The sequence below is a fragment of the Marmota flaviventris genome (assembly GCF_047511675.1).
Source record: "Marmota flaviventris isolate mMarFla1 chromosome 10 unlocalized genomic scaffold, mMarFla1.hap1 SUPER_10_unloc_1, whole genome shotgun sequence".
Lineage (NCBI taxonomy): Eukaryota > Metazoa > Chordata > Mammalia > Rodentia > Sciuridae > Marmota > Marmota flaviventris.
Window position 1 is genome coordinate 306,747 of NW_027287687.1, and position 72,089 is coordinate 378,835.

At 47.2% G+C, this 72,089-nt stretch overlaps 1 non-coding gene and 3 pseudogenes across 1 annotated transcript; 3 read left to right on the plus strand and 1 right to left on the minus strand.

Moving 5' to 3' along the window:
• Positions 1-4,945: 4,945 nt before the first annotated feature.
• On the minus strand, positions 4,946-6,455 carry LOC114078808 (forkhead box protein H1-like; annotated as a pseudogene).
• Positions 6,456-11,148: 4,693 nt separating this feature from the next.
• Positions 11,149-11,222, plus strand: Trnag-acc (transfer RNA glycine (anticodon ACC)). The gene has a single exon. It is a non-coding gene; the product is annotated as a tRNA-Gly (tRNA).
• A 9,532-nt stretch (positions 11,223-20,754) lies between these two features.
• Positions 20,755-47,487, plus strand: LOC114078805 (ruvB-like 1; annotated as a pseudogene).
• Positions 47,488-53,803: 6,316 nt separating this feature from the next.
• LOC114078806 (upstream-binding factor 1-like protein 1) lies at positions 53,804-54,893 on the plus strand (annotated as a pseudogene).
• The last annotated feature ends 17,196 nt before the right edge of the window (positions 54,894-72,089 follow it).

Below are 72,089 nucleotides of genomic sequence, written 5' to 3' on the forward strand. Positions count from 1 at the left end.
CTTAGGACACTCCTACTGGGGTCACTATTGGATTCTTACTCTGAAAGAAGAGGAATGTTCACCAGGGAGGTCTGACCAAAAAGGCAAAGAGATCTAAAGGCGTGTGGACCTTCAGATCCTGGGTGCTCTTCACTCAAGGTCCCAGGTGGGGGGCACAGTGGGTGTGTGGAGCAGAGGAAGCCTGGACCTTCTGTACTTGTCAACCCATCAACACAACCACACTCTCTTATACACACACACACTTAGGCCCATGCATAGCAAAAAAAAAAAATCTCAAACGCACACACACACACACACAAACACCTTTCCACATATACATATATTCATCCACATGCGTGCCTAACACCCACAAGAAGCATAGGCACACACAGGTGCCACTCAGCCACTATCTTCCCCTGACAGAAAACAGCATCATTCCAATCCCCAAATGAATGCCCTGCACCCACACACTGGCCACACACATAGCCCTTCAGGAGGACACATCCAATTTTCAGCAGCACAGGAAACACACACACCCTTTGGTCCATTCTGAACATAAACACATGCTCAACTTATCTGTTTTCATTTATGGAGAATCTGAGCTGCTGGTGACTTGATGCAGGGTGGCTGTCAGGTTCACTGAGTGACAGAGGATGCAGCACCACAGGTGCAGGAGTTGGGGAGGGCTGTGGGGAGAAAACAGAGGGAAACCAGACCTGAAGGATGACAAGAAATCCATTTACAGACAGCTGTGAAGACTATTTGTTCATTCATTTTGCTGTAAGTGATGCCTTCATTTGCTTGTGTGAGAATTATCCTTTTGTCCAGGAGAATGCCAGTTCACCCAATGCACAAGTTTGTTATCTTCAAAGCTTCTTCTCTAGCAACTTGAATAAGGTCTGACATATACCTGTTCCCTTAGTGAGTAATTGCAGAATCTTTAAGTGCCTATGCAGCCTGCCCTGGGCTCTCAAGGAATGCAACATACATGGCATCTGACATGATGAACTGCTTCAAACCATTCATGAACAGTTAGAGTCTTCTGCCTCTTCATAAGAAGAAGGTGAGATTACTGTTCTTTCAAATGGGAAGTGGTTTAGAAAAAGAGTTAGACAGAACCAAGCTTCAAAAACCTGTTGGTGACTACAAAGCTGTGAACAAGACAGAGGGAGGGGGATGAAGAGGAAGAGGAGAGGCAGAGATTGACAAAGGGGAGAGATGAAGGGGATGGAACAGCTTCACAGAGGAATTGAAGAACAGAGACTAGACACCCTCAGGGTCAAGTACCTATGGACACTGAGCCTAAGTGCCACCTAGGAATGATGCAGCCCAGAGGACAGACAGAAGTTGGGGCAGTGTGGGGCTCACTAATCATGTGGTTGGGTATAAATCCTTTCCTGTCTCTGGGCCTCAGTTGTGCACAAACTCAGGGGACTGGACTAGGGCAGAGTTTCCCAAAGGGTCCTTCCTGGAAGCTGTTATGGTCATGTGTGAAGCAATGCAAGAATTATCAGAGGTAAAATGACTAGATTATGAGTTGTCTACTAACCAGTGGATTAATCCACTGATATGGATTAACTGGGTCTATCTCTGCGCAGCTAGGATATGGGTGGAGGAAGTGGGTCATGGGAGTGTGCCTTTGGCATTCATATTTTGTCCCTCATGCATGAGCTCTCTCCCTGCTTTCTTGTTGCCATGTCCAGAGCTGTTTTCCTCCACCACATCTTTCCACCATGATATCCTGCCTCTCCTCAGGCCAGAGCAATGGAGTTGGCCAACCATGGGCTGGACCTCTGAAACCATGAGACAAAATAAACTTCCTCCTTTGAGTTGTTCTTGCCCTATCTTTTGGTCTGAGAAATGAAGAACTGACTAAAACAGGCATGTTTAGGGGGTGGGCCAACAGCATTTATTTTATTAACTATCAGAACAAAAAGAATTAGCAATAAAGTCATGATCAGGTTAACTAGAGAGGAGGCCTAAGACTGAGATTGTAGGTGATGTGCCCTGGGGGGAAACAGCACCACAAGCTGTGGACAGAGGTGGGTGCCCATATGTGGGAAATGCTGGCCTAGGTGACCTTGATGGAGCCTTCTGCTCTGTGATTTTAAAGCACAAAGGTTCTGGTCATGAGGCTGTACACAAGTTATCTCAAGAGGGGCCTTGTGGAGATCTCTGCACCTCTCACCGACTCTGCTCTTGGAAGAGGAAGCAGATCTTATATGGTCACCTCATGCTGTCCTCCACACTCTGGAAGCCAAGAAGCATCTCGAGATGTTGGGAACTATCCTGAAGGCCTTAGACTCTGCATAAGGTGGACTTTGAGCTTTTGTCATGACTATTCCCTCTTGATCCACTCTTCCCTGTGCTCTAATTTGGTCACCCTTGTCTTTGACTCTGCACGCATGTGTCACTTCTCTCTGCATGCTCCCACTTGGCACATGCCCTTACCAGTCTTGAACTCATGGTACAGGCTTTTCTCCCATGCTGGAAGTATCCTGTTTATGTGGCAACATGCTGAGGGCCCAATGAATGTTGTGAGAGGAGAGGCAGTGTGGGAAGTTCACTGCCAATTCATAGCAAAGCTCTGGGTTTTGCTGAATAAACCAACAGCCCCCCACAGCCTAGTCTCCTGCCTCTCTCTCCTAAACATGAGGTTGAGTTTCCTGCAATTGCAAGCTCCTCTCACCATGTGCAGAAAGACAGGAGTCAGAGCCCAGGTGGGAGACAATCTGGCTGTGCAAAAGGGGTCCAGTGGAAAGGAGCAAGGGACTCACAGGGCAAGACCTAGGTCAAAGCCAGCCATGAGCAACCAAGGTCAAAGCCAACTTTGCACAAATTCAATAGTTCCCAGCATCTTCTGCTCTAGCTCCCAGTTTGCGGTAGTATGTGGGGCCCAGAAAGGGACAGAAACACATTTCTGTTTCTTGTCCAAGCCACCCAGGGTAGTTTCCTTTCTTCAGGGCATATGTGGGGGACTCCATATTAGAACCCTTGCTGGCATCAGCTATTTTAAAAACAGCAGGTGGAGCTGAGCCTCAGTTGAGCAGATCCTGTGCATAAGTTCCCAAAGAGTTCATCAGGGGCCCCAAATGTGTGTTCTTGCCCACCAGGCTCCATGGGGCCAGGAGGGCAGTTTTTGTCCCTCAGGACACCTGCAGATTTACTTATAGTATTTTCATTCAACAAATGAATTAGCAAAGACCAAATCTTAGCTGGTTGTCATTGCACACACCTGTAATTACTGTGGCTCAGGAGGCTGAGGCAGGAGGGTCTCAAGTGCAAAGCCAACCTCAGCAAAGGCAAGGAACTGAACAACTAAGTGAGACCCTGTCTCTAAATAAAATACAAAATAGGGCTTGGGATATTGTTCAGTGGTTGAGGGCCCCTGAGTTCAATCCTCACTATCAAAAAAAAAAAAAAAAAGCTTTACCACCCAACTGCCCAGGGAGGTTAACCTGCTCGCAGGTCTCCATGATGCCCTCTAAGGCCCCTCCTCTTGCTCCCATCTGGGACTGGGGACTGTGTACCAGCCGCGCCTCATCGCTCCTAACAGATGTTGAGCCTGGGAAGAAGTAACCGGGCCACTGCCGCCACTTCCATGAACCCACGCAGCTCTGGATCCCATGCTCTCGTTACACTGACGCTGTGTGCAGCTTCTCCACTGAGCACCCCAGGCACTGCAGATAGCAAACACTGCAATGCCTGAGCTTTTGCAGGGTTTCCAGTGTGCCTGAAGCCTGGCCTCCCTTCATGTCGGGCTCGCTCACCTTTGCGCTTGGTCAGGGTATCACTGCTGTGCTGCTTCTATAGGTGTGCGCCACGGCAGCAGCAGGTAGGATGCAGGAGGGTCATTTGTGTGTGAAGCACTGCCGGCTGGCCCACAAGCACTTTTCCTCCTAAGATCTCTATGCGGCCAGAGGATCTCAGGGAGACTGTCTGCTTGCTGAAGTTTGCGGAGCAGTGGGTCATGTGGAGCTGGGACCAGCCCGGCGCCGCAAGGCAACACTGCTCCTCCCTCAGTAGGACCCCCTGCACTCCTACAAGGTCTCCTGTCAGCCCTCCAAGCCCCAGCCCCGACAGCGGCTCATGCTCTGCCCTAGGGCCCTCAGGGGACCTTCCCTTCTAGTCTTGGGTGGAGGCCCTGCACAAGAGACCTGGGGATACAACTCTGCTGGCAGAAGCAGCAGTACAGTTCCTACATCAGGTCTCCCAAGACAATCTTCTGGACTTCTGGGGGCCTACTTCTCTCCAAACTTCCAGAGTTGCTCCCCACAACCCCAGCCAAAGAAGATCCTGGAGAATTGATTTTGCCCCACCCCACTGGGTCAGAGGCCCTCAACTCCCTCCTTATCACCATTTGCCATTATCACAGCACACAGCAGGGGATCCCAGAGCCACAGGAACCAGACATGACTCTGGCCAAGGAGTTTCCCAAGTCACCACCTCTGCTCCAAAAATAAGACTAGGCATTAAAATGCTGTAAATTCTTTTAATGTTACACCACTACCACCACTATGTAGGGTCCAGTCTTTATTCCCTAACCCTTTCCCCAAAAGGTGCTACCTCCTCAGACAGTTGAGGGATGGCAGGACTTCAGGCTGGACCCACCATTAGGCACTCCTTCCCCCAGCCTGGAGCCAGGAGGGAGGTGACAGATGGTGATGGATGAATAGATAGATGGGCTAGGCCTGAAGATAGAATCATGATTTGCTACTCCAGGTTGAGTCCTGCTCCTTTAGCATTGCCCCTGGGTGTAGGGGGAGACAGAGAGGCAAGACTGACCAAGCCCAGGTTGGCGCCCAGCTGAGTGGCAGCTTTTTCTGGAGCAGCCCAATAAACATTGTGGACTCTCATTAAGCAAGGCTGGAGCCTGGTTTTAAGACTATTGGGGCTACAGACATCTTCCTACCTTGGTTCCCCATCAAGGAGGTGGGGAGAGAAGCAACCCCTGCTCTAGAAAGCTTCAGAGGCTGTACCAGGAGAGCAGCCAGCCTGGAGCAGGGGCAGTCATGTCACTAGGGTGGCTGACCCACACATAGATGCTCTTGTTGGGTGGTACTCCCTGGAAGAGACTGTCTAGATCCCAGAACAGCCTTGGGGACCCTTGGGATTCAGAGGCCACCCCCCCCCCCCCAGTAGGCTGGGCTGGTTGAAGGTGGACACCAGGGACAGGAAGTGGATGGTAGTGGGGCTAAAGGCATTACCACACTGGGTGTGTAGATGGGCAAGTAGGAGGTGGGCAACTGTCCCCACAGGGAGGCCCTGCATCCCCCACTGGACAGTTGGAGGCATTGGAGGTACTTTGCAGGTAGTGCAAGGGCCAGGTTCTGGGCTCTGGGGATAAGCCTGAGGGCCCAATGATTGTCCCCTGGGAAGTCTCCCTCTCCATTCCTGTGGGCACTGGGAAATCGCAGAGGGGCCATAGAAGCCTCTCAGAGGAGGGTAAGTGTGGAGTAGGCACCACCTCCTCCCCACTGCAGCTTCTGTCTGCCTGAGTTGGGTTGCTCTGTCCAGCCTGGCTGGACTGTTGGGGCCAGGGTGCTCTCTCCCCGGGGTCCCCTAACAGGGACTTGAAGCCTTCGCTGGGTGGCGTATGGGGTGTGGGCGTCTGGTAGGTCTGGCCATGCAGCACGTAAGGGCTCAGGTCCTTGGGGAATGCTTTGCGGGCCTCCGGGTTCTGCAAGCGGTACCACATGGCTGTGTTCCGCAGGCGTAGCGCTTCTGCCGGGATGAGGCTCACATCCACGGCCCAGAAGTTGCCCTTGGCCTGAGGTTTCGCAGGATCCTTGGGCACCTGGGGGGTGGTAGGTTTGGGTGGGGCCGCCCAATCCCGGATGCTTGGGGCTTACTCGCCCGCCCCACCCCGCCCCCGGGCTCCGACCTTTGAGGGCCCCACCTTTCGGAAGCACAGATTGGAGGAAAGGTTGCGACGGATGGAGTCCTTCCAACCCTTGTAGTCGTCCTTGAAGAAAGGGAACATGGCCTGGACCTGACGAATGATCTGAAACCGGGGGTTGACCAGCGCAGTGAGCCGAGGCGGGGGCAGCACCCCACCCCTCTCTCACAGCCCTGCTCAGGGGCACCCCCCTCAGAGGAAACTTTTGCGCCAGAGGGAGACGCGGTGGGGAGGGTCCGAAAGAAAGGTCGCTTTGAGTCCCTCGGCTTCCATGACTGGTCCCACTGGCAGAGCTGGGTGGGCCAGGTTGGGGTGGAAGCCACACCTGAGAGTGAGACAGTTGGGGAGCCAGTCTGGGAAAAGGCCCACCGCGGGGCGTGAGGAAGGCGGGGGAGCCTCTCACCTGGGCCAGCTTCAGCCTGCGGGAGGGTGCAGCCTGAATTACCAAGGCGATCATCGCCAAATAGGTGTAGGGGGGCTTGTCATGCCGCAGGTATCTCTTCTTTCTTCTCTTGGGGGGCTGCGAGGCTGGCTCTGGATCCTGGGGCCCCAGGTGGGAGTTGCTACAAGGCCCCATGCAGGGGAGATTGTAGGCGTGGGCAGGGGCCTGGCCTTGTGGAAGGCCATCCCACAGGATGGAACCCCAGCTGCCGGCAGCAGGGACTGGCTCAGGGGTGCAGGCTCCAGGTGCCTGAACCATCTCCACGCAGCAGTCTCCGTGGGCCTCCGATCCAGATGGGCTAAAGGAGGACAAGAGGGAGGCCAGCCTCAGCCCTTGGTCAGGCTCTAAGCGACTCAGGGAGACCCTGTCTCTCAGGAAAGAAGAAACAGGGCTGGGCTGTGGCTCGGTGCTTAAGCACCCGGAGTCAGTCCCTGGCTGCATCAGATTTGCTCCACGTGGAGACGGAGGCAGAGACTGGAATGTTGGGGCCACCAGCCCAGGGCCACCTGTAGCCCCAGGAGCTAGGAGGAGCAACTGTCCCTCTTCCTAGTTGTACTTTGGACCTGGAGCGTGCCCTCCAAGCCCAAAGGGCGCATGCATTGGAGTGGCCCCTATTGAGAGGTTGCAAAGCCTTTAAGAGGTGGAGCTTGAGCGGAAAGAGGTCACTGGGGGCGTGGCCTAGATTATGGGGACCCCTCCCCCTGCACATAAATGTCCTCCTGGCCTGGGCTTCCAGTGAGGGGCCCTCTTGTCCCTGCATCTGGGGTGTATAACCATGGTTGAACTCTCCAGAACTGTCAATCAAGATGAACCTTTTGTCTTCATAATGCGATGGTCTCAGGTGTTTGTCACAGTGATGGAGAGCAAACCAAAGGTAGCTCCCCTGTCCAGTCCTCCTCCCTGACATTTTTTTGGTACCAGGGATAGAACCCAGGGTCCCTCGACCCCTGAGCCCCACCCCTAGCCCTATTTGGCATTTTATTTTGAGACAGGGTCTCCCTGAGTTGCTTAGGGCTTTGCTCTTGCTGAGGCTGGCTTTGAACTCGGGATCCTCCTGCCTCAGTCTCCCAGGCCACTGGGATGACGGGTATGTGCCACCATGCTGACTGACCCCTGACTTTTGTCTGATTAAAAAGCAGCATTTCAAAAGGCCACGTGCGGTGTGCAGTGCTAACCAGTCATTCCCATGGCTCAGGAGGCTGATGCAGGAGGACTGCAAGTCGGAGGCCAGCCTCAGCAATTTATCAAAGCAACTTAGCAAGACCCCTGTGTCCAAATAAAATTTAAAAATGGGCTAGGAGTTTATCTCATCCGCGGAGTCTTTGCTTAGGATGTCCAGCTTGCTGGGCTCAATCCTCAGCCCTCCCGGGAAAAATAAATAAAGAAATGAAAATAAAAAGCGAACATTTTTTTTTTCTGTGCTATAAATGTCACAACCAACAGGCTGCACTTTTCAAAGCGTGGCCTCCTCTGTCAACTCCTAGCTCAGTCCCCAGACAGAGCAACCGTGCTAAGATGGACGGGGTGACCACGTGGGACGAGGCCCTGCAAGGTGCCCGCTTCCTCTGGGCTCCCGCTCCGGGTCCTGGATTTACCTTTCAGATCCAAAGGGGCCCCTCGAGGCGCTGAATGGAAACAGGACCTCGCGCCCGCGCGGCCACACGCAGCTGGCCAAGTGCTAATGCGCAGCAGATGCCCGGCTCAGCGCGGGCCCTGATTATGGGACCCAATTCATAAGGACTTAATTTCCCTCGGCAATAACAGCGCCATTAAACCCGCCTTTACAAGAAAACGGGAATCTGGTTTCTGTCCTCTCTTTTTTTCACAGACTGAGGCCCAGGAGGTAGTCTCGCTGCCCCAGATGCAGGAGAGGCTCCGCCCAGGGGGACGCTGCGAGTTCACAGGGGCTGCAGGACAGGGGCGCTCTAGGCTGCAGGAACCACCTGGGTCTGATTGGCACTTGCTGGGAGCAGATGGGGTGCCCGGGGTCCCGGATCAAAGAGAGGGAACAGTCCCTCCCTGAGCCTCCCAGCGGGGTGGGAAGGGGCCAGCTGGATCCAGCTCAGCTCATGCAGGAGGGCAGGGGTGACCCCGCTGCGCTCTGTATCCAGCAGAGCAGGACCTCCTGTCCTTGGAGGGCATCAGGCACGGGGGTGTCACAGGGGGATCTGAGGCTCGGCCAAGCCCCCCATGTTGGGCAGCAGCTGAGGGAATTTTTCATCATGGGGCTGAAGGTCTCGAAGCCGATTCGCCTGAGGTACCTGGGGCATTGAGCATTTAGTCCACCTCATTCTAGTTCCAGAACATTCTCAGAACCCAAAAAGGAGACTCCATCCCCACTTAGCAATCACTCCTCGTTCCCTTCCCCCAGTCCCTGGCCACTTCAAACCTGATTTCCGACCCGAATCTGCCCCATCTGGATAGTTTGACCAAAATGAAGTTGTGTGTCCTTTGGTGTCTAATTGTTTCTCCACGAAACATCCCGTTTCCCAGAATCTCCTACCCTGTACCAACCAGCAGAGACCCATTCCTTTTCATAGCTGCATAATATTCCACCGTGTGCATGGACCACAAAAGATTTACCCATGGATGCCCACTTTGACCATTGTGTGTTCTTCTGGTACAAACCTAGGTGTTCCAGTCTCTGCTTCCTTTGTGTGTGTGACAGTATTGTGGCCTTGGTCAGTCCCCAAATGAATGATCCACATAATTGCATGCCCATTTTTAACCATAATAAAGAAAGTCACTATAAATATGTGTGGACGTGTCATCTGTGACCTCGAGCTTCCCTTCCTCTTGGGCACATACCCAGCAGTCGGACGGCCAGCACATGCAGCAAGTGTATATTGAACTTCATGCCCAGTTTCCCATGTTCTCCAGTTGCGTGCGCCATTTTGGATCTCCACCCAGAATCGTCCCAGTTGGTCTGTCTCCTCGTCCGCACTCGGTGTTGTGTGTGTTTTCCATTTTAGCCATCCGTGTGGGTGTGGGCATGTTGAATTCCCATTTCCCTACAGAATAGGGACACCGAGTGTCCACCATGCACGGTCATCTTCGAAGAAAAAGCTCCTCAAATCCATTGTTCAAATCTAAGGGTCACGAATGGATGTTGTGAAACGTGGATAGTTTGAAGCTACACATTTGCATGACCATCTGTGGCAAAGATGGAGGTTCTTTCTAGTTTGGTGATTATGATGATGATGATGATGATGATGATGATGATGATTGCTTTAGAGTCTTGCAAAGAAAAGTCCACTCCATTGAGTTTCCACAAATACCTCCCGAGTGGTTTGGGTCAGTCCTGTTGCACAGGTTACAGGAGAACAAGGGGACTTGGTGGCTCCCCTGAGTCGGGCCATGACTCTCAGCTGACCAGAGATTTGGGGAGAAGTGTTGGGTTCTGGAGGGAAAATTAAAAAAAAAAAAACTTGGGAGGAACTTGGCCCTCAAGCCAGGTAGAGGGGTGGAGAGAGAGAGAGAGAGAGAGAGAGAGAGAGAGAGAGAGAGAGAGAGAGAGAGAGAGAGAGAGATGTGTCCTGAGATGCTTACCCCCTGGGGACCCGCGGTGGCCTGCAGGCAGGGACAGGCTGCAGAGATCTGCAGAATGCCCACCCGCTGGGAGGAGACCTAGTCATCTAGTCATTGGAATTCAAGCAGCCTGGGGACATTGGGGGGGGGGCAATGAATCTTCCCCTTGACATTCCCAGGGCAGAGTCAGCCGAGGAGTGGCACAGGGCATGATCTACACTTCTCATAACGTTGCAGACAACTAAAATGAAGATGCCATAAAACCAGGGACAAAGGACTCCAGGGATCGAAGGGCTCCAGAGCCCATGGGGGGTCAGCCTGGGTGATGCGGTGTGGACACAGCACAGGTGTGGCTGGATGGGGGAGGCGGTCCATCCTTCACCCTCCCTGTTGGTGGGTGATTGACAGGTTGATTGCCATAGAGTCTTTAATGCCACCAGATTTAAAGATATTTACATAGGAGAAGAATAACGAGATCTAAATGTAAAACTATGCAGGATATTCTGGGGGTACGGTCCTGAGTGTGTCCCAGGTCCCCTGAAAAAACACTGAAAACCCCCAGCATAAATGCAGAGTTAGAGAGACAAACTGACCCTTAAAACAGATACAGGAAACCATACTGGAATTTGAAACAGGTTGGGAATTGTGAACAGCCTGGAGAGGCCACATTTTTCTTCCTTCAGGGGCAGTGGGAGAGACTTTGCACTGCCTGTTGTTATGTAAATTAGAACTGAGACTGCCCCAAGCAAGCCCAGTTTAATGTAAGAATCTTATTCCCCCCCCCCCCCCCCCCCCCGCCCTGAAAACTGGCACCCCAGCCTGGCAGAAAACAAATTTTCCCTTGCAGACAAAGTGGTAGGAACCCAAAATGGCTGGAACCACCCCTCCCCCTTCCCCCCCCAAAAAAAAATGGCACAGAGAAGGAATAGTACAAGTACCTGCTTTATCTAGGCTACTGGTTTGATAAAGTTGACACATTGTTGGGGGTTTTTCAATCTCACCTTGACCCCTGACCTGCCCCTCTCAAGAGTTTGTGAAAGATGGATGCTGCTATTTCTCCCTGAGATTTGTGAATGTACAAGTTTATAATTTCTTTGGGTTTAATCCCCTTCTTGCAATGAATCCTGGCTTCCTTTATTTCCCCAGGCCTTTTTTTTTTTTTTGAGCTGTGGGTGCCTGACATTTCTATCTTATCAGAGTTTTACTTAATTCCTTAAATTTTTCCCCTTTAATATCATTCATTTCAAAATGTGGTACTGTGTTAAAATGATGATGATGATGATGATATTAACAATAGGCTGGGGATATAGCTCAGTTGGTAGAGTGCTTGCCTACCATGCACAAGGCCCTGGGTTCAATCCCCACGTGCTCTCTCTCTCTCCACACATAATAATAATAATAATAATAATAATAATAATACCTACTTTTCATTGGGATTTTTGTTCCTTTGCCTCCTGTTCTTTTTATTTTCCTTAATTATTTAAACACTCATCTATTTTTATGGTCCTGGGGGTGGATGGAACTCAAGGGACTCAGGGAACTGGATGAACCACCTACATCCACAGGCAATGTTGGTGTCCCCCCTCCTCCCCACCCCCACCCCCCACTGTTGTTGTTGTTATTTTGGAAGAGGAGTCTCTTGCTGAGTTACCCAGGCTTGCCTTGAACTTGAGATCCTGCACATTTAATTTAGATTCTGAAGATACTCTGATGTCCAGTTTATAGGTGTGTGCCACTCTGCTCGGCTCACAGGATCCTTTAAAATGTGCTTCTTCGCCTACTAACATTTGACAGTATTGATTGTTATGTGATTCTTTTTTTTTGCTTTCTTTCTTTCTGTTTTTTTTTTTGGGGGGGTGGGGTGCTGAGGATTGAAACCAGCCCTTTTTTCTTGATTTTCATTCTATCAACACTATTACCAGTACTCTGCCTACTACTACGGCTACTGATACTCTTAATTTTGACACCATGTCTTGATCAGTTACCAAGGATCTCACTAAATTGCTGAAGTTGGCTTCGAAAACTTGGAATGCTTCTGCTAGACCCAACCTCCCAAGACAGGCAGTGGCCAACATGCCCAACCACCAGCTTACTTTTGTGGTGTTCAGAGAAGAGTTGTGGTGTGATTTCATCTTTTAGACTTTGTCGAGATTTGGTTTATGTTCCATTCTATGGTCAACTTTGGTAAACATTCCATATTCACTTTAAAAGAATGTCTACTGTGTAGTGGTGGACTTGCAGTGTTCTGAACATGCCCATTAGATGTGGCTTGTTCATGATGTAGTTCTGCTGTACTTTGTTACTGATTATTTATTTATGGCCTATGTCATCAGCTGCTAAGGGATGAGTGTTCTCATCTCTTTGCCATCATTAATTTATCCATCTATTCTTTTAATCCTCTCTGGTTTTCATGTAGGTATTTATTTATTTTTTTCTAAACTTTTTTTTTTAGTTGTAGATGGACACAATGTCTTTATTTTTATTTATTTATTTTTATGTGGTGCTGAGGATTTAACCCAGGGCCTCACAAATGCAAGGCAAGCACTCTACCACTGAGCTACAATCCCAACCCTCATGTAGGTATTTTGAGGTTATTGAATGACTTGCATACTACCTTAAGATTGTTTAATGCTTCCTCAAAGATCTGACTGTTTATCAATGTGCTATGTTCTCCTACACCTGGCAGTGATTGTCTTGTGTGTACCTTGAAGTTGTAAGGGTAAAAGAAATTGAAGTTAAAGTGTAAAAGTTAAAGGGTAAAAGACCGGGTGTTGTAAAGTTTCTAAGCTGCAAGGTCTGAGTTAAAATGTAAAGGATTAGGTATTTTTAGGTTTCTATGCTACCTGAAATCCCTGTAGCCGTTAGGACATACTGGAACTGTCCAGTAAATATTCCCACTGACTCCCTGGTTGTCCAATAACTCGGGACTCTGTGTAACTGGTCACGTAGCCCTTTAGGCCCTAAAACCAATCAGTTTAAATGTGTACCCCGTTTAGAAATGACCTATCACTCCAGCCTGACCTGTTCCCGCCAATGAATGAACTAATCATGTTTAGGAGTTGTTGCTTGACTTTCCCGCAGTGTATAATGATTTGTTAAAGGAGACTGTGATGTATGTAAAATCCCCGCCCTCCCAAAAAAAGTGTACTTAAGCAGTGCTCAGCCCCTGCTCGGGGCTCTGGGCTGCTTTCCCTTCTTGAGTGGGCACAGAGCCCCAGCATGCTGGTTCAATAAATCCCCTTCTGCCAATTGCATGAGTGGTCACTTGGTGGTCTCTTTCTCCGACGCTTCGCCGGACCCTTACAAAGTCATACTGAAAATAAATAAGTGACTGGGTGCAGTGGCCTAAGCCTGTCATCCCAGATGCTTCTCTCTCTCTCTCTCTCTATCTATCTATCTATCTATCTCTCCTGAGGCAGGAGGATAGAGAGTTTAAAGCCACCCTCAGCAAAAGTGAGACACTAAGCAACTCAGTGAGACCCTGTCTCTAAGTAACATACTAGATAGGTAGGGCTAGGGGATGTGGCTCAGTAGTCAGTGAGTGCCCCTGAGTTCAATACCTGGTTACAGGCCTCCTCCAATAAATAAACAAACAAATAAATAAATACCTTTATTTTGTTTATTTAGGTGATGATGATGATGATGATGATGACTTTAATGTGGTGCTGGGATTGAACCCTGTGCCTCATGCGTACTTGGTAAGTGCTGTACCACTGAGCCACAACACCAGACTGACAACACCATGAAGTGCTCTTGCTCAGACTGTGGTCTCCTGTGTGGCTAGGGAGGGCAGGGGTTGGGTCCATTTAGGGCTGACAGATATTGGTTGCACTGCTACTTCTTAGATGAAACAGTGCGTAATATGTGCACACAGATAAAAATGAAGGTAGAGATGGCAAACTTTCTCCAGCTTTATTTATCCCAGAGCATGTGGTGTTTCAGTCTAGGGCAACAGACCGTGCTTTTTAGTCAAGGCAGCCTCTCTTAGAGCCCTGTTAAAGCTTCTTATTACCAAGTGCCTAAATGTAAAATTTGGCTCTGTGACCCAATGCAAAATGACTTGCGGTTCAAGAAAATGCTCATTTCTTAGGGATAACAACAACAATAGCAGAAGCAAAAACAGCCCCCTCCCCCCCAAAAAAAGGAAATAGATAGATCAATAAAAGTAAAAATACAAAAAAAGATAAAATGGCCAAACAGACAAAATAGAACTCCACAAGGAAGAATCCTTTTTCCTATTATGATTATTATTCTTTTTTTTTCTGTTTCATAGTAAGTTGTTAGTGGATAGCACACCTTCTTTCAATTTGTTCCTTTTTGTATGCCACTCTAAGGCTCAAACTCTGTGCTAGGCCAGCCCTCTGCCACTGACCCACAGACACAGACAGCCCCTAGACAAGAAAGGATTCTTTGAGGCTGCATCAGGCCCTCTCTCTTGGAGAACCCCAGATCCCAGCTGAAGGTGACTCGGGGCAGCACAGGACAGCCCTTCCTGGTCACAGCACTGCCTGCCCCTGCCCACAGCACAAACTGCACTCTGCCACTATGACCACGGGGACCCCAGGACAGAGACTCCCAGCAGCTGGCAAGCAGAGCCACCTGCACCTGCAGGCCACCTGTGTGGGGACCTCCAGTGAGCTCTGTGCTGAGCCCTCTGGAGTCGGGGACTCAAAGTTCTACATCACTCTTAGCGTGTGTGTTGTGGGAGGTCAGAGTTGAACCCCCTGTGGAGGGACAGTGTGCAGGTGAAAAACCAGCCTCTACCTCAGAGCAAAGCCTGCCCAAGGAAGGGACATGACCTTAGTCCTTGGAAAAACCCCCAGAGCACTCTTAAGCACATTCCCACCCTGCTAAGTTGTTTATCTACAAATAACAGGAGAGATCTGCTGTGCCACGTGTCCCTGACTCAGTCAGGCTAGGTGGGGATCCATAGCAGCCCCCTAGTAGCCACCAATCAGCATGAGACAGGGAAATACATGGGATGCCAGATAACCCTCCCAGTGGTTTATGGTGGTTAATAACAAGTTGGGAAACCATGTAGTTCAGCACATACACCCCTCTTGGCTCAAACCAATCAGTTCAAATGAATACCCCTTTTGTACTGACCAATCACCCCTACCCAACTTGTTCCCGCCAGTGAATGTGCTAATCATGTTTTAGAGTTGTTATTTGATTTTCCCGCGGTGTGTGATGATTTGCTAAAAGAGGCTATGATGTATGTGAAGTCCCTGCCCTCTCCAAAAAATGTATAAAAATGCTGCAAACCCTGGGCTCCGGGCCTCTCAGCATCACCAGTTGCTGTGTGGGCATGCAGAGGACCGAGCTAGCTCGCAATAAACACCTCTTTGCTGCTTGCATCAATCTTGGGTCTCTGGGGTCTTTGGGGGTCCCGAATTCGAGCATAACACAGGGGCCTCACGGGGTTACGCAGAGAGTTCCCATTCCACCAGCACCTCCAGCCTAGGTATGTTCCTGAAGACCCAGAAACAAATGCTTGAAGGAAGACTTGTGTGTGAACATTCACAGCACCACCATGCACAAGGATCAGAAGGGAGAAGTGACCCAGTTGACCACTGAGGAGGAATGGGGAACAGGATGGGTCCATCCACATGATGGAATATTCCTCAGCCCTGAAAAGGACTGCAGCTCTGGCATGTGCTACAAGTGGGACGGACCTTGAGACATGGGGCTCGGTGAGAGAAGCCGACACAGAGGGTCACACAGTGTGGACTCCGTGGGCAGGACCTATCCATAGCAGGCCATCCAGATACAGGCAGTGGGCAGGTGATGGGGCTGTGCAGGGGACTGGGTCACTGCTGGACTGCAGGTGCCTTTCAGAGGTAAATGGGCTGTTTGGAAGTAGAGGCGCTGGGCACCCGGTGCTGTGAAGGCACCTGATGTCCGGCTCGATCCCTAGCAGATGGATTTGTGCACATCCAGCACAGCTACAGCCCATGCTCAGGTTCCAGCTCTCAATGACCCAGCACCAAATGGAGGCAGAGAGGCCAACCTCAGAGACACCAGTGTCGGCCACATGTTCTGGAGGCTGCAGGTGACCCGTGGGGACCTTGGAGAACACACAGGGGCATTACAAGCTGAAGCTGGGTGACCCTGGACAAAGTGTGTGGTGGTCCCTGGTTGGGACCACATCCCAGGGCAGCAGCTGCAGAGATGACGTTGAGGTGGCCACATTTATTGTCAGCTGTGAACAGTGGTCATGAAGGGAGTGCCCTGCCAGAGCCGAGCCTGGCTTGAACCCAGGGACGGAGGCCTGGCTTGAGCTGCGCTGGATGGTGGGGTCCCTCAGCCAGCGAAGGGGTGGGATGGGAGGCCCCTCACCCCAAGGCCCATGACCTGTGGGAGGAGAGGGTAGAGGTGTGTCCCTGGATGCGGCTGAGTCTCCCGGCAGCGCCAGCCACAGCAGTGCCAGCCATGCCAGCTTCTTAAACCTCCCGTAAACGTCTCTGTGCACAGCAGGGCATATGGGGCCTCAGGAGGGCTGTTTTCCAGGTGGACAGATGTTCCCATGGATGCTGCCAAGCCCGCTCCAGTCCTCGAGGTCAAGATGAGTTACACCTGGCCGAGCAGACATGGCCGGGAGCCAAGATGACCCTGGCAGAGAGATCCCACTGACCTTGAAGATGTGTCCTGCCTGCGGCTCCAGCAACAGCTGCTCTGGACTCAGGCTGTCTGCTGCAGAGGTCACGCACAGGTTGGAGTAGTCAGACCCCCCCGGAAGCAGCAGGACATCACCCTAGACACTGGCATCTCCAGGGTGCACAGGCACATCCCTGAAGCCCAGCCACTCGCCTGCTGCAGGATCCCAGGTGGCCTGACTGTCCCCACTCCCCAGTGGGGCCCTGGGCCTGCTGGTTCTCCCTGGCACCTGCAGCACTTGATACCCAACTCTGCCCTGCCTCATGGACTGCAAGGGTCAGCAGGGCCACCTGGAGCCCAGGAGCTGGAGAGGCAGGAGGAGTCTCCCTGGAGCCCGTGGAGGGAGCTGGACACCATGGTAAGAGGTGGGTCCTGTCCACATTTGCACCCCAGAACCTGTGAGTGGGACCTGGTGTGGGAACAGGGTCTCTGCAGAGGTCATTAGTGAAGGGTCCTGAGATGGGCTCCTCCTGGGTCAGGGGGCCCTCATGCAATGGCAGTGTCCTCTCAAGAGACAGAGGAGGGGACATAGACACAGAGGAGGAGCCCCGTGGATACAGAGGCAGAGACTGGAGTGAGGGGACACCAGCCCAGGGCCACTTGGAGCCCAGGAGCTAGGAGAGGCAGGAGGAGCCACCCTGGAGCCTATGCAGGGAGCTCAGTCTGGGACCCTGGTCCAGCCTCCACCCTCCAGGGTGGGAGAGGACAAAGTCCTGTAGTTTTCAACTGCTAGTTTGTGGTCATTTGCTACATCAGCCCCAGTGTTCCCTGCACTGGACAAGTGCTGAGGGGCCACCCTGGCACTCTCGCCATCTGCACAGGTCCCCCTGCAGCTGGACAAGCATGTGGTGCTGCCCTCCCACTCCCGGACCCTGAACACCATAGCACATAGCACCCTATGGCCCCTCCTTGACTGACTGCCCTGTGCACACACCTGTCTTGGGGTCCATGTGGATCACCCTGCCTCCGTCAATGCAGGCCACGCAGAGTGTCCCGTGGTGTCCACACACAACCCATCTGGCATGCCTTGCTCTGGCTCCAGCTGGCACACCAGCCATGGGTTTGCTGCAGCAAGAAAGACAGAGGTGCGTGGCCCCTCACTGCCCAGACAGGAGGTCACATAGTGTGGCCTCAACAATGGTGTAAGGGTCCCGCGAGGAGAAAGAGACCACCAAGTGACCACTCATGCAATTGGCAGAAGGGGGATTTATTAAACCAGCATGTTGGGGCTACGTGCCCACTCAAGAAGGGAAAGCAGCCAGAGCCCCAAGCAGGGGCTGAGCACTGCTTAAGTACACTTTTTGGGGAGGGCGGAGGGCTTTGTATACATCAGAACAAATCATCATGAGGGGCGGGAAAATTGAACAACAACTCCTAAACATGATTAGTTCATTCATTGGCGGGAACAGGTCAGGCTGGAGTGATAGGTCATTCCTAAGGAGGGGGTTACATTTAAACTGATTGGTCCAGGCCCTGCAATGCCTATGTGCGACCACACAGAGCCCTTATTAAACAATCCAAATAGTCAGGGGAAATATTTACTGGGCGGTTCTAAGCATTGTCTTAACAGTTACAGAAATTTCGGGTTTTGCAGGTAGCATAGAAACCTAACAATACCTCCTTTACATTTTAACTCAGACCTTGCAGCTTAGAAACTTTACAACACCCGGTCTTTTACCCTTTAACTTTTATGCTTTAACTTCAATTTCTTTTACCCTTACAATGGGAGGGAGTTATAGACCCAGTGGGGCATCTGGGACCCCAGGAGGGGACTCAGGAGGATGTGGGGAACTGGCCACAAAGGCCCTCCTAGGGGAGGGTGTGGGGGGCTGGCCACGGGAGGCCCCGCCCAGGGAAGGCTTGTGGAGTAAGCTGTCTGCAGGGCATGCCAAACAAAGTTAGCTGCAGGGTGACCTGGCCACTCAAACCCTCTGTCTGGTTTTTTATCACCTGTTTGCTTCAAGCCCAAATGCCCAAGCCCTCATTCAAGGCTGAGTGCTTTGCCCCCCTGCTCAAGGCTGAACACTTAACCCCCTTGTGTGCCAACAAGGCAGCTTGCAGACCCAGAGACCCCATTAGATTTGGGCTATAAAAACTCCCTCCTGCTGCGCCTCTCTCTTTTGCTCTCTCTCTGTCTCTCTTGCTCTCTCTCCTTTTCTCTTTCTCTCTTTTCTCCTCTGTTGCACTGCTGCAATAAAGCTCTCTTGGTCCCTCTGAGTGTTGTGGTCACTTCCCTTTCAACTGGGACCTCGCTTCCTTAGAGAGCCTCCAAGGTCATGGCCAGCACCCCGGCAGGCATCACTGAGACTTCTCTGTAGGGCTCCTCAACCCTCCAGGGTTTTCCTCTCACACAGGCGCTGTCCTGGGCAGCATGAAACTGTGCTCCTCTCCTACTGCAGATGAGTGCCCACTTGCAAGTGGGAGTCCACAGGGCTCACCCATGCAGGCTCACAGGGAGCACAGGCTTGGCCGGGCAGCTCAAAGGGGGTGCAGGGGAGGCCCCGGAAGCCCTGGGCAGGCACACGGGGTGCTGGGCAGGGCTCTACTCATAGGCATCCTGTAAAGAATGGACTGCTGACCCCCGAGCTTCACCTGCTGACCCTACCGAGCCTCTCACACCTGGCCGTGTCACCCAAATGTTCACAGGCACCAGCGCCCCCTCCCCACGTCTTCTTCCGCCCTCTGAGATGGTCTGGGCGCCACTCCTCCAGTCTCCTGTAGGCTCCTCCAGCGGCCTCTGCCCACGTGCCACTCCAAAGACTGCAGTGGTGCCAAGGACCCTGCGTCTCTCCTGTCACCACTGCTTTCTGTTAGCAGGATTGCCAGAGAACTCCGCAAGGAGAGGATTTTCATGGAAGGTGCTGCTCTCTTGCAGGCCCATGCCAAGGGTTCCTCCCACTGTAGAGGAGGGCAGTCATGGGGCATGGGGACCATCCCAGTGTTCGCCCTGACTCAGTGTCACTTTGGTGTCCGGAGTTGACCCCGGGGTGCTGCCCGAGGAGCCACACTGCGGCCCTTTTTGTGTTTATTCTGAGACAGGGTCTGGCTGAGCTGCTTAGGCTGGCCTCCACCGTGCAGTCCTCTTGCCTCAGCCTCCAGGTGCCCTGGGATGACAGGCCTGTGCCACCGAGCCCCGACCAACCATCCTTTTATCAGTCAGGTCTACTTTTGTTAACTGGCAACTGTACCAAATCCCAGCACTTACAGTATTTATTATTATTATTTTGCAGGAAAAAATGGCTCATCCATTGGCCACCGAGTTTAATAATGACAGCTGGGGGTTTGCACTCCACTGCCTCTAAGCTGCTGGACCCTAGAGTCATGGCCCATGGTCTCTCTGGAGGCAGAGCAGCTACAGAAACCTGCAATTTATATGAGCTTGTGACTGTGGCCTCGGAGACTCCTATTAATAGAAAGGGCCAAAGAAAATCCTCTGTGCCGCAGCCTGGCTGGGCACAAATCACTGAGCTGCCACAAAGCACTTGTATGTTCAAACAGGAAACTTTAACTTTATTGCCAGAACTCCACCAGCAATCCATGCACACTCCCCAGGAACTCTCTCTGCTGTCCCCCGGGTTCCGTGCCTACCCCACTCGGAACCCCCCCCAACTCCAAGGGAACTCCAATTAGCAGGCTCTGGAGGCAGCAGGAACCACCCTCTTCCTGGAGCCGCCCTATTCCTTGAGCCACCCTATTGCCCCACAGCAGGGGTCCATATACAACTGAATACACAGCTTAACATAACCATCATCATCTCAATGGCTCGCTGGCATCACCTCTCAACCACCACTCCCTTCTGGCAGAATGTCATGAGTCATCCCTACTAGGCTGTGGCCCTCAACACCTCTGGTTTCTTGTCTATGTCTCTTTGTTTGGGGTGGGGGTTGCCAGGGATTGAACTCCGGAGCCCTAGACCCCTGAGCCCCTCCCCAGCCCTATTTTGCATTTTATTTAGAGACAGGGTCTCTCTGAGTTGCTCAGGGCCTCACTTTGGCTGAGGCTGGTTTTGAACTGACATCCTCCTGCCTCAGCCTCCCGAGTCCCTGGGATCACAGGTGTGGGCCACTGTGCCCGGCGGACTTTTCTCTCTTGCCTCCACTGTCGGGGCACCCAGAGCTGTGCCTGGAGGGTGCTGGTGCTCAGGGTTGGTTGGACGAGTCTGTGTATCATTTGGACCAGGGACTGCATTTTTTTCCCCACTGAAACACAGTAATAGTGACCATTTCTCCCATCTGTGCTGCAGGCATGTGGTGTCATAGTAGAGTTCATCAAAAGCAAGAAGATGGCAGGAAGAGCTGTGCTGTGGGCGGGACCTCTGGGGACTGGAAATGTCCTTGTGTTCTCATTGATTTCTGCTGCCCAAGAGGAGGATCCTCACTTGGATCCTCATGAAGCCAAATGGAATTTACATCTTAACTAGTCTTTGTTTAGCGACCTGGGTCACATGTTTGTTTAAGAAAGGAATCTGATCTCAAACTCATACTTCTAGAATGAAAATCATCCTGGCCAGAGAGGGGGGAAAGTCCTGAGAGGGGTCTGGTCATTGGGATGGTCCTTGAACTCTTTCAAGTCTCCTTTGCTTGGAAAATGCATCTCTTCTTTTCTTTTTTTTCCTTTTCTTTCTTTCTTTTTTTTTTAAATCAGTGATTGAACTTGGGGGCACTCAGCCACTGAGTCACTTCCCTTTTTTGTATTTTATTTAGAGCCAGGGTCTCACTAAAGTTGCTGAGGGCCTTGCTAAGTTGCTGAGGCTGGCCTCCAACTTGTGATCCTCCTGCCTCAGCCTCCTGAGCAGTAGGATTATAGGTGTGCACCACCGCACCCAGCTGAAAATCCGTGTCTGTTGGTCCAGGGCCTCATAAAAATTTGTGATGGGCTGTGGCTGTGGCTCAGTAGTAGAGTACTCACCTCGCACGTGTGGGACCCTGGGTTCGATCCTCAGCACCACATAAAAATAAATAAGTGAAATAAAGTTATTGTGTCCAACTACAACTAAAAAATAAATATCTAAAAAATTAAAAGAAAGATATTATGTCCATACACAATTAAAAAATATTTAAAAATCTTCTGTGGCACATTATTGGAGGGGTAAAAATGAGTCAGCCAGTATTTTTTCGAATGCAAACTTCGCCCACCACTATTTTGGCTATGGGCTTGATTGACAAATAACAGAAACGTGCTTTTGATCTTCAAGGGGCTTCTAGTGTTTTCTGGGCAGAGAAACAGGAAGTCTCCTGATGGCACAAAATGGCTCAATTGAGTCTGAGCTTCAAACTGCTGACTGATTTTAAATGCTGGAATTGGGCAGAGGGTTTGATAATTCCCTTTCACAGTTGGGCTTTCCAGGGGACAAAACGGACACACAGTGGAGCTTGTTGGGATATACAAGGGGATTGACCAGATCCTAAGGCTTCCCAGAACTCCTGGTCTGGGCATGGCTTGTTCTCTGGAAGGGCCTCTTGGCACAGGAGAGTTGGAGCCTGTGCTCTTGTATGTAAAGAAGTGGGCTCTTACCAGGTGTGGTGGCCCTTGCCTGTCATCTCAGTGACTCTGGATGCTGAGACAAAAGGATCACATGTTGGAGGTCAGCCTCAGCAGTTTTACCAGGCTCTAAGTGACTTAATGTGACCCTGTTCAAAAATAAACACCTTAAAGGTCTGGGCTGTGTCATGGTGGGTATTGATTGATCATCTGGGAGGTCTGGGGCAGGCTCCTGACTTTTCAAAAGCAGAAACACAATCAGCTGTGAAATAAAAGCTTGAATTCTAATTTTGAAGTTGTACATGTGGATTTGCCAGGGTGTGTTGTGTTGGTGACTGATGGTGGATGAAGAAGTCCTGTGTCTGGGGGAAGGTTTTTGAGGCTGGAATGCCATACAGTGTGCACTTACAGGAACATTAGCTATTCCAAGTCATATTCCATTTTTTTTTGGGGGGGGCTTACTAAGAATTGAACCCCATGAATCGAACCCAGGAGCTCTCGAACCCTGAGCCCCATCCTCAGTTCTTTTTCCATTTTATTTAGAGACAGAGTCTCACTTAGTTGCTTAGGGCTTCACTTTTGCTGAGGCTGGCCTCCAACTCGTGATCCTCCTGCTTCAGCCTCTCGAGCCCCTGGGATGACAGGCCTGTGCCACAGCACCAGCATGATAGCTGTTTCCTTAAGTGCTGTTTTTCTCAGTGTTATTTGGTACTTTTTGTCTTCCAGTGTGGCTCTTAAGAAGTCTGATTTTCTGGGTTGGAATCTTTCTTTCTGGATGTTTTGGAGGTACTTTTGTATAGGGCACCCTCCCCTGATTTCCCTTTCTTGATGTCTACAGGGCTTTCTGAGTGTCACTGTTTGGTGTCTTGGTGTGGACACTCACCAGCTCTGAATCCCTGTTCCTATTCTGTGTGCTCTTTCTGGAAGTCCAGCTAGGTGAGATTAGCTCTGCATCGATTTTCAACCTGGGCTGGTTTTGCCCCCCAGAAGATATTAGCCAGTATCTGGAGAGTCATCTCTTGTGGTTTTCAAAACATGGTGGGGGTACTCTAGTGTTAGAGGCCAGCAATGCTGCCAAGCAACCTGCACTGCAAGGCTGTCCCCAAAAACAGAGGAAAGACTGAGAAATCCTTTTTTTTTTGGGGGGGTCTACCAGGGATCTAACTCAGAGATGCTTAACCCCGAGCCCCATCCCCAGCCCTTTTTATATTTTATTTAGAGACAAGGACTCCCTGAGTTGCTTAGGGCCTTGCTAAGTTGCTGAGGCTGGCCTCCAACTAGCCATCCTCCCACTTCAGCCTCCCAAGCTGCTGGGATGACAGGTGTGCACCCCCACACCCAGCTCTCAGTTTCTTAATCCATAAAATACAAGTTAGTGAGCTGGGATTGTGGCTCAGCAGTAGAGGGCTCGCCTAGCATGAGCGGAACCCGGGTTGGATCCTCAGAACCACATAAAGATAAAGGCATTGTGTTGTATCCATCCATACCTAAATCAGTTATATTTGTTCAGTCACCTATAACAGTTCAATATTTATTGCTAAGGGGAGGAGTGCTTAACTTTATAATGGCTTGATTTTTGAGCATTTTTTAAGATTTATGTTCTTCCCCTAATTTAGGGCTGGAACAAAATTAAACTTGTTCCAAAGGAAAAAAAAATTAAAAATAAATATAAATCATGCGACCCTGTTCAAAAATAGACAACATAGAGGTCTGGGATGCATCTTCGTGGGTATTGATTGATCAGCTGGGAGGCCTGATAATATTAAAATATTAAAAAAAATACAAGTTAGACTTTCAATATGACAAACTATGGGAAGATCAGTGAGATCTATAGAGCTCCATAGGAAATGGTAGGTATATGTGCTTTTCTTCCATGAGTTTTTTTTTTTAATAATATATATTTTTTAGTTGCAGTTGGACACAATACCTTTTATTTATTTTTATGTGGTGCTGAGGATGAAACCCAGGGCCCTGCACATGCTAGGTGATGATAGACCCAACCTGATCTTTTATTAAAATTGGGAGCCATCTTGCCACAAAGCCATGAAAAGATAATTTTGGCTTTACTATAAATTACTGCAAATTCTGAACCTGCTTGGAATGCCTGCCCGTGCCTTGAACTCACCCATGCCTGGCTCTCTGACCAGAAAGCAGCCCTCTCTGAAACTTTAGTGACACCTCATAAATATTGGCCTTCCCTGGCCAGACAACGATCCTCTCTGAGGCTCTAATGGTCCTCATAAATTCTGATGTTGGGGCCAGCAAAAAAAAAAAAAAATGTAAACTACCATTAGTGTGATGCTTGTCAGAGTTCTGTTATCTGTAACCCCCCTTTTGTGTAACTTTCTGGGCTATAAAGCTGGGCTGTAGGAAAGGTGGGGTTGCTGTCTTGTTCCTACCATTTTGGGGAGGGAGAGGCAGCCTGGCCGGTCAAAATAATAAGCTTGCTTTAATTAGATTTTAATTGGAGTCAGTGGTCTTTTCTTGCATCCTGGTCTAACAGTGAGTGCTCCAACACTGAGCCCCAGCCCCAGCCCCAGCCCAGCCCCTTCCATAAGCTTTTTAATTGGAGAAAGCTGGACAGAAATGGAGCCATTCTTAACCAAGTCTTGGTCCTATTTGAATGGAAGGGTAATGGTCACCCCTTCAGTATTAGGTGGAGGGAGGCAGAGATGGTGTTCAGTGGGACATGGTCACTGTCTTTGACACTGGAAACTGAGAATGGGGAGATGGGGACTGTGAAAGAACAGGGAAGAGACATTCTGGGTAGAAGGTGGACATGAAAACCAGGCACAGTGGCTCACACTTGTAAACCCAGCAACTCGGGAGGCTGAGGCAGGAGGATCTCAAGGTGGAGGCCAGCCTCAGCAGCTCAGTGAGACCCTATCTCTAAATAAAAAAAATGCTGGGCCTGGGGCTCAGTGGTGGAGCAGCTTCCTGGCACATACAAGCCTCTGGGTTTCGTTCCCAGAACCATTAAAATAAAACAGGTGGGCAGAGCCGCCTGTGGCCTCCCCTGGGCCTCATGGTGTTGGAATTGCATCCCTCTGTCTTCTGTCCTAGACATTTTCCCTTTGCTATTAGAACGCATGCTTTGGGCTTCCAAACTCAGGTGCCTAAGCATTCGGGCAGTGAGGTAAGCAATGTGACTGGCTCAAGCCCAAGGATGTGGTGCCCTGTCACTAAAAGAGGGCCACTGTGTCCAGATCAGGTTTCTCAAAAGAAACCAAATAGCTAGATTTCTACACGAAAGTTCCTAGGGTTCAAAAAATGGCAAGAGCTGGGCACAGTGGTGTAAGAGTAAAAGAAATTGAAGTTAAAGTGTAAAAGACCTGGTGTTGTAAAGTTTATAAGCTGCAAAGCCTGAGTTAAAATGTAAAGGACCAGGTATTGTTAAGTTCCTATGCTACACCCAAAACCTGAAATTCCTGTAGCTGTTAAAACAATTCCCGGGACTGTCCAGTGGATAAATAACCTCGACCCTGTGCAGTTTGGCACGTAGGCATTCAGGGCCCAAACTAATCAGTTTGAATGTACCCCCGCTTCCTGCCAGACCTGTTCCCGCCAATGAATGTACTAATCATGTTCAAGAGTTGTTGTTCGATTTTCCCGCGCCTCATGATGATTTGCTCTGATGTATGCAAAGCCCCCGCCCTCCCCAAAAAGTGTACTTAAGCACTTCTCAACCCCTGCTCGGGGCTCTGGGCCGTTCTCCCTTGTTGAGTGAGCCTGGAGCCCCAGCGCGCTGGATTGGATCCTCAATAAATCCCCTTTTGCTGTTGCATGAGCTGGTCTCTTGGTGGTCTCTTCCTCCGACATTTGCCGGACCCTTACAGTGGCACATGCCTTTAATCCCAGTGGCTGGCTCGGGAGGCTGAGGCAGGAGAATAACAAGTTTGAGGCCAGCCTCAGTAAAAGTGAGTCCCTCAGCAACTCAGGGAGACCCTGTCTCTAAATAAAATACCCTATAGGGCTGGGGATGGGGCTCAGGGGTTGAGTGTCCCTGGGTTCAATTCCCCCCAAAAAAAAGCCAAGTTTAAAGGCACATCTAAGACTACGTGGTCCCAACCAAACCATCCTGTGGGCAGCGAGTTGGCTCCTTGTAATCTAAACAGTATTTTAATTCACCAGGTGAAGTCATGCAGCATTAGTACTACTGTGTGTTCAAGACCACACTGGAAAACAGAGAGAATATCAAAACTAGAACCAGCCTCTGCCCCATGGGCTAGTGGATTTTTTCCAACAGTGTTCGCTGATTGTCCCCCAGGTCGGCTGCTCAGAGGTGTCACCAAAAGGGCATTGAAAAGAAAATCTAAGAGGAAACTTCCCTGGGACAACTGAGACAGTTGGCCTTGTCTCAGCAGCTTGGGAGGCTGAGGCAAGAGGATCAAAAGTTGGAGGCCAGCCTCAGCAACTTAGTTAGGCCCTTAGCAACTCAGGAGGCTCTGTGTGGCCTGCACACCTGGGGTCTGACCTCATTCTTGTTTTGAGATGAGGAAGGATAAAATGGCACTCAGAGGCCATGTCATTTCCCAGTCCTGGGCCCACTTGAGAGCATTTGCTTTCCATAACTTGTTATTTGATGAGATGTCTGTTCCATCTGGTTCTCTTTAGCATCTGCCAACCGAAGTTAGGGTACTGAGCATCAATTTATAGTTGACCATAGGGCACAGTCAGGGGGAGCTTGTGCAGACCAACCCACTCCTCCAGATTTGGCTTCATGTATCATCCACTATTTGCTAGCCTTTTAACATAAAATGAAGGTCATGTAATAAAGCCTTCCTGATTTGTTAGTGTTATTTATTTATTTATTCATTTTGGTCCCAGGGATTGAACCCAGGGGCGCTTACCCCATGAGCCCTATCCCCAACCCTTTTATATTTTATTTAGAGACAAGGTCTCACTGAGTTGCTCAGGGCCTTGCTAAGTGGCTAAGGCTGGCCTCCACCTTGACATCCTCCTGCCTCAGCCTCCTGAGACTCAGGGATCACAAGTGTGTGACACCATGTTCAGCCTCTTGAATAATTTTTTTTAATATTTATTTTTTAGTTATCGGCGGGCACAACATCTTTGTTTGTATGTGGTGCTGAGGATCAAACCCGGGCTGCACGCATGCCAGGCAAGCCTGCTACCACTTGAGCCACATCCCCAGCCCCTTGAATAAATTTTTTATACATGGCTTTGAATTATGTTTCCAAGACTATAAAATGAAAACCTTTCCTTTCTTGCCTTGTAGACAGCCCTGGCCCTGGTGATTGCTCAGGAGCTGGGGAGTAAGGTGCCTTTCTGCCCCATGGTGGGGAGCAAAGTTTACTCCATGGAGATCAAGAAGACAGAGGTGCTGATGAAGTACTTCCACAGGGCCATCGGTGAGTGTCACGTCGGAGTGACAGATGGCTGTTGCTTCTCCAGTTATTTGAATCCTTTCATCTTAAAAATGCTCGTGTTCTTTTGAGGCTGTTGACAAGACAGTCAAGAGTAGCCAGCCATCCCAGCAGCTTGGGAGGCTGAGGTAGGAGGATCACAAGTTGGAGGCCAGCCTCAGCAATTTAGTGAGGCCCTGAGCAACTCAGCAAGACTCTGTCTCTAAATAAAAGTTAAAAAGGGCTGGGGATGGGGCTCGGTGGTCAAGGGCCCCTGGGTTCCATCCCTGGTACCCAGATAAATAAATAATAAATAAATAAATAAATAAATAAATAAATAAATAAAAAGACTAAGACTACTTGGGGAGCTTTTGGTTTAATGCTGAAAGAAAGAAAATGCAGTGGGAGGGTGCAGCATTTGGAAGTGGAGAGATGTCATGGGACCCTCTTTACCCCCCACAGCCATCTGATTTCCTGGTGGCTGGCACTCTGTCTTCCTGTGGTGCCTCTCTGGGGGACTGACTCTGCCTCTTGATCTTCCCCAGCAGGTCCCTGTAATCACTCAACTATGGGTCTCTCTCTCTCTCTCTCTCTCTCTCTCTCTCTCTCTCTCTCTCTCTCTCTCTCCCTTTCTCTCTCTTTTGGGACTATGGCCTCTGAGCCATCCCCAGCCCCTGTGTGACAATAATGCTGAACTGAAGATTTCTAATTCTGAACTTCTGCCCCGAAGCTAAGCTTTGTGTCACATTGAACTTAGGCTTTTTATTTTTATTTTTTAGTACCAGGGATTGGATTGAACCCAGGGACATTTAACCCCTGAGCCCCATCCCCAGCTCTTTTTATATTTCTTTTAGAGACAGGGTCTCACAAAGTTGCTGATACTGGCCTCCAACTCTCAATCTTCCTGCCTCAGCCTCCTAAGCTTCTGAGATTATACGTGTATACAATCACACCTGGGTTTTACATTTAAAATTTTTCTCTCTATTGTTTTTTCTTCATTTTTCTTTTTCTTTTCCCTTTTCATTTCCTATTTTTAAGGGTCTCACTATGTTTCCCAGGCAGTCCTGGAACTCCTGGGTTTAAACCTTCCTCTTGCCTCAGTATGCTGAGTAACTATGGCTACAGATGTGTGCTATGGTGCCTGGCTTTCTTTTCCTTATTTAAACATGTGCCAGTGACTTTATTTAACTCATTAATTAAATATATGAACCATATTCCAATAGCTCAGGAGGCTGAGGCAGGAGGATAGCAAGTGGGAGGCCAGCCTCAGCAACTTAGCCAGACCCTGAACAACTCAGTGAGTCCTTGTCTCTAAATAAAATATAAAAGGGACTGGGGATGGGGCTCAGGGGTTTAGGGCCCCTGAATTCCATTCCTGGTACCAAAAAGAACCAAAAAATACAACCTTTCAAATACCTGAACATTATTATTTTTAAGAACTTAAATTAAAAAAAAAAAACACCATTTTTCTGGGCTGGAGCAGGGGCTCAGTGGTAGAGCACCCACCTAGCATGTGTAGGGCCCTGGGTTCAATCCTCAGCACCACATAAGAATAAAAATAAAAAAAAAATAAAGAAATTGTGTCCATCTACAACTTAAAAAAAAATTAAAAACCCCATTTTTGTGAGACAAAAACCTGATAAAACTGGCCTTCACACAGTTGCTTGTGTTTCAATGGCTCAGCGGGAACTGAAATGCTTTAAAACTTGAAAAAGTAGAGGTCACCAGGCACATTTGATGGTAGTGGCCCCTGGGGTGGGGTGGTGGGGGACACAGCAGGTGCTTTTGATGGCAGCAGGTGAGAGAAATTTCTAGATCCTGCCACAGAATGAAAGGGCAAGCTGTAACCTCCCCTCATACAGGAGCCTTCTGTCCCTGCACCTTTGACTTCCTGAGAAGCTGCAGAGGGAGGGAGAGAGGGTCAGCTGTCCCCATGTATGCCACTCCCTTAATGTGATAAAGGACTCTGTCAGGGACTTAGAAACCCAAGCCAGTAGATAAAACCCATGTCCTTTGTGCTGTCGTGGCCAGAGACAGCGCCTGCAGCCCCTCTCTTGGCCACCAGCTGGGCCCATGGTCCACAGGGCCTTCCCCTGTCTTCTGGTCACCACCGAGAAACTTCTAGACAAATATGAGTGGCTGAAAGATGGGGATGCCTTCCTTCCCCTCCTGGAGAAATTTCATGTCACTGTCCCCTGACAGTAAGTATGGGCAGGCATTCCATTTGGAGGAATTTCCTCTTTGAAGAATAGAAAATGTTCTATTAAAAAAATCAAAGTAGGCTTAAAAGCCCAGAATTTTCCAAGCTTGACAGAGTTTTCTGATACCTTCATGTTTTCTGGGAAATTTCTTTTTTCTTTTTTTTTTTTTGTACCACGGATTTAACTCAGGGGCCCTCAAACCGTGAGCCCCATCCCCAGCCCTATTTTGCATTTTATTTAGAGTCAGTGTCTCCCTGAGTTGCTCAGGGCCTCAGTGTTGTGGAGGCTGGCCTCTAACCCATGATCCTCCAGCCTCAGCCTCTGAGCTGCTGGGACTCGAGGTGTGCACAGCTGCTCTGGGCTTTGTTTGGGAAGTTTGTCTTGGGGTTCGGGAGCTGGGAATTTAGTTCATCAAACACAGAATGTGGCTTCTCTTTTGGGTGTTTTCTAAAAGCCCCATTTATAGGCTCTCAGGTGGATCACAGACAGAGGAGAACTGGCCTTTAGCTTCCTGTCTTGAGTGTTCTTGTCCTGTTTGGGTTTCTGGAGAAGAGAAGGCAAGGGATGGTGTGATAAGATAACGCCCCCCTTGAACAGTGGGAAGTGGCCTGAGTGTCTGATCCTGTGGCCATGTCTCTGCCTTTGGGACATTTCCATATCAGCTCACAGGGAGCCCGATGGCCACCTGCCAGCAGAAGTCCTTTGTGGTCTCCTCATTTGTAAGGAGAGCAGTGGTCCTCAGCTCTCCTTTTTTTTTTTTTGAGGTGGGGCACCAGGGATTGAACCCGGAGCACCTAACCACTGAGCCACCCCCCCTTCCCTGTTTTGAATTTATTTGGAGACAGGGTCTCACTGAGTTGATCAGGGCCTCACTGAGTTGCTGAGGCTGGTCTCCAGCTCACCGTAATCCTGCCTTGGCCTCCCGAGCTGGGATGACAGGCATGGGCCACCGCTCCCTGTAGTGTTGCTCTCCACTCGTGATGGTGTCTCTGGGTTGTACTGGAGGGTGACTTGTCAGTTCTTGTGCTGTGGCAGTTTGAGGTAAGAAGGTTGTTGGTGGGGAGGGGATGGATGTGGAGAGAAGGATGGTCCCATTTCTCACTGTGTCCCCATTGGCGGTCCCACTCAGGGCTGCGGATAAAGGAGGCCAAGGAGGTCTACGAGGGGGAGGTGACCAAGCTGACACCATGTGAGACTGAGAACCCCATGGGCGGCTATGGCAAGACCATCAGCCTCGTGATCATAGGGCTCAAGGCAGCCAAGAGCAACAAGCAGCTCAAGGGGAGTCCGTCCTGAGCCTTGTCCTCAGCACTGTGGCACTGGGCAGGTGGTGTGACCTCTGTGTCCCTTTTTCCTTGGCCTCTGCACTGCTGATGCCATATGGGACACTCAGGATAACACTGTGTAGTATAAAGGGACATAGAGGGCTTTGACATAGGTCCCTTCATGAGGTAGCTCTTTCTTTTCTCATTGCTCCTGGGAGTTGTGTGGTTAAGTCAAGAAATTGCTTCTGCCATCTCGTCACCCACATGATGACCATTGGCCAGCCAGGCACAGTGGAGCACACCTGCCATCCCAGCCGCTCAGGAGGCTGAGGCAGGAGGATCACAAGGTGGAGGCCAGCCTCATCAACTTAGTCAGGGCCCTGAGCAGCTCAGGGAGAGCCTGTCTCTAAATAAGATAAAAAAATGTGGCTTGGGATGGGGCTCAGGTGTAAGTCACCCCTCGGTTCAATTCCCAATACTGCCCCCTCACCTCCCCCAAAAGTCAAAGTGGACATAATTTTGTTTCTTTTTTCTTTCTTTTTCATAATGTTTTTACTCATCCACTGTTGTTATGATTGACTCACACTAGCTCTGTACCTGTCCCCTGCTACATAGATAGGTCCCCTGCTGGGGGCTTGGGGAGGTATTTTACCTGTGGCTCCTGGCAGCTGTGTGCCCGTGTGTGCAGGCACTGTGAATCTAATTTTCCCTGTTTTCGAGATCAAGGCCTCAGGCTCAGGAAGAGGCTCCACAGTCATCCTGTGTCCACTGCTGGCTGAGGGGCAGGGTGACTGCAAGTCCTCTGGTGCTCGGTGACCCCTGTGAGTCCTCTGAGCTCTCTGGGGCTCAGTTTTTCATCTCTAGACCACTCTCCATCCACCATAGAATCTCTCCATCTTTCCCCCTTTTATAATTTTATGGTTCTTTGATTCTCTGAGGTAGTTTCTTGGTCACTGCTGTATGGAGATCATTAAAATATCACTTCCCCCAAGGGCTATTTTTCTGTTTTCCAACAGGCCTTCATTGATAGACCCAACCTGATCTTTTCTTAAAATTGGGAGGCATATTGCCACAAAGCCATAAAAAGATAATTTTGGCTTTACTATAAATTACTGCAAATTCTGAAACTGCTTGGAAGGCCTGCCCGTGCCTTGAACTCACCCATGCCTGGCTCTCTGACCAGATAGCAGTCCTCTCTGAAACTTAGTGACACCTCACAAATATTGGCCTTCCCTGGCCAGACAACAACCCTCTCTGAGGCTCTAATGGTCCTCATAAATTCTGATGTTGGGGCCAGCAAAAAAAAAAAAATGTAAACTACCATTAGTGTGATGCTCGTCAGAGTTCCGTCATCTGTAACCCCCCTTTGTGTAACTTTCTGGGCTATAAAGCTGGGCTGTAGGAAAGGTGGGGTTGCTGTCTTGTTCCCGCGGTTTGGGGAGGGAAAGGCAGCCTGGCCGGTCAAAATAATAAGCTTGCTTTAATTAGATTTTAATTGGAGTCAGTGGTCTTTTCTTGCGTCCTGGTCTAACATTCATCTCAGGAGCTTGGCTCCGCAAACCTCTCTCTCTCTCTCTTTAATCCCTCATCACATCCTGTCCACCCTGGATTAATGAGGTTCTGAGAAGGTGGCCCTTTCTCAGGAATGACACCTTGAGCCAGTTCATCTGGAAAATCAATGGTATAAAAGTGCCTGAGAGGAAAAGAGAAAAATTGTCCTCTTTCACGTTGGAGAGAGGACACAGGAACACAGTGGAAACTTGAGCCATCCATCGGTCTGCTTTGACCAGCGTCTCAAAAAAAGAGCCTAATGGAGAAGAGTAAAATTGTCTTCCAAAACAAAGGTGACCTTCCAAGGGACCTCATTCCCATGAATGGCCACCTGCTCTCCCTCCCCCTGGCCTTTGGCCACCACATACCGACTTTGTTTCTAGATTGGCCTTTTGGGGGCCCCCTCCTGCCGAGGGAGCCCTGCAGTGGATGTTAGGCTGTGTCGTGCCCACTGCCACCCCCCTTTGACTCTGGACTCTGTCTGGGACAGAGCTCAGGTGTGTTTCCACAGGGTGGCTGTCTGTAGCAGCTGCTCTGGAAGCTCAGCCTCAGGACCTGTCTGCCAGCTGGGTCCTGCAGAGGCTGCTGTCCTTGCCCAGTGCACACCCCTGGGGAAGAGCAAGGCCCCATATAGCAGTATCACCCTGAGATGTATGTGCACAGCCCCGGGGGCCAGAGGTGCTAGGATTTTCTTTTTTGTGGTCCTGGGGCTCAAACCCAGGGCCCTGGCCATAGTGAACTAGCGCTCTGCCACTGAGCTGTGCCCCAGCCCCAGGGCCTAGCTATGTGGTCTAGACTGGCCTCCACCTTGGTGATCCTCCTTCCTCAGCCTCCTGACCCAGACAGTTTGAGGGGATTCCAACTTTTGTTTCCCCTTCTGAGCTGGACTCCTCTGTGGGTGCTTCTGGGTACTGTCACATAGAGGAGGAGACCAAGGCCCAGAGAGCCGGAATCATGGGCCACGTCAAATGCAGCCTCAAGTGGCTAAGCAGGAAGCTCTGATGTCCCTAACCCAAGGGCTGGAGCTGTAGTTGTGCTCCTGGCGGGTGCCATGGGGCATGGCCATGGACATATGTCCCCTCTAAGGGCAGCTGGGTCCCTGTGAGAATGCTCCTACCACTTTGCATCCCCTGAAGTCAAGACAAAGAGGAGTAGTGGTGACCTTCTCTTGTCCCCTGCAGGCAGACAGTCACCCTCAGATTCACCTCCTGGTGTGCTAGCCCCCAAGTCCAGGCTCTTGTGTCCTGCCACATACCCTCATACCCCCCACTCCTACTGTCACTGGCTACCTCAGGTGTCTGTCTGTCTGTCTGTCTCTCTCTTGTGTTTAGTCCTGTGAACTGAACCCATAGTGCTTAAGCAGGGAGCCAGAAGCCTGCCCTTTTTATTTTGCTTTATATTGTTTTGAGAGAGTCTCCCCTTGCTAAGTTGCTGAGGCTGGCCTCCAACTTGGTGATCCTCCTGCCTCAGCCTCCTGAGTCCCTGGGATGACAGGTGTGCACTGCTGTGCCTGGCCCCTCAGGTCTCTTAGAGAAAGGTGCCTTCCCCCGGGGTCAGAAGGAACTGGAACATGCATCATGGTGGTCTGAGTCCCCCTTTGTCTGGTTTGGTTTGGTTTTTGCTGAACCCCAGCATTTTTGAAAGTCTTCAGAAGTGAGTGGAGGCCAGGGACGTCATCTACATGGAGGCCAACAGCGGGGCTGTGAAGGTATGCTCCCCAGAGACAGCTCCACGACTGAGGGTCTGCCAGAGGGAGACCTGGGTGACCAGGACGTCACTTTGCTCAGCGGGGATGGGTGGGGGAATGTAAGCAGCTGTCCCTTTACCTAAGTCACCTTGGCTTTTCTCTGTCTTCCTCTCCTTGTGACTTCAGCAGGCAGAGTGTTCAAGACCCAAACCCTGTGGGGGACAGGGACCAGACAGCCTTCATCCCTTCCTGCTGCACCAGGCTGAGTGTTCCATCTTTCCTTATCTCCCTGGTGTCCCTCCCTGAGTCCTGAGCCTAGGGAGAGCACCAGGTGGCTCCTCCTCTATCTGCTGCTGTGTCCCACGGTGGCTGCACCTCCCTGGTTCATGGATGAGTCTAAGGTCTCGTGTCACCCATAAATCACCACCTAGAAGAGCCTGGGCCCCCGGCTCCAGTGAGTCCCCTGGATGCTCCTTTATCAGGAGTGAAAAGAAAGGGGAGAGAATCTTCCAGAAAGTCTCAAGGGTTGCCCAGGTGGGTCTGTGAGCCCAGCGTGGCACCAGGCTGCGGGGATCAGGTGGAGGGCACCGTTGGGGGCCCTCAGTGGGCAGCAGGGACCTTTCTGTCACTGAGCTCTGTGCGGTCCGGTGCCCCATGGTCTGCTGGCAGAGGCAGGGCAGGTGCGACTCCTAGGCCACAGAGTTCACCCTGGAGACCAAGGAGGACATGCCCTGCCCAAGGGCAACATGCACAAGAAGAAGGAGGTCATCTAGGACGGGACATTGCATGACCTGGATGTGGCCCACACCAGGCACCAGGGACAGGCCCTGCTGGTCCAGAGCATGCCCAAGGCCCTGGGAACCAGTGGCCAGGGCTGTGCTGTCCTCCTGGCGGCCCTCTGGGAGGCTCAGCAATGAGCACAACATGAGTTTTGGCCCCTTTGTCCCAATGTCCAGATGCTGTCACGGCTGATCTCTGGGCATTGTCTGCCCCTGGCTGCCTGCCAGCCTGCTGGGGGCTGCTCTCCACCCCGGGCTGGGGGTTTCTGGCGGGAGCTTTCACAGGGCTTCAGACAGCCTCACGGAGGCTCTGGCCTTTGCAGAGCCCAAGCCCCGAGTCCTCCAGCTCCCAGCTGGCGCTGCTCTGGGCCCTGCTGGACAGAGAGTCAGGTTTGCTCTTCATCCTGATGGGGCCTCCTCCTCCCAACCAGGAACAGGCTTTCTGCTGGGAATCTGATTTTGCTTTTTGTCCCTTGGAGCTTTGCCCGGGAGAGACCAGAGACTCTTGGGATTGGAGATTCTTCCTATCTGGCCGGAGGTTTTTTTTTTTTTTTTTTTTTTTGTTTGTTTGTTTGTTTTTGTACTGAAGCTTAAACCCCAGGGGTGCTTACACATGGAGCCCCGTCCGCAGCCTTTTTTATATTTTATTTAGAGACAGGGTCTTGCTGAGTTGCTCAGGACCTCACTAAGTTTCTGTGGCTGGCCTCTAACTTGCAGTCCTCCTGTCTCAGCCTCCCAAATTGCCAGGATTTTTAAAGACACGTGCCACCACGCACGACTCTGCTTGATTCTTGCAGGTCAGGGGAAACCTTGAGGGGATCCCTCTGAGTTCAGGAGCCCCTCATCCTTTCCAGGGGAGCTGTGCTGGGCCTGTCCACCTCAGGATTCCAAGTTGAGTGACATCAGGGACCCAAAGGAGGCAGGAGGATGGGCTTTGGTAGCTGCCTTAGAAAGTCCTCTCCTACAGGGGCGACAAGACGTCCTGTCCATATGGGCAAGTTGATAAAGCCAAAGAAGACAGAGATCACAGGGAGGACACGTGGCAAAGCCTGAGACCGGAGCCGAGTTGAGGCCCTGCCTCTGACGTGCTCCTGGCTCTAAGCGCACCCCACTGAGCGGCTCTGAGTCTTCACTCCCTTTAGAAGCCGTGACCACACTGTGTGCCCTGGCCCCGCTGAGGCCAGCATCTGCTTCCTTTGAGGTCCCAGAAAGGTACCAATTTTGACACCAGGCAGTGGGTCTTCCTTGCTCCTTTGTGGACTATTTTTTTTTATACTGGTGATTGAACTTGGGGGCCCTCGACCACTGAGCACCATCCCAGCACTCTTATTTTTTATTTAGAGACAGGGCCTGGCTGAGTTGCTTAGGCCCTTGCTAGGTTGCTGAGGCTGGCCTCCAACTTGTGATCCTCCTGCCTCAGCCTCCCCAGCTGCTGGGATGACAGGCATGTGCCATTGCGCCTGGCTCTTCCCCAATTTTATGTCCTTCTCGGGCGCATTACCACTTTACTCCCTGAAAATGTAAGTTCAACATGAATCCACTGTTGCCTTGAGGCTTTGCAGCAGCCTAAGCTCCTCCGTGAGTTGCCAATAGCAGATCCATCTCTGAAGTTGGTTTTGACAGCCCTGCACCATGGCTCTGGGTGAGGACAGGCCTCAGATCCTGGTTCTTTGGGAACAGCTCCATCCTGATGACAGGGCGTGCTGGTTTGGAAGGTGAGGGCTAGGACCTGAGGTGGGTCTGCTGTTCTGCAGGGGCTGATGGTTCTGGGGCCGAGGCTGGGCCTGCTCTGACCCTTCTTGCTCAGGTTTCCTGGGGAGAGGATTCTAACTTCACTTGATGGAAAGTTCATTAACCTGAGCATTATCACACAGGGCCTGAAAAGGGCTCCTTGACTGAGTGCAGCAGAGGAGAATCTGCGTATGAAAACACATCTCCCTGGGGCTCCCAAGTGGAGTGTCTTGGCATCAGGCTTTGGGCTAGATGGGGCAGCTCCTGGACACTGCACCCCATACAGCTCCACAGAAGGCTTTATGTGGCATTTTGGGGAAATGATGCCTGTTTTCTTTTTTTCTAGATGAGGGTACAGGGATTCAACTCAGTGGCTCTTGACCCCTGAGCCCCGTCCCCAGCCCTATTCTGTATTTTATTCAGAGACAGGGTCACAACTGAGTTGCTCAGGGCCTCACTAAGTTGCTGAGGCTGGCCTCCAATTTGCAATCCTCCTGCCTCAACCTCCCAGGCTGCTGGGGTTATGCATATAATAACCCCATAATAATATGTCCGAGAGCCAGTATGAGAATCAGGCTGCAGGGTTGGGTCTGGAGGGAATTGAGGTGGGGAGAATAGAGCAGGTGACATTTTCCCCACTGGCTGGGACCCTGTCCGAGGCGAGATCAACAAGGTGGTGAACAAGTATATCAACCAGGGAGTGTCCGAGCTGGTCCTCAGCATGCTGTTCATGGACGAGGTGCATATGCTGGACATCGAGGGCTTCACCTCCCTGTACCAAGCTCTGGAATCTTCCATCACCCCCATCGTGATTTTTGCCTCCAACGGAGGCAATTGTGTTATCAGGTAGGTGCTGCCGGCTGTCTCTGCTCCCCAGGTCTGTCCCCACCCATGATGTCACAAGTCAGGATGGAATGAAGGGAGTGCATGTTGCTCCTGGGAGGAGACATCAGGGGGACTGAAGGCTGCACCTGACCTGTCCCTGATGGGCAGGGTCTCCACGGGCTTCTGAGGCTCGACATTCCTATGGGGAGCAAAGGCCTGAGGAGGTGGGGCCACTCTGGTGACCTGAGTGTCAGCATCCTCACACTGGCTCCCAGAGGCCAGCAGAGCCTACTTCATCTTTAATGAGGACACTGAATGACATCGCACCTTGTCCCTTGTCATAGGTGGGAACAGAGGTTTGTCTCTGAATTTCTTCTTCTTAGCTCCCTATGACAGCAGCATGCATCCCACATGTCACCTACAAGGGGTGTGATTTTCATTCCTTGGCTTACCCTGCTGTGGGGTGTCCCTGGTTGTGTTCCTATATGAACATGGGAAAGTGACGTCCATTCATCCCCCTGTCTCTCCCAGTCCCTCCCATCCCGTCCCTTTGTCTCATCCAATGAAATTCTCTTCTCTTCTCCCCTATTATGAGTCAGCATCTGCATGTCAGAGAGGACACTTAGCCTTTGTTTTTTGGAATTGGCTTACTTACTCAGCACGATCCTCTCCAGCTCCATCCATTGACCTTCAAATGCCATCATTTCATTCTTCTTTATGGCTGAGTAATATTCCACTGTGTATAGGGACCACAGTTTCTTTATTTGTCCATCTGCTGGGGGGCACCTAGGCTGGTTCTGTAGCTTGGCTACTGTGAGTTGAGCTGCTTTAAACACTGAGGAGAATGCAGGTCTCTCCAGGAACAAAACCAGTAAGGACAGTAAGACCTTTCTGGAGACACAGTGGGGCCTCTGGCACTTGCCTGGCCTCAGCCTGCCTTTGAGTATAGCTGCTCCAGGCCGGGGGAGAGGGGGTCTGGTGCAGAATGGCTTGGACACATCTTTAGCACAGTGGCCCTGCTATCTGCTCCACAGCTGGGGGACATTCCTCCCTGGGCCCCTGTGCTGGAGGCCTCCCCGCCTCCCCTCAGACCCAGCGGCTCAGTGGGCAGGTCGCGCCCTCAGGGTTTTCTGTCTTCCTGGTTCAACAGGAGCTGGGCCTGGGCCTGCTCAGCGCAGTTGGCAGGAGGGCCTCTTCCACCCCAGCAGCCGAGGGCCATGGGGACGAGTCCCTGAGAATGCATGCTGGGGTAGGAATTAGAAAAAAAACCCTGTGGTCCAAGTGTCTCAGTACAGCTGCAGCCAGAAATGACCCCCCATTTGCCCAGACTGGCTGCTGAGTGACAGACAGTGGGAAATTCAGTGGCCCTCGATGAGAAGCCCCATCTCAGGAGCTAGGGGACCAAAGCACCAGGCAACCCACGGGTCCCTGCCACTGGCTTCTCCCTTGCCCTTGGGATCTGAGCCAATGACCCAGGCTCATGGGCAGCATTGTGTGGTCCCCCCAAGTCCCCTGATGTGACTGAACAAGATCAGGGTGAAAGTGCCTACCGCAGCCTTAGGGACAGCTGGTGTCAGCCTGGCCAGCTGCTGGGGGAGCTCAGGGCACCCTGGGTGGCATTAGGAGCTGGGGGCCCTGCAGCCACCACCTGTTACTGTAGGAGTCCCTTCACTGGGTCCCCTTACTGGATCCCCTCACTGGGTCCCCCTCACTGGGTCCCCTCGCTGGGTCCCCTATCTGGGTCCCGCCTGGCTGGCCGAGGGCTCCACATGGATATATGGCCCCCCTGCTGGGGAGCCCTGCTCACAGCCCCCCCAGGATCCCTGGCCTGGCCAGAAGGTGTCTTCAGAGGGTGCTGCTCTGAGCCACAGAGAAAGCTCAAAGGGAAGGTGGCTCTGACCTGAGAATCTGCCTGTGGGGATGGAGCCACGTGGTCTCCAGAACAGGACTCTGGTACCTAGTCCCTGGGTCGTGGTTGAGCAGCCCTGAGGGACATGGCTGCTGCCCCCCAACCCCAGGACCAGGGGCTGTGACCTGGTGTCCAGGGAGTGCGCAGCCCAGAGGCAGGCTGGGCTGTGACCAAGGCTGGACTGGGCCAGGAGCCGGGGTTCTGGGCAAGATAGGGTTGGGGCAGGGGCTGAGGAGTATCTGGGACACGGGCACACTGTGGGCGACTCCTGACCTGCTGCCCACAGGCTGCTCCCAAGGGGACCTTCCAGCTCCCTGCCTTGCAGACCCACGTCTGACCCCGGGACTCATGAGGGTCAGGGGGAGAAGGGACAGTGTTGGCTGAGGGCTTCTTCTCCTGGCTTTCCACGTGGGCCCTCGGGGGCAGTGGGACGTGCTGAGAGCCCGTGGGACTGCCCTGACTTGGGGACCTGCCCAGTACAGAGCCAGCAATTGTCCGCCCCAGCAACACCTGGCTTCAAGGCCCACCCCCCACCCAATGCATTTAGAGACAGAGTCTCACTGAGCTGCTTATTTAGCACCTTGATTTTGCTGAGGCTGCCCTCCAGCTACGATCCTCCTGCCTCAGCCTCCCAAGCTGCTGAGATGACAGGGGTGGGCCTCTGCATCATCCAGTCTTTTTAAAAAGTCTTAGGTGGTGAGTCTGGATGGCAGCCTTGGCCTCCTCATTTCCTTCTGTGTGGGGCTAAGCAGGGAGCCCAGCGCCTCCCGTGCTAGGCCAGCTCCAGGCCATAGGCGTCAGGCCATAGGCAGTGATGTGGCCTGGTCTCAGTGGGAGCCTGTGGCTTGGTCCCAGGTGAGGCTTTGAAACAGCCTCTGGAGATGCAGCACTTAGTGTGTCTACAAAATTGCAAAACTGCCACCACAGTCTGTTTTAGAATGCTGCAACCCCCATCCCCGTTAGCTGTTCACAGCCCCTCTGCTGCTGTGTCCCATCCATCACCCCGACCTCAGGCAGTGGGAGGCTGCTTTCTGTCCCTTAGCCTTTTGTGGCTGTGGGTGGGGTGTGACTGACAGGCTTCACCCCTGTCCTCCAGGCCCTTGAATCCCCCGTGGCTGAGGAGCACCCACTGCATGGGGCCTTCACCAGCTCATGGATCTGTGCACTTGATGTTGGGTGGTTTGGCTGTCGGAGTGACGCTGCCACAGATGTGTGGGGACTGCAGTTTCTTTCTTTTGTGTCTGTGTGGAGGGGTGGAGCTGCTGTGTCACATGGCACCTCTGACCTTCCAAGGAACTGCCAGAAGGATGGCTTTATTGCCACACTTCTACCAGGAATGTCTGAGGGTCTTGGTTTTTCCACGTGCCACTTGACATCTGTTACTGTCCACCGTAGATGTCCTGGTGGGTGTGCGGTGGCCTCTCACTTGATTTGCAATTGCCAAGGACCAGCGAGACTGGATTTTTTGTGTTTTACTGGCTATTTGTATATCTTTGAAGAAATATCTCTTTGTATGTTTGGCCCTTTTTTATTCATGTTATCTTCTTATTATTGAATTGTAAGAGCTCTTTATATATTGTGGATACTAGACCTTTTCCATGTGTTTGATGTGTAAGTATCTTTTATTCTTTGAGGAGTCTTTTCAGTGATTGAACAGGGTCTTTGACATAAAGGAGTTCTGAATTTTGACTTAAAATTCCAGTTGATTGTGCTGGAGGTGTATGTGGCTCAGTGGTAGAGTGCTTGCCCAGCATGCCCGAGGCCCTGGGTTCCAGCACCAGCAACACATACATATACAAAAAACAAGAATTGCAGTTTATTTGCTTTTTTTTTTTGTGTGTGTGTTTTTGGCCTCATATTTAATACATCATTGTCCAGCCAGGAGCAGTGGCATACACCTGTAATTCCAGAGGCTCAGAAGGCTGAGGAGACTGAGGCAAGAGGATCATGAGTTGGAGGCCAGCATCAGCAAGGCCCTAAGCAACCCAGTGAGATCCTGTCTCTAAACAAAAATTAAAAAGGGCTGGATCTGGGGCTCCGTGGTGGAGCCTCCCAGCACCAAACAAAATCAACCAAATAGGGGTTCTCTGGGGCCACTTGAGGGTCAGTATATTACCTGTCCCTGGCTCTGCTTTCCTTGGGTCACCCCCTCACTCTCTGTGGCTGTCAGTGCCCCCTTCCCAGTTCCAAGTGTCCAGTGTCTTGTCTCAGACAAGCATAGGTGATGGGACTCCTCTTGGCCTTCACAGAGGCAGCGAGGATATCCCCTCTCCCCACAGGATCCCCCTGGACCTGCTGGACTGCGGGATGATCACCCACACCCTGCTCTACTCACAGCAGGAGATGAAGCAGGTGTGCCCCTGCCGCTGTCCGCTCCCGCCTTCACTGCCAGCCCCTCACCACCCTGGGCAGCTCCTGTTACCCAGAGGCTCTGTCCCCTTATCTGCAGGGTGGGTTGGTTACAGGGACATTGTCCAGTGTCCCAGAGCCTCCGTTCCGCTGGGTCTTGCCTGTTCTCACTTTTAACCCCCTTTGGTTCAGTTTGAGGGAGAGAATAAAAAACAGGGACTGAACCAGGACCTTCGACTCGGAGCCTGTCCCCAGCCCTGTTCTGACTTTGATTCAGAGACAGGGTCTCACTAAGCTACTCAGGGCCTCACTTTTTCTGAGACTGGCTTTGAACTCAGGATCCTCCTGCCCCGGCCTCCCAAGTGCTGGGATGACAGGCCTGTTCTCTGAGCCCAGCTGAAGGGCATTGCTGGGGCACCTTGTAGCAGTGGTGGCCTGCTTAGAGGGTCGCTTCCTGGGGTGCACGCTGTCCTGGTCACCTGGACCCCACCTTGCTGGTCTCGCAGGGCCTCTTCTGTGTGCAGGCCCCAGCATGCCCGGCCTCCCTGGATCCCTAGCTCTGTCCCTCTGGACAGTCAGTGGGCGGGCTTGGACTGTCCCAGCACCTCTCATGAAGGCTGCAGGGAGGACTGGGTGTCCCTGGTCCCTGCGCCTCCACCCTTGTAGTGTTTTGATGGCTGTAATTGAAGCCAGGACTATTTGAGACCATGTTTATGGAGCTACCAGAGTGACAAATCCCTGTTGTGTACGAGGCTTGAAGCCCCAGTGATCTGGGCCACACCACACGCCACCTGATTACCCAGCCTTTATCACCTAGTCACCGCGGGAACAGTGACAGGTGTCACCGTGACAGATGACATGGCCCCACTGATGCCATGCAGGCTGCCAGATCCTGGGGACACTTTCTGATTTATTGGACTATCACGTTCACCTGGCAAATAAAAATGGCTCCTCTCGGTCCCAGGCTGCGGAAGGAGGCTGGAGCCTTGCGGGCCAGGGTGCAGGGACAGAGGGGGACACCAGGTACTATTTAGTCAGTGAGCCAGACACTGGCTGTGCAGGTGGCCCGGGTCCTCTGGAGGATACAGCCAGCCTCCTGCTCCCCAGTCCAGCAGCATGAGATGCTGCACAGAGTCATTTTAAAGCACTGTATATAAAGGGGACATTTGGGCCCTGTCACTTTTTTTTTTTTTTTTGGTACAGGGATTGAACCCAGGGTCACTTAACCCCTGAGCCCCCTCCCTAGCCATTTTTCTATTTTATTTAGAGACAGTGTCTCACTGAGTTGCTCAGGGTCTCGCTAAGTTGCAGAGGCTGGCCTCCACCCTGCGATCCACCTGCCTCACCCTCCTAATGCTGAGATTATAAGCGTGTGCCACTGTGCCTTGGGTCTGGTCACTGTTGATCATGTTTTTTTCTCCTCTGAACGATAATTAAGATCCGAGCCCATATGGAGGGGATCGACATCAGTGAGGAGGCGCTCAACCACCTGGGGGAGACTGGCATCAAGACCACTCTGAGGTGAGGTGGTGGCCTCTTGGGCCCAGGAGGAGGCTGCCCAGGGCTTAGGCTGTCTCTGGTTTTCCAGGTGTGACAAGTCCTGGGACTCTGTGGCCTAGACTGCTGAGTGGCTGAGGTGGCTTGTGAAAGTCAGATTGACAAGAGGGGTCCCCCTTGTCCTGAAGTTAACACTCCCTCTGCAGGAGGTCACTGATCCTGACACCATCCTCTGGGACAGGAGATGGACAGAGCCAGAGCCTGGGCTCCGTGGGGGCCTCGCCAGCTCAGCCCCTCCCCTGGGTCCTGGTTCCTGTCAAGATGCATGAGGACAGTGGGCTCTCAGACCAGGGAGGGTGTCCCCAACAGTCTGCGAGGCCTGTGACCCATTTCCTCACTCACCACATGTACCTGGGGTCCAGCTGAGCCTACAGCTGAAGCCACCTTGGCTGGGTAGTGGCTTCACTGACTTTTAACCTCTCTGAGCTGAAGACACACCCGGATCTTGATTTTGTTGATTTATTGTGACATGGGGCTGAGGAGCAAATCCAGGGCCTCACAAGTGCTAGGCAGGCGCCCTACCACTGAGCCCCATCCTCAGCCCTTTTTTGCACTTTATTTAGAGGCAAGATCTTAATGAGTTGCTCAGGACCTCACTAAGTTTCTGAGGCTGGCCTCCAACTTGCTATCCTCCTGCCTCAGCCTCAAGAGCCCTTGGGAAGCCACTGTACAAGGCTTGGGGAATTTCTAGACTAGGGTTAAGATGTGAGGACTAGCACTTATGTCATGCTGGTGGCCTCTCTGATGGGGCTATGACTGTGATGTTCCCAGTCATGGAAGCTCTGTCCTTTGCTGGCTCCACAACAACCAGCCAGAGCCTGGAGGGGGCCCAGCTGGCAGAGTCCTGCTGCCCTTGGACCTGCAGGGGACTTCCTCTGAGCCCGGCTTGACTGATGGCCCGACTGTCCACTGCAGGTCCTTGGTGAAGCTGCTGACCCCAGCCAACCTGCTGGCGAAGATCAAAGGGAAGAACAGCATCGAGCAGGAGCATGTGGAGGAGATCAAAGACCTTTTGTATGACACCAAATCCTCGGCTATGATCCTGGCTGACCAGCAGGACAAGTCCATGAAGGAACCCATGTGGCAGTCCAGGGGATACTGTGTCCCCCCTAGGGGAAGCGTGCATAGCCTAGGCCTGGCTTGCCCCTCACCTGTGAGGTCTGAAATGTTGTCTGTTCTGTCTGAAGAGCATTTTTTAAATTATAACTTTTGGGATTGCTTTAGTGGAATCCTCCCTCCCCTGAGGTGTTTTTAAATAAAATCTTAAATGTTATTTGGACAACACCACCCCTCCCCCTCCATCTCCCTCCCCCTCCCTCTTTTAAACTGTTTTTAGGGACAAGGAATAACTGGGATTAAACACAAGGACATTTTTATTCAGAGACAGGGTCTCCCTGAGCTGCTCAGGGCCTTGCTGGGTTGCAGAGGCTGGCCTCCAACCAGCGATCCTCCTGCCTCAGCCTCCCAAGCCACTGGGATGACAGGTGTGGGCCACCATACCCAGCTGGCCATATCTTAATTATCTACTATTGTTATATATATTTCTTCCAACATGGCCTGGCTCGAGGCCAAAGGTGTGAGTTCTGGCCCCTGTCCCCAGGAAGGGTGCCTCTGTGTCCCCCACTGTGTGCTGTTGGTATTTCTCTCAGGTCAGGCCCTGGGACAAGCTCACTGTGATGCAGGGGACAGTGGGGCCAGTGTGAATCCCGAGATTTACCTCCACCTCTGCCCACCATCTCCTCATCCACTCGGTCCCATGTCCCCACACCTTGGCATCTGAGGTCTTGCCCGTGTGGGGAACGCCTCCATGTGCTCATGCACACTGTGCTTGGCCTATTGGGGAGGAACCTTCTGGAATGGCCAGCTTTCAGGGGCTGCCCCCTCCCACTCACGCAGTGGCCCTCTAACTCTGAGATGGTCAGTGATGGGGATATGCTGAAGGGACCAGGAGCCAACAGAAGGCTCTCAATGGCCCAGATGGACGAGCCTGAGCAACCAGAGAGAGTCGTTCTGCATTGTCACCCAGTGCGCAGTGACGTTCCCGAGTCATGCTGATGTCACAGGAACTTGGTCAACAGGGGGCTGGGCTCAGCTACTTGCGGGTTCCAAGTCACTGAGGTAAATGTGCAGCCACTGGGCCCAGGACACTGCCCTCCACAGGTGGACAGGAGAGAAAGGGCCATGTTGGTCTGAAGCGTCCCCTCGAGCCAGCCAGGAGTTGGCACTCAACGCCAACTGGACACATCCACAGCGAGCACATCTGCAGACACAAGGGTATGGTGGACTCCCCACACCTAGGGTCCCAGTCAGGCCATGAGCTCAGCTGAGGGACATGAGCAGAGCAGCTTATGTGTCCTCCCCCAAACTGTTGAGGTCACCAAGAACAAGGGCCATTGAAGAAAAGGTCACAGCCCAGAGAAGCCTCTAGAGATGGGATACCAAGGCCCCTGGCTGGGATTTTAGAACAGAAAAAGGGGCATCAGGTAAAATGGAATATGGTGGTGCAGGTGGTGACTAGGTGCCAACTACAAAGGATGATGGGTGACACACAGGAATACACTGCTCTGCAAATCTAAAACTGTTCTAAAATTCTAAGTTCCCCCCTTGTGGCACTGGCCATTGAACCCAGGCCTCACATGGTTGTAAAAAATTCCAAGAAGCCGTGTGCAGTGGGGCCTGCCTGTCATCCCAGCAGCTTTGGAGGCTGATGCAGGAGGATCACAATTGGAGGCCAGCCTCAACAATTTATCTGGGCCCTAAGCAACTCAGCAAGACCCTGTCTCTAAATAGAATATAAAATAGGGCTGAGAATATGGCTCAGAGGTTAAGTGACCCTGGGTTCAATCCCTGATACCCCCCGAAAAAGATGGAAGCCGACTGGCCATGAGAGCCCAGAGCACCCTGGGCCACAGCACCTCCCTTGGTGCGTGGAACTGGCTTCACTTGAGTCCTGGGTATTTGGAGGTCGCTGCACATCTTCAGATTTGACTTCTAAGGGCAGGTTTCGCCCAGGCCCCTCATCTGACCCAGGCCCCAACCTTTCCCAGGAGCAGGCCAGAGGCCGCAGTGACAGCAGGCCCCAGCTGTGGGTTGAGACAGAGATGCCCTTGTGACCAGAGGGGTCTTCTCATTCCTGCTCCTCAGGTGTCAGCAAGGTGGTCCACTGGCTCTGGGCAGAGGTGGCCCTGGGTGGGCAGGTGGGGTGGCTGAAGGGCCTGATGACCAAATTCTTCTCCCAGAGGAAGTGTTGATGAGTGACCCATCGCTCAAGGTGGGCAGTGTCTCCATCCATTAGGGGCAGGACAAAGCCCGGGCGGGAGCAGAGGATTTGTCACATCTTGTTGCGCTGACACGCCATCTAGCGGCCATGTCAGCACCCCCAATTTTTGCGCCATTTCAGCTTGAGCCTGAAAAATGGTTGTGATGTTTATGTGAAGGGGACTGGTCCCTGGAAGTGGTTGAGGTGGTCACAGCTGGGCCCAGGCTCTTGGGTGCCTCCCAGCAAGGGATTTGGTGGCCCATCAATCCCAGCTTCCTGCCGGCTCCCAGGGGCCCCTGTGGGAGTGAGAACCGAGGACAGGAAGGGCTTTTTTTTGGCACAAGTACTGAACCCAGGGTCCCTTACCCACTGACTCCCGTCCCCAGCCCTTTTTATATTTATATTTATATTCTCACTGAGTTGCTCAGGGCCTCTCTAAGTTGCTGAGGCTGGCCTCCAACTTTCAATCCTCCCTCCTCAGCCTCCAAAATGCTGAGATGAAAGGTATTTGCAATCCATCTGGGCTCCTTTCTGTTATTGAGCCGTCACTCTGCCCATGGGCAGATTGGCGCCTTAAGTGTCACATGATTCATGGGAACACTGGTGGCAATGGTGAGGGATGTCATGGGACCCTGTGCAGGACGCAGGGGATGCAGGGCGGCTGTAGGCCTGGGGACATGCAGGGGGACCCCTAGAGCTCGGCACCCACGCGGTGCTCATCCAAGGTCCCAAGGGACTTCAGCAGGGGCGGGGGCGGGGACTGGAGTGCAGTGACAACCAGGCAGGCTTCCCGACCCCACCCCTGCTTGCTCGAGACTCAGCCACCATCCTTGTCCCTTGTGGACCCCTTTCCCCATTGCCCCAGCCATTGGAGAACCCCAGATCCCAGCCGGGGTGGGATCCCCTACAACTACAGTAGTGTCAGGCTGAGCTTCAATCCAAGCCCCTGGTTGGCCATGAAGGAGCAGGCAGCAGCACTCCACGTGGGTGGGGACCCTGCCTCTTACAGGACCACCCTCCTCTAGGCCAAGTTCCTTGCACTGTGGGTACCATTATGAGAAGCCACACTTCTCCTTCCACAGGGAAAGGCCCAGAAGGTGAACTCACTGGCCCTCTGTAGAGCCTCCCTGAGCTGCTTGTGAGCTGCCAGATGGAGCCTCTCCTGGGCTGGCCACTTGTCCCCTGCAAGTCTTCCTGTCTTGAGGATAGTGAAGGAAGGAATTGAAGTGTTTAGGACAAAGGTCCACCAAAAAGGTATTGGATATTCCCTGGAAATTCAAATGTGGCTGGGCCTCCTAGTTTTATCTACTAAATTCAGCAACCATTACTGTAGCTGGGTCTTCATATGTATGTCCCTACTAGCATATTGGCACATTGTTCTGTTTCTATTTTTTATTTTGAAAAATGTCACCCATCAAAGTTGAAATTGCACCATGAACCCCTGAGTTCCCTTCATAGGATCCCAGGGTTGTTCATGTTCTGCAAAATCTCTCTTTCTCTCCTCTTTTCTCTCTGCACACCCCTTTTCTCTGTATATATGTTTCTTTCTTTTTTTCTCTCAGTCTATATTCTGTCTGCCCCCATCTCTTTTCTCTCCTCTTTCTCTCTTCTTTATCTGTTTGTTTCTATTTTCTGTCTTCCCCCTTATATCTGTCTATCTCTGAGTCTCACTCTTTTCATGTCTTCTTGTCTTTGTCTGTCTCTTTTTCTTCCCCCCTCCCTTCTTCCCTTCCTACCTCAAATTTAACAATATCCCTCCATTCACAGGAACAGGAGGTAGGATTTTAACACTTCTTTCTTCGAATCCAATGTTCTCTCATTTTCCTACATGCCTTTCTGCATTATTCAGGTCAATGTGTGCTGCATTTGGCTGGGCACAAATCACAAGCCACTCAAGCAGGAACAAATTTTATCTCCAAACTCCCCCGAATGCCACCCACGCGGACCTTCCAGGGACACCGCACACCAACCGGAACTCTCTCCACCGGAACTTCACCAACCAACGTGAACTCCCCAGGAATCCCCATGAGAACTCCAAAGTAGAGGCCCCTCGAGACAGCAGGAGTCTATATACAATTGAATACACAGGCTGTTTCAATCCAGCATCATCCAGCCACAGCAATTATACACAGCTTAACTTAATTATCATCATCTTAATGACTTGCCTCTCAACCATTACTTCTGGCAAAATGCCAGGGACCACCATTCTGACTCAGCTGTGGCTCTCAATATCTACCCCCTTCTGTTTAATTAAACAACAAGCATGTGGCTTAGGGACTGTGCCTGTCTTAGGTTGTCCAATACTACATATGGTCCTTACATGTCATCAGATGTGCTGACCTCAAGGCGTCAGCCTCCTGTCTTAGGTTGGTACAATTGCAATTGGATCTTACCCGTCATTGACTACTGGCCCAGCATATAGCCATACTTGTGGATAGGCCTTTGCACCAGTTAGGTTCTTTGCCTCACCTCTGTTGGCCACCAAATTTGGCCTTTGCACCTGTGGGGGGTGAGGTTCTTTGCCTCACCTCTGTTGGCCCCCAATTTTAGCTGAGGGACCATCACAAGCAGAAGGGAGGGGGATACAGAAATGCCACAACACCAAGCCAACTGATGGCTCCTTTTGGAAAAATTGTACCATCGATGACACCATCAGCAAAGATATCCCAGCACTACCACAATTCGCTGCACCAACAGATAGTTCACAATGCATACAAGTGATACATAGTCCAGGCAAGTTCTGCAAGCAGTCAAAGCAGAGGAATCTATTAATATGTCCATTTCCTCCCAAAGCAAATTGACTTTTTGATTGAGCATCACTTGTTGAGTTACATCATTCATTGATGCATCAGTTTATACAGTTTGTTGTGATAGCTATCACAGAGCTGTAGTTTGGTTTTATCTTTGTCTTCACTGGCACTGGGATGATGGCTAAAAAAAAATTATGTAATATTCCAGCAGGCACTAAAAGAAAGCAATTTTCTAAACAATTTAGTATCCTGAATATAATTAGATATAATGAAAAGGAAAGGTGAAAGTAAACAAACAGATCTGTTATCCTCCTTTTTTGTTCACGTATTAAAATAATCCTCAACAGTTTTTTTACCCAATTTAAATTAAATCATTTAAATTGCATGAATAATAATAAAAAAATATTTGGATCCATTTTTTTCATGAGCACTTCTCATATATGATATATGGACATATGCACATACAGTCATACAACACAAAACACAAGTGTGCACACATAATACAATACATACAACACATAACATAATAGTAAAGGCCTTGTAGCTTTCCACAGGTGAAATCTCAATTGCAATGTTTAAAAACTCCATAGTAAAAAAATAGAACTGATCAGAAAAAACATTAACCTAGGTCTGTATGAGCTCAAAAAATAAAGTAGAAGTTTATGATGTGGGAAAGGGCAATAATAAAATAGATACTGAAAAAAGCATCCTGGTTACCACCTAGGTTTGATTCTTTGTTTGATATTCCATCCTTCTTCCTGTAACTTGCATAATGGGTCTGAAGGTATTCCCACAAGCAAGCCCCAAGATTTTTTACATTTGAAATAGGCTTTAATGGTGTTCATTATTCATTAGCCTCCAGGTGTGGGAGAACCACTGTCGCAGATGTAAGGATATCAGCTGTTCTGGGTTTGAGCCAAATCATCTTCTTTTTGGTATGTAGAAATCACTTTAGTTAATTTCTCTGGAATCCAAATCAGCTGCTGTTCTCCCTGTGGAAACACACAAACAGACCCCTGACTCCAGACAATCACTGGGTCAGGACCTTTCCATTGTCCTGTTAGAATATCCTTCCAAAGTACCTTGGGTTTATGTACATTTTTGGGACACATGTGCCTTTCTGCAGCACTAAGCCCTAATGAATCCAAATTTAAAAAGTTTAGAGTAAAAAGAGTTATTTTAAGTTTATCTTTGGGGGATATATACCCCTTCCCAATTCCCTCTTTTTGCTTTAATAAGTACATTTTAATAGTTTGAGGAGCTCTTTCAACTATACCTTGTCCCTGTGGATTGTATGGGATTCTTGCTATATGAGTAATGCCAAATGATGAGCAAGATTGTTTAAAAGAGGTAGAAGTATAACCAGGGACATTAGCTGTTTTTAACTGTTTTGGAATGCCCACAGTGGCAAGATTTTGTAAGCAATGAGCTATAATATCTTTATTTTTTTCTCTGGCATGAAGGGGGCCCATCAAAAATCCCGAAGAAGTATCAAATATAACATGCAAATATTTTAATTTTCCAAATTCTGGCAAAAGTGTGATGTCATCTGCCAAATATGGTTAGGTATCAGTCCTCTAGAATTGATTCCAAGATTAACTTGTGGTTAAAAAGGTCACACAATTTTGACATTGTTTTATTATTTGTCTAGCTTATTCCTTAGTTATTTTAAAACATGTTTGTAAAGTATTAGCATTGACATGGAATCTTTTATGAAAATTTGTATCTTCATCTAGTGTAGAGAAAATATGTATGTCATGTGTAGTTTTATCTGCTAAATCATTGCCCAAACTAAGGGCTCCAGGCAATCCTGTATGTGCCCCAATATGTACTATAAAAATGGATCTTTTCTGTCCCAGATTAGACTTTGTATAGTGGAAAACAAAGAAAAAACAGTAGAGGAAGGGAAAATCCTACCAGCATCTTCAAAGGATATTATAGCATTAACTATATACTGACTATCAAACAATAAATTAAATACAGAATCTTTAACATCAAAAAAGCGTGTAATACTGCATTAAGCTCTATCTTTTGAGCTGATTGTTTGGGTAGTAAAAATGTAAAAGTTTGATCAGGGGTAACTACTGCTGCTGTACCATTATTTGACTCATCAGTGAATATATTTGGAGCATTCATGATAGGTGTTTTTCTTGTCATTTTTGGAAAAACTACAGGATGCAAAGACCAAAAAGACAACAAAGGATTAGATGGTAAGTGATTATCAAATGAAACATTAGATTTACACATGATTATTGCCCAAGTATTTAACTCATTAGCTAACTTATCAATTTGATCCATAGTATATGGAGTAATAATTTTATTGGAAGAAATTCCAAACACTCCCTTTGCTGCTTTTATTCCTTTGAGTATTAATTGTCCTACAGCCTCAGGATACCTAGTAAGAATAATGTTAGGAGAATAAGATAAATGTATCCACAATAATGGGCCTTCTTGCCAAAATACTCCTGTAGGAATATTTTTTGTTGGTAGTACAATAAATAATAAAGGCAAACTCACATCAATTCTATCCAAATGCATATTTTCCATATATGTTTCAATGATTTTTAATGTCTCTCTTGCTTCAGGCATTAACATGCGGGGTGAATTTGGATCTGATGGACCTTTTAGGATATCAAATAAAGGTCCCAACTTTCCTGTTGGTATGCCTAGATAAGGCTTTATCCAATTTATGTCTCCTAATAACTTTTGAAAGTTGTTAAGTGATTTGTGTTGATCTACTCGTATTTGAATTTTTGGTGGACGGACCATGGTTGAGGATAATAGAACTCCTAAATAATTAATTGGATAATTTAATTGTACTTTATCTATTGCTATCTCTAGATTATATTTTTTTAATGTTTGTAATTGTGGCATAACATTGTAGCAATGTGTTTTTATCTTTGTGTGCTAATAATACATCATCCATATAGTGAAATATTTGTAGTTCAGGATTTTGATTTCTAAGTGGCTGGATTTCTTAACATAAATTTGACACATAGTTGGGCTGTTAGCCATCCCTTGAGGGAGTAATTTCCATTCATATCTCTGATCAGGACCTTCATGATTCAATGAAGGGATAGTAAATGCGAATCGTGGACTATCCTCAGGATGAATTGGAATTGAAAAAAAAAAAAAAAAAACAATCTTTAATATCTATAGATAAAACATACCAAGTTTTTGGCAAAGCAGACAATTGAGGAATCCCTGATTGAGCAGGTCCCATAATAACAATCTCATTATTAATGGCTCTTAAATCTTGCAATAATCTCCATTTACCAGATTTCTTTTTAATGACAAAAATGGGAGTATTATAGGGAGATATGGAAGGTTGTATATGTCCCTCTGCTAATTGTTGTTTGACCAGGTCATGGGCTGCTTGTATCTTTTCTTTATTCAGGGGCCACTGAGGAACCCATACTGGTCTTTCTGATTTCCAAGTAATTTTTATTGTCTCAATGACCCCTCCTGAAAACCCAATCCATGTCTATCTATTTCTTGATCTATTTGTATTGGTACCACTATACTTTGTCCTTTTTCTCCTAATCCTTTTTCCTTTCTGTTTCAGGATCCCATCTATCAACTACTGGGGTTGGGGCCACCCAGCATAAGTTGTCTCCATAGGTGGAGCTGTTGGTTGGACACTTATGCCCTCTGGTGATAGAAAGGTGTTAGTAGCAGCCTCCTGTTGTAATATTTCCCCTGATAGTCCTTCCTCCTTTAAATTTTCTTCCTCTGTCTGACTAGCTCTAGAGACCTTCTCTTTTACTTGATCTAACATGTCTTCTACCATAGTCTAAACTGAAGGCTTTGGACTAGGCAAACAAAATTTTATCACCATCCACAATGGCAATGTGCCAACTGGCAGAGTTCCTGGGTTTTTCTTTTTCCTCTCCCTTAAATCTTCTCCATGATGGTCCCATTGTGATATATTCCACAATTCCTCCTTAAAAAGCCATGGGCTACATTTTTGTATTATATCAACATATGCCCTAACTGTTCTTGATTTTACTGGGGTGCCTCCTTCCTCTAACAATTTACTTAACATTCTTTCAGTTTGTTTTTTGCAAATTTCTGACCCCATATTTCTGCTACAAGGATAACACAACCCAACAAGATAACACAAAACAAAACCGAAACAGAATGAAACAAAAACGGAACAAAAAATTGTTGTATCAGTTTTTCTATTTTCTTGATATGTGTAGACATGGTTTATCTCTATCTCTTCCTCAGGGCCGAACAACTTTAAACACTGAGCCAACCATTTTTCCCAGTTTACCTGAGAAAGTTCTAGGGACAGGCAACCTAAAAAAAAAAAAAAAAAAAAACAGAACAAATCAAAACAATGTGTTCTACTGTAAATTGTTCCCCTAGTCAAGCAACATATTCAAGTGAGGTTTGATTATTTTCGTTAACCACTAATGAAAGAGAGTAACTCTCTTTCTCTTTCTTTTTAGAAATACAATATTACACATACTACAGAACTTCTAGGAATAATTTATCTGCTGAGTTGTGAGACTGGAGGAGTTTGAGTTCCTGTTGAGACTTTTTCAACAACTGAGACTTTTTTAGTGGCCCAGAGAGAAATCTGAAAATGGCAACATACCACAGCCAATCCTGCTGGTCAAATAAAAACATTCTGAGGTTACTGAAAAATATAGACAATAATGTCCAATGCAATGATAATGAAACATTCAAGACAACCATTTCAAATATGGACTGGGAAAAAATAGCTTTTAAGCATTTCTCTGCAGAAATGTGTGAAGGCAAATGCTTAGAGATTTCTAGTAAATTGAAGAAGTTACGTACATTGAGAGAATTAGTTCTGGAAGCCAAAGAATGTGTTAAAATTCCCACAAAATGCAAAAAATATGAGAAACATCCAGACTTCCCCCCAAAAAACCCTGACTGCTTACATCCACTTCTATAAGAAGAATTGGGCCCAGTATTCATTCCCAAGAGCACCCTGAGCTGAACAACAAGGAGTTGACCAAGATCCTGACTGAGAAATACAAGCAGCTACCAGAAGAAATAAAGCAGAAATATATTGAGGATTTTCAGAAGGACAAACAGGAATTTGAAGAAAAACTGGCTTGTTTAAAAGACAATCACCCTGATCTAGCTCATGTCTCCAAAATATCTGATGTGTATAAGAGATGCCAAACCAAAGCCAGAAAGAAGTTACAAGGAAATGTAGAAAATGTGAGATCTATAGCAGAAACTGATAGATTTTCTGAGAAGGTGAAATTTCATGGAGAGCCTAAGAAGTCTCCTATGAATGGATATCACAGATTTCATCAAGATTCATGGTCTAGTAGGGAGCTGCAACATTTTCCCCTGAGGGAGCACATGGTAGAGATTGGGAGGTGCTGGCAGCATGTCCCACAGAGTATGAAGGAACTATTGGAACTAAAAGACATGCTGAAGAGTTGCAGAAACAGTACAGGGTGGACCTGGACCTCTGGATCATGAGTTTGTCACTAAAGGAGTATGCCATCTACAAAGAGACTAGCTATGGGAAGTGTAAAAACATAACCAATGCAGGAGGCCCTAACTCCAAGTTCAAACGAATAGATCAACAGTCTCCATCAGCTGAAAGTCTGCAGGAAGACCTTGAAAAGAAGCAGGGACTGAAGTCTCCAGGGAGGGACTCACCCAACACTGCTCAGATGGCAATCAACTAACAACTATCATCCCTCACAAGGGTCAGCAAAGAACAAGTAGAAAGAGGATGAAGGAAGTGACTCCATAGACTCTAGGAGCAGAGATGAAACTGGATGTGGTGGGTCTGAGGGCAGTGGCTCTAGCTCATCTCCCTGGGGCAATCCTTAGACTTAGACTTCATCTTTGTTCATACTCTATGTTGTTATGTTGAGGGAACTATCAACAAAAAGGAGTTCAGGTTGGAAAGAAGGGAATGTGAATCACTAGTATCTATGACAGTTTTGTAAACTGGGAAAGGAAAACCCATCTAGAAGAATATTATATATTATATATAATATTATATATAATATTAGATATTATATATATCTCCCACCTCTTCCTCATATCCTTGCCAACATGAATGTGTTCTCTGATACAAGGAGGTTGATTCATAGTGTGGTTGGGAGCAGGAGCATGGAAGGATTAAACAAACTCTAGATAGCGCAAAGGAGAGGTAGGGAAAGGAAGGGAGCATGGGGGTAGAAAAAAATGGTGGAATGAGATGGTCATCATTACTTTAATACATGTATGAGGACACAAATAGTGTGAATATACTTTGTATACAACCAGAGACAAGAATAATTTTGCTCTATATATGATATGTGAATTGCAATGTATTCCGCTGTCATTTATAAAAAATTAGAATAAAAGAAAAAAGATTGTAAGATTACAGAGTGAGATAATTGTGGTATGGAATGCACACAAAAATACACTGAGTATTCTTGAAGTAAGTTTTGCTTTCACTTTTAGGCTTGCAGTAATGATAGGCAGCTACCCATAAACCTATGACAACACCAGTCTGTGCAATTGTTACTCAGGATTCTTGTACTGAATCTGGAATAAGAATTATTGTTTTGTGTTTTGGGTAGGTACCTTAAAAAAATCTACCAACTCCTGGTATCTCTCTCCCACCTGGGAATGGGCAGAGTTATACAGGCAGAAATATCTGTGTGTGTGTGTGTGTGTGTGTGTGTGTGTGTGTGTGTGTATACGCAATAGTCTTTGCTATTTCCATATTTTGCTCTCATGAATGTTAGAATCATAGTAGTTGTATCATTTTTGTATGAAAAACATTGAGTTTTGTGTGCTTAAGTTGTTCTTAACTTAATAATGTTCTTTGTTCATACTCTATATGATAATAATAATGATAATAATGGCAACATTTCCAGTTGCTGCATATCTGCCGTATTTTCACTTCTAAATATGTTTTAGGAATACCAGAACAATATCAAGAAACACCAGTGATATGTTCTGGATTTTATTCTGTCTTTTAAGCTAAAGCTTACTTGATATCTAATGATAAAAATCATGGCGATTACCACCTCCAGGGCCAGTTCCTCTGGGCGGTGCTGCAGAGCCTGGCCTGTGCGGGGCAGTCGGGGTCCCCCTGTGAACAGGTGGTGGCAGGGAGGGGGCGGGACCTGGTTGGAGGGGGGGCGGGGCCGGCCTCTGGCTCCTTCTTCCTCAGCGTGTGGCTGGTGGCAGCCAAGAAGTTCAGTTCACGCACTCTTCACCTGCTGTTTCTCTTTCTGGCTAGCTTGGCCTCATCTGAGCCTCATTGTTTATGTATCAATGTGGCGAAATGGCGGGAGGTCAGGGCCCCTGACCTGGACTCATTGGGTGGCTTTGTAGGAAAATATCTGTCCATGGGGAGTCTGAGAGATGCTTGATGCCTGGGGAGTTTCTCTTTTCTGTTTGGAGACCAGTGCTAAGCCTCAGGACTGGGTCTGGGAGAGGTGGGATAAGGTCAGAATTTGAGAAGGCACCACCAAGGCCTGTTCTGGACTACGTGTGGGGACCAGGTGAGAACCTGGCATGGCTGCAGAACCTACCAATCACCCACCCACCCTGGGCAGACAAGTGGGAGTGATTATTCCCAAATGCCCTGAAATCCAGACTCAATACTGTCCCACCTGCAGGCCCCAGGCATGAAGAGGTTTGCCTCTTTTGATGTACTTTGTTGACATCAGAACCCACCTTGGGTCATTGGGACTGTTATAGTATCCTGGCTTTGTTTGTTTATTTTTACTCCATACCCCATTAATGAATATTAAGGGGAAATTTTTTTGCTCACTGGTTCTAAAGGAAGAAATCCCTGCTCTAGTAAAAAGACTGAGGCACGTATATACATGGATGTCAAATCGGATATTTAGAAATATCTAAGTTGTTACCATTACATAGAAATTTCACTTTCTGGAAATGTAGTGGTTGTGTACTTCCTACCAGGAGACATGTTTTGAGGGTGAATTTCTTCCTATTTGCTGTTTGCTTTGAAGCAGCCTAGAAGCAAGGCCTTTGTAAAGGCTCTTTCTTAGATAAGCTTCAGGTTCAAAATTCCAAATAGATGAGCATCTCTACGTTCAAAACCAAATGTAGTATTTGAAGTTAACTGAAGTTTATGTAGGTTACAAGAATAGCTCTTGAACGTAAATGCACAATGCAATGATGCCATGGTGTAGTTTTCTAATAAGTTATTGTTGGGCCTACTAGACTGGAAGTTTTCTGCCTAAAATTGAATACCACTTGTGCATTCAGAAACAAATTACAGATATGTAGAAAATCTAAATGTAATAAAAATGATAAAAATCATGCTGATATACATATTTAAATATAAATTTTGACACATTAAGAAAACATATTTCTTATTATTGGTTTTAATATACTGTGCTTAATAATTCATCCATTTCTTTTTCTCTTATATCAAGGTGAGTTTTCTTAGGTGTATTAGGCAGGTTTATGCACAGAAATAGAACTTGCATACAGGCATAGAGAGATTGCTTCATTGTGAGGAAATGGCTCACACAGTTATGGAGGTTGAGAAGTCATATGATATTTTATATGCAAGAAGGACATTCTGAAAATCTGGTGCTATAATTCAGCCTGAGTTTGAAAACCTGAAAACCAGAGGAGTCAGTAATGTAAGTCATAGTCCAAGGTAAAGGGAACTATAATGAGGTGTCTCAGCTTTGTCAAGTAAGCAAGAAAAAGTGGAACCTCCCATCATTTGCTTTTTGTTCTATGCAGTCTGTCAGTTGGGTGGATAATTCTCCTTCATTTTGAGAAGGGAAATCTACGTTACTGACTCCACTGAGTGAAGCTGACACATAAAGAAAACTTAATATTGGGGTTGGGGATGTGGCTCAAGTGGTAGCGCACTTGCCTGGCATGCATGCGGCTGGGGTTTGATCCTCAGCACCACATACAAACAAAGATGCTGTGTCTGCCGAAAACTAAAATAAAAAAATAAATATTAAAATTCTCTCTCTCTCTCTCCCTAAAATAAGAAAAAGAAAACAGTATTATTACTAAAGGAAACTGAATTAATGACACACCTCATATTATTCCCTTGTCACATTCCAGAGATAAATTCCCTGGTTATGCTTTTTTATAATTATGACTAGATTTTTATGCAATTCTTTTAGCTCTTCTTTTGGTGGTAATATTATCAGTAAAGAAAATGAAGAATTGTTTGTTGCATATAAGTTTTCCTTGGCAATGATACAACAAAATACCCAAACATACACATCAAACTTACTCAGAGTTAAGAGTAATTAAACATGTACTGATTGCCTACCATGTACACTATAAGAGGTTTTTATACACTTCACTAAAATATAAACATTTTTCCAGTTGCCCATTCATAGAAGCACTCCCATCCACAGGATGGTCTATACTTTCAATGCTCTTTCACAAATAATAGATCTTTGTCCAAATAATTGTATTACATGCCCTGATACATGTTTTATTTCCAAAGATTCCATACAAGTGTGCAATGTCAGTGTATGGCATTCAAGCTGATATTTCTCTACTTAAATTTGGGATGACTTTATTCTCATTCCCTGAGTATCTTTTATCCAATATCAGGGCTTCCTGGTTCCATCATTAAGTAAACTACACAATTTGAATGGCTAGTGCTCAGCAATAATGTTTCTAGGGGGAAGAGAGCTGATTTTTTTTGTTTTAAACAGAGCTAGCTTTCAAAAGTAGCTGGTAGTTAGCCAGCATGGTGGTAATGATTATTATCCCAGCACCTTAACAGGCTGAGGAAAGATGATGAAGATCACAAGTTCAAAGCCAGCCTTTGGGCTTAGCAAGACCCTATGCAACTTAGTGAGATCCTGTTATCAAAAGGGTAGAAATGTGGTTTAGTGGTTAAGTGACTCTTGGATTCAATCCCTGAGACAATAAAAAAATAAATACTTAATTAAACAGATAAATTCTGTGGTAGTTATTTTAAAGCCCCAAACCTCTCATTTAAATTAAAAAAAATGACCTTGATCACTCACTGCCATTTTTATTTCTGGAGTGAAGGCAACTGTCTCCAGAGAGTCCAGTGATACCAAGATCACAGCACAGCACCTCTCAGGTGGTCAATTTTAGATGCTTCTTATCTCTCCAGCCAACCCTGATTTCTCTGGGCCCATTCTACCCCTGCTTGGCTACAAGCTCCTCCCCTCTTATACCTCTATTCAGCCTCTGACCCTCTGTTTACTTTGAGTTTGAACAGAGAATTTTTTCTTGGCTGTATTCAATCCCTAGCCAGTCAAAACCACACTGCTTTCGATTTGGCATACTATCAGAAAAAGTCAATAACCAGCCTGTTAGCACAGGTATCACACCTCAATAGCATACTTTGTCACCAACAGGAAAGAGTGTTTAAGTGTTAAGGACACAAAATAAGTAAATACCTGTGAAATAAGCCTAAAATATATGTTTCCTAAGAATATCAGATGTGACTTCAGAGATATGGGAGTAATTGTCTGAGGCTGTGCAGCTAGCTAGAGGCAGAATCTGGAGCCAAATTCAAAATCATGCCCACGACAAACACAAGGTAAAAGGTAAGAAAATTTTATAAGTAAATCAAAATGCAGTCTGGTACACAGCAGATATATTAGGATCTCTTTACAGAACTGTAGACAGAATGCAGGCAGCCTGTATAATGAGAAATGTTGCTTGATGTAACAGAGGATATTATGTACCAAGGATCTTTATTCTCAGTTCTAAAACTAAGTTTGTGGCTTCAAATAATATGCTACTATTTCAGAGTAAAAGGTCCCATCAGCTCCAGATCTATTCTTTTATTTATTTATTAATTTTTGCTACAAGGAATTGAACCAAGAGGTGCTTAAATGCTAGAGTCCTCTTAGCCAAATCCCAGATCTTTATACTTTTTTGTTCACAGACAGGTTTCCACTGAGTTGCTTAGGACCTCTCTGATTATAACTTTCTACTTGAAGTCTCCTTGCCTACATCTTCTAAGCAGCTAGGATGTCAGAGGGAGCACCATCACACTGCCAGTCTTTTCAAGAATTTAGTCACAAGAATAGATCTCACTCATTCCATTATATAAAGTAATAAAGCTGAAGAAGAATTAGGGAAGTACATGAGGTTGAAAGCAAAAGTGGAACAAACATTTTTACAAGATAATTATTTGAGTTAACTAAATATGAAGTTTCAGATTAACTCACAGAATACAGATCTATTTTGTTTCAGTATTGTACCATCATTAAAAATGCTGAGGTAAGCATGCAGAATTCAGAATATTAAAAAATGCAAGGCTCGATTGCCTGTTGAGGGCCACAGCCGAGTCAGAATGACACATGGCATTTTTGCCAGAAGTAGTGGTTGAGAGGTGACGCCAGCAAGCTGGATTTATTCGGTTGTATATTAGACCTTTACTGTCTGCCTCAGCCTGCCACTTTGGAGTTCTTGTGGGTATTCCTGGAGAGTTCCCATTGGTTGGGGAAGTGCAGGAGGAGGGATTTCCAGAGGAGGGATTTTCTGGTTGGTGGTTCCTGTAAGAGCCACGTGGCATTCTAGAGAGTTCCTGGGGAGCATGTGTGGAGTGTGCTGGTGGAGCTCAGAAATAAAGTTTGTTCCTGCTTCAGTGGCTTATGATTTGTGCCCAGCCAGACTGCAGCATTTGGTGGCACATGCAGGGAATGCCTGAGGGTAAGTGATAAGGTAAATTGCTCGCCCCTGAGGGAAGGCGAGAGAATGGGTGACCATTTCAAAAAACAATGTGTTCTTGTTTTGATTTGTTTTGTTTTTGTTTCAAGCTGCCTATTCCTAGAACTTTCTCAGGCAAACTGGGAAAAATGGTTGGCTCAAGGTTTGAAGTTGTTCGCCCCTGAGGAATAGATAGAAATAGACCACAAATGCACATGTCAAGAAAATAGGAAAATTCATACAATGATTTTTTGTTCTGTTTTTGTTTCATTTTGTTTCAGTTTTGTTTTGTGTTACTTTGTTGGGTTGCGTTATCTTTATAGTAGATTAGAAATTAGTAAAAAACAAACCAAAAGTGTGTTAAGTAAATTGTTAGAGGTTCAGACCATGGATAAAGACATTTTAGATCAAGTAAAAGAGAAGGTCTCTCAAGCTAGTCAGACAGAGGAAGAACATTTAAAGGAGGAGGAATTATCAGGGAAAAAGTTACAACAGGAGGCTGTTACTAACACCTTTGCATAAGTGTCCAACCAACTGCTCCACCTATAGAGACAATATAAGCTATGGTGCCCCCAACCCCCGTAGTTGATAGATGGGATCCTGAGACAGGACCCCAAAGATTAGTATGCCCTGTACTTGAGCAGGCAGGAGGGCAGTGAATTCACCATGCTTTAGATTTCAAAACAGGAGAGCCAACATGGCGGCGGGCGGGGAGGCAGCGCTTTCAGTACCTCCTCAGTAACGGGGTAAGAGAGATGCATTGATACGATTGGATTCTACCTGCTGAGAGGCTCCTGGAGAAATTCCACTGAAGAGAGACCAGCCGGCAATTGGTAGGATTTTTGGAAGCGACAGTTTGCCCCAGATGAGTGAATCTCCACCACGCGGTGCAGAGGTCCGGACCCGCCAGCCGCTGCCCGCGCGACTCAACTCGGTGACCGCCCACCTGTGGCCCCCGTGACTAGGCGGCTAGCACCTGAGGCGCGGCTCAGCAGGAGCGGCACAGGGACTCTAGGAAGAGGTCTCTAGCCAGGCCTTCATGAAGTAGCGAACCAGGAGCTGAAACCAACCAGAGACAGAACAGTCCCACCCCTCCCTTCAGACACTCCGGCAAGGAGCCTGGGACCCGCCATAGCAGAGAGGTGACGTCACCGGAGTTTGGCCGATGGAATTCCTTCCCAGCGGAATCCACTTTAGCAGGTGTGTGATTCCCACCCCCTCCAGATAAAAGCAGCCAGGAAACCTTGGGAATCTCCATGGGGGCGTGTCTGTAGGGAAGCAGAGGGGATTCCCAATCCCCAACTCCCCTTACCACCAGCGGCGACACCCAAGGTCTTAGCCGCCAGTTTCTGGGGGCATGACCATCAAAGGGGTCCGGAAAAATTAAACCGTTGGTCCCCAGATCACCGCACCACAGCACTGGGGCTTAGATGAATGATGGAGAGAGTGCTCAGTTGTTTGGAAAATAGGACATGTGGTGGGACTGCAAGTGTAACCAGATCTTTGGGGAACCGCCTCCGGTGAACAGGAACTGGCTAGCTGGCTGGCAGGAGGAAGGGGGGGAGGGGCCGGAGAAGTGAAACAGCTCTGGACTAACAGGATTGAGAGACTTCCAGGAGCCGCCTTACAGGGATTGCTATTGGCACATAGAGGGCAGAAGCTCGGCACTGAGGGCACAGCTCCGCCTACTGGAAGAGAAAAAAATGGATCTCTAAGACTTCATTTTTTTTCTCTCTTTGTTCTTTTCTCCCCTTTTCCTTCTTTCTTTCTTTCCTGTTTCAAGTTTTATTATTCTTTCCATTCTCCTCTAATCTATCTATCTCTCTCTCTCTCCTTCTTTCTTTTTAAGAGTACGTTCCTTCCACTACCCCCCAACTTTCATCCCAAGCATTACATCTTCCATTACGTGTAATTGTCTAAATGCAAATAGGTGAATGTTTCGAGGCTGATTATAGGGCTCCTAAATACCTAGCTACTACCAACACCCTGATCCAATCACCTGTTAGTATCCCCCTTCAGTAGAGCAATCTTCTAAAGTACCCAAGACATACTAACCCTCATACCATCATAGCACCTAACCTAAACATAAAATCCTAAGAACAGACAACAAATCACTATATGCATACAGAATCCGGAAGCCTTTTATGAATTGAATGAATCAGCTTTAAAGTACAATAAAGCCCAACATTTCTAGGCATAGTCTCCCATCACAAAGGAGAGACAACAGAGATATACAAAACCGAAACAAATTTATAGGAGAAAGCAGAAACACAGCAATCAAACAGAGCTAGAAAGTAATGTGAACAACATGAAAAAAAGGGGAAAAAGGATTACAAATAATGCAGGACAACATAAATTACAGGAGGACCTAGAGGCATCAGAAAAATGGACAGAGAAAGAACTCGAGGCATACCTAACTCAGATGGAATGGAATATTAGAGAAGACATGAGACAGCAAGTCCAAGCAATGAAACTATATTTTGAAAACAAATTAAACAAACAAATTCAAATGGTAAAGAACGAGCTCTACCAGGAGATAGAGATTTTAAAAAAAATCAAACAGTAATCCTAGAAATGCAGGAAACCATAAACCAAATTAAAAACTCAAACGAGAATATTACAAATAGACTAGATCAAGTAGAAGTCAGAACATCAGATAATGAAGATAAAGTTTATCAACTTGAAAAGAATATAGTCAACACAGAAAGGATGCTTAAAACTCACGAGAAATCTATCCAAGAAATATGGGATGTCATAAAAAAAACAAACTTGAGAGTCATTGGGATAGAAGAAGGTATGGAGGTTCAAACCAAAAGAATGGACAACCTATTAAATGAAATAATCCTAGAAAACTTCCCAGATATGAAAGATGGAATGGATTGCCAAATCTTGGAAGCCTACAGGACCCCAAACATTCAAAACCATAATAGACCAACTCCAAGACACATAATTATGAAGATATCCAACATACAGAACAAGGAGAGAATATTAAAAGCTATGAGAGAAAGGAGGCAGATTACATTCAGGGGTAAACCAATTAGGTTAATGGCTGATTTTTCATCACAGATGTTGAAATCGAGAAGATCCTGGAAAAACATATTTCAAACGCTGAAAAATAATGGATTCCAACCAAGAATACTATATCCAGCAAATTAAGCTTCAGATTTGACAATGAAATTAAAATATTTCATGATAAACAAAAGTTAAAAGAATTTGCAGCCAGAAAACCAGCACTGCAAGGCATTTTGAGCAAAATACTACAAGAAGAGGAATTGAAAAACAGCACCCAAAACTAACAGTGGGAGGTATCTCAGTAAAGGGGGAGAAAAATAACCAAAGAGGAAAAACTAGCCAAACTAAAATAAATAAATAAACAAGCATGACTGGAAGTACAAACCATATTTCAATAGTAACCTTAAATGTTAATGGCTTAAATTCACCAATCAAGAGACACAGGTTAGTAACCTGGATTAAGAAAACAGATCCAACAATATGCTGCCTTCAGGAGACTCATATGATAGGAAAAGACATACACAGGCTGAAGGTGAAAGGTTGGGAAAAATCATACCACTCACATGGCCCTCAGAAGTAAGGAGGAGTGGCCATACTCATATCGAATAAAATCAACTTCAAACCTAAGTTAATCAAAAGGGATAAAGAAGGACACTATATACTGTTAAAAGGAACCATCCACCAACAAGACATAACAATTATCAATATGTATGCACCAAATAATGGTGCTACAATGTACATAAAACAAACTCTTCTCAAGTTCAAGGGTCAAATAGACCACAACACAATAATTATGGGTGACTTCAACACACCACTCTCTCCATTACAGAGATCCTACAGACAAAAGCTGAATAAAGAAACTATAGAACTCAATACCACAATCAATAACCTAGACTTAACAAACATATATAGAATATATCAACCATCATCAAGTGGATACACGTTCTTCTCAGCAGCACATGGATCTTACTCAAAGATAGACCATATACTATGCCACAGGGCAACTCTAAGTAAATATAAAGGTGTGGAGATAATACCATGCACCTTATCTGATCATAATGGAATGAAACTTGAAATCAATGGTAAAAAAAGGAAGGAAAAATCCTGCATCACCTGGAAAATAAACAATATGTCACTGAATGATCAATGGGTTACAGAGGACATAAAGGAGGAAATCAAAAAATTCTTAGAGATAAACGACAATACAAACACAACATACCAGAATCTATGGGACACAATGAAAGTGGTTTTAAGAGGGAAATTCATTTCCTGGAGTTCATTCCTCAAAAAAAGAAAAAACCAACAAATAAATGAACTCACACTTCATCTCAAAACCCTAGAAAAGGAAGAGCAAAACAACAGCAAATGTAGTAGAAGACAAGAAATAATTAAAATCAGAGCGGAAATCAACATAATTGAAACAAAAAAAAAAACATTGAAAAAATTGGTAAAACAAAAGTTGGTTCTTCGAAAAAATAAACAAGATCGAGAGACCCTTAGCCACGCTAACGAAGAGAAGAAGAGAGAGAATTCAAATTACTAACATACGGGATGAAAAAGGCAATATCACAATGGACAATACATAAATACAGAAGATAATTAGAAAGTATTTTGAAACCCTATATTCCAATAAAATAGAAGATAGTGAAGATATTGATAGATTTCTTAAGTCATATGATCTGCCCAGATTGAGTCAGGAAGACACACACAATTTAAACAGACCAATAACAAAGGAAGAAATAGATGAAGCCATCATAAGACTTCCAACCAAAATAAGCCCTGGACTGGATGGGTATACAGCAGAGTTTTACAAAACCTTCAAAGAAGAATTAATACCAATACTTTTCAAGCTATTTTAAGAAATAGAAAAAGAAGGAGCTCTTCCAAATTCATTCTATGAGGCCAACATCACCCTGATCCTGAAAGCAGACAAAGACACTTTAAAGAAAGAAAACTACAGACCAATATCTCTAATGAACATAGATGCAAAAATTCTCAATAAAATCCTGGCGAATTGAATACAAAAGCATATCAAAAAAAATTGTGCACCATGATAAAGTAGGATTCATCTCTGGGATTCAAGGCTGGTTCAATATACGGAAATCAATAAATGTTATTCACCACATTAATAGACTTAAAGATAAGAACCATATGATCATCTCGATAGATGCAGAAAAGGCATTTGACAAAGTACAGCATTACTTTATGTTCAAAACACTAGAAAAACTAAGGATAACAGGAACTTACCTCAACATTGTAAAACCTATATATGCTAAGCCTCAGGCTAGCATCATTCTAAATGGAGAAAAACTGAAGGCATTCCCTCCAAAAACTGGATCAAGACAGGGATGCCCTCTCTCACCACTTCTATTCAATTTAGTTCTTGAAATACTAGCCAGAGCAATTAGACAGACAAAAGAAATTAAAGGCATAAATATAGGAAAAGAAGAACTTAAATTATCACTATTTGTGGATGATATGATAATATATCTAACAGACCCAAAAGGGTCTACAAAGAAACTGCTAGAGTTAATAAATGAATTCAGCAAAGTGGCAGGATATAAAATCAACATGCATAAATCAAAGGCATTCCTGTATATCAGCAACAAACTTCTGAAATTGAAATGAGGAAAACCACTCCATTAACAATATCCTCAAAAAAAAAAAAAATACTTGGGAATCAACCTAACGAAAGAGGTGAAAGATTTATACAATGAAAACTACAGAACCCTAAAGAGAGAGAAGATACAAGAAGATCTTAGAAAATGGAAAAATATACCCTGTTCATGAATAGGCAGAACTAACATCACCAAATGGCGATATTACCCAAAGTTCTCTACAGGTTTAATGTGATGCCAATCAAAATCCCAATGGGATTTCTTGCAGAAATCGATTAAGCAATCATGAAATTCATATGGAAAAACAAAAGACCCAGAATAGCAAAAGCAATTCTAAGCAGGAAGTGTGAATCTGGAGGTATAGCGACACCAGATTTCAAACTGTACTACAGAGCAATAGTAACAAAAACAGCATGGTACTGGTACCAAAATATGCAGGTGGACCAATGGTACAGAATAGAGGACACAGAGACCAATCCACAAAATTACAACTTTCTTATATTTGATAAAGGGTAAAAGCATGTAATGGAGGAAGGATAGCATCTTCAACAAATGGTGCTGGGAAAACTGGAAATCCATATGCAACAAAATGAAGCTGAACCCCTTTCTCTCACCATGCACAAAAGTTAACTCAAAATGGATCAAAGAGCTTGATATCAAATCAGAGACTCTGCGCCTGATAGAAGAAAAAGTTGGCTCTGATCTACATATTGTGGGGTCGGGTTCCAAATTCCTTAATAGGATGCCCATAGCCCAAGAGTTAATAACAAGAATAAACAAATGGGACTTACTTAAACTAAAAAGTTTTTTTCTCAGCAAGAGAAACAATAAGAGAGGTAAATAGGGTGCCTACATCCTGGGAACAAATTTTTACACCTCACACTCAGATAGAGCCCTAATATCCAGAATATACAAAGAACTCAAAAAAATTAAACAATAAGATAACAAATAACCCAATCAACAAATGGGCCAAGGACCTGAACAGAACCTTCTCAGAGGAGGACATACAATCAATCAACAAGTACATGAAAAAATGCTCACCATCTCTAGCAGTCAGAGAAATGCAAATCAAAACCACCCTAAGATACCATCTCACTCCAGTAAGATTGGCAGCCATTATGAAGTCAAACAACAACAAGTGCTGGAGAGGATGTGGGGAAAAGGGTACACTTGTACATTCCTGGTGGGACTGCAAATTGTTGCGGTCAATTTGGAAAGCAGTATGGAGATTCCTGGGAAAGCTGGGGATGGAACCACCATTTGACCCAGCTATTGCCCTTCTTGGACTATTCCCTGAGGACCTTAAAAGAGCATATTATAGGGATACTGCCACATCAATGATCATAGCAGCACAATTCACAATAGCTAGACTGTGGAACCAACCTAGATGCCCTTCAGTAGATGAATGGATGAAAAAAAATGTGGCATTTATACACAATGGAGTATTATGCAGCACTAAAAAATGACAAAATCATGGAATTTGCAGGGAAATGGATGGCATTAGAGCAGATTATGCTAAGTGAAGCTATCCAATCCTTAAAAAAACAAATGCCAAATGTCTTCTTTGATATAAGGAGAGCAACTAAGAACAGGGCAGGGAGGATGAGCATGAGGAAAAGATTAACATTAAACAGAGACGAGTGGGGGGAGGGAAAGGGAGAGAGAAGGGAAATTGTATGGAAATGGAAGGAGACCCTCAATGTTACACAAAATTACATATAAGAGGTTGTGAGAGGAAAGGGGGGGTAAACAAGGGAGAGAATTGAACAATAGTAGACGAGGTAGAGAGGGAAGATGGGAGGGGAGGGGGGATAGTAGGGGATAGGAAAGGTAGCAGAATACAACAGTCACTAATATGGCATTATGTAAAAATGTGAATGTGTAACCGATGTGATTCTGCAATTTGTATTTGGGGTAAAAATGGGAGTTCATAACCCACTTGAGTCAAATGTATGAAAGATGATATGTCATGAGCTTTGTAATGTTTTGAACAGCCAATAAAAAAAATAGATTTCAAAACAGTGAGGCAGTTAAAGGAGGCTGTAACAACCGATGATCCCCATGCACCCTTCACTGTAAGAATGATCGAATCCATTACCAACTTGAACATGACGCCAGCAGACTGGGCTAGTATGTGTAAAGCTGTGCTAAATGGAGGGCAATATTTGTTATGCAAGGTATCCAATGAGGCATTTTGCACGGAGACGTCTAGGCGAAATGCAGCAGCTGGTTATCCTCAGAAAAATCTAGATATGCTGTTAGGAAAAGGACCTTATGAGGCTCAGCTGCAACAAATTGCATATGATCCAGCCATATATTCACAAATTGCTGCATATGCAGTTAGGGCATGGAAGACTTTACAAGGACATGGAGATTTACAAGGTCAATTATCTAAGGTAATACAAGGAGCTAATGAACCTTAAGTTGAATTTGTAGATAGGCTTATTCAAACAGATACCAGAGTTTTTGGGGATACAGAGCAAGCAATGCCATTAATTAAACAGCTAGCCAATGACCAAGCAAACAAAGGGTGCAGGGAGGTCATTAGACCATGGAAACATTTAAAGATTTAAACACATATGTTAAATTACGTAGAGACATTAATGAACAAGGGCAAGTCTTGGAAGCTGCAGTACAACAGGCTTTAGATGCCAGACCTAAAATATGCTACAATTGTGAACAAACAGGACATTTTAAAAGGAGTTGCCCCATAGGAGGAGGGTTTAACAAAGCTAGGAATCAAAGGAGTAGAATACCGGGTATTTGCCCACGATGCTATAGAGGGAGACATTGGGCTAATGAATGCCGTTCTCAAACCACTATAGAGGGTATTCCATTATCAAAAAATGGACAAGGACCAGGTGTTTACCCACGATATCATGGAGAAAGGCATCGGGCTCCATTGTCAAAAAATGGACAGGGGGCCCCAATGCTCCGGGGCCCATGACCACAAATATACGGGGCACTGGAGAAACCCAGCGACACCATCAGGGTAGTGCCCAGGACACATTGTCCATTAGATCTCTCATCAGACAAACCAGAGGAAGAGCAGGATTGGACATCTGTGCCTCTGCCAGAGCAGTACTAACTCCAGAGATGGGAGTTCAAATCATTCCCACAGGGGTAAAAGGGCCTCTTCCCCAAGGAACAGTAGGCTTATTATTGGGACACAGTTCTTCTACTATAAAAGGACTTATGATAAGTCCTGGGGTAATTGATCCCGATTATGAAAATTTTAGCCAGTTCTCCAAGGGGTATATCAGTAATTTCACCAGGAGATAGAATAGCACAGTTATTAATAATACCCAGCCTGCATGATAAATTTTCCAGTAGTACTATAGAAAGAGGTTTCATGGGATTAGGCTCCACAGGCATAGATTGGGCTATGCTGTCTTTAAATTTAGATTCTCCCCCAATGCTAAAACTAAATATTCAAGGATATAAATTTAATGTGCTACTGGATATAGGTGCAGACCTTAGCATCATATCTTGTCAGGAATGGCTGAAACATTGGCCATTACAACAAGCCTCTTCAAGGCCTAGGAGTGGCGACTAATCCCCATAGAAGTGCAATGGTATTAGATTGGAAGGATCCTGAAGTATGTGAAAGAACTATACAGCCACATGTATTGGATCATCTTCCTAGAAATTTATGGGGATGAGATGTCCTAGATCAATTAGGTTTGACATTAACAAATAACATCAATCCGAATGCACCCACTATTAGGGCTAGACAAGGTTTTAGTAAAGAAAAAAGATCAGGAGAACAAGAACAAGGTATAGCAGCACCAATACAAATAGATCAAGAAATAGATAGACATGGATTGGGTTTTCAGGAGGGGTCATTGAGACAATAAAAATTACTTGGAAATCAGAAAGACCAGTATGGGTTCCTCAGTGGCCCCTGAATAAAGAAAAGATACAAGCAGCCCATGACCTGGTCAAACAACAATTAGCAGAGGGACATATACAACCTTCCATATCTCCCTATAATACTCCCATTTTTGTCATTAAAAAGAAATCTGGTAAATGGAGATTATTGCATGATTTAAGAGCCATTAATAATGAGATTGTTATTATGGGACCTGCTCAATCAGGGATTCCTCAATTGTCTGCTTTGCCAAAAACTTGGTATGTTTTATCTATAGATATTAAAGATTGTTTTTTTTTTCAATTCCAATTCATCCTGAGGATAGTCCACGATTCGCATTTACTATCCCTGCATTGAATCATGAAGGTCCTGATCAGAGATATGAATGGAAATTACTCCCTCAAGGGATGGCTAACAGCCCAACTATGTGTCAAATTTATGTTAAGAAATCCAGCCACTTAGAAATCAAAATCCTGAACTACAAATATTTCACTATATGGATGATGTATTATTAGCACACAAAGATAAAAACACATTGCTACAATGTTATGCCACAATTACAAACATTAAAAAAATATAATCTAGAGATAGCAATAGATAAAGTACAATTAAATTATCCAATTAATTATTTAGGAGTTCTATTATCCTCAACCATGGTCCGTCCACCAAAAATTCAAATACGAGTAGATCAACACAAATCACTTAACAACTTTCAAAAGTTATTAGGAGACATAAATTGGATAAAGCCTTATCTAGGCATACCAACAGGAAAGTTGGGACCTTTATTTGATATCCTAAAAGGTCCATCAGATCCAAATTCACCCCGCATGTTAATGCCTGAAGCAAGAGAGACATTAAAAATCATTGAAACATATATGGAAAATATGCATTTGGATAGAATTGATGTGAGTTTGCCTTTATTATTTATTGTACTACCAACAAAAAATATTCCTACAGGAGTATTTTGGCAAGAAGGCCCATTATTGTGGATACATTTATCTTATTCTCCTAACATTATTCTTACTAGGTATCCTGAGGCTGTAGGACAATTAATACTCAAAGGAATAAAAGCAGCAAAGGGAGTGTTTGGAATTTCTTCCAATAAAATTATTACTCCATATACTATGGATCAAATTGATAAGTTAGCTAATGAGTTAAATACTTGGGCAATAATCATGTGTAAATCTAATGTTTCATTTGATAATCACTTACCATCTAATCCTTTGTTGTCTTTTTGGTCTTTGCATCCTGTAGTTTTTCCAAAAATGACAAGAAAAACACCTATCATGAATGCTCCAAATATATTCACTGATGGGTCAAATAATGGTACAGCAGCAGTAGTTACCCCTGATCAAACTTTTACATTTTTACTACCCAAACAATCAGCTCAAAAGATAGAGCTTAATGCAGTATTACACGCTTTTTTGATGTTAAAGATTCTGTATTTAATTTATTGTTTGATAGTCAGTATATAGTTAATGCTATAATATCCTTTGAAGATGCTGGTAGGATTTTCCCTTCCTCTACTGTTTTTTCTTTGTTTTCCACTATACAAAGTCTAATCTGGGACAGAAAAGATCCATTTTTATAGTACATATTGGGGCACATACAGGATTGCCTGGAGCCCTTAGTTTGGGCAATGATTTAGCAGATAAAGCTACATATAACATACATATTTTCTCTACACTAGAAGAAGATACAAATTTTCATAAAAGATTCCATGTCAA